Source organism: Lissotriton vulgaris, chromosome 3_1 (genome assembly GCF_964263255.1).
Source record: "Lissotriton vulgaris chromosome 3_1, aLisVul1.2, whole genome shotgun sequence".
NCBI lineage: Eukaryota > Metazoa > Chordata > Amphibia > Caudata > Salamandridae > Lissotriton > Lissotriton vulgaris.
Genome location: NC_141689.1, coordinates 730,624,989 through 730,697,077, shown reverse-complemented (window position 1 = coordinate 730,697,077; position 72,089 = coordinate 730,624,989).

Sequence of the window (72,089 nt, the reverse complement as noted above, 5' to 3'; positions counted from 1 at the left end):
GACCTGCTGAACTGGTGTGGCTTGGTTCTTTCTGTTGGAAGGGAACGTAGTTTGGAGATGTTTGTGTGCGGCCACAGCACACAGAGGGCCCCCCACCCAACAAAGACTGTTCGGCGGCAATAGTGGCAAACAAACTTTGGATTACCTCACAGACTGGGGATGCTGCCGAACCACCGCAGTGCGCGTCTGGGACCTGCCCACTGTTTGGATCGTGATCACACGAGGGAGCGCCTCTCACTTGGATATCGCTCCTGGGAAACAGAGTGTGCCCTGCGGGTGGGTGATGGTTCCTGGTCAGCCGCTTTTTCCACCGGGATTCGAGCGCCAGGTGAGAGGAGGCAGTCACCGGCCACTTGGGGGAGTACTGACATTGTGACTGCTTTCTGTGAAACTCGGAGCACTGAGTTTCGCTATGCTCCCTGACGCTTGCCAGTAGGCGTCAACCAATCGTAGTGAGGCCAGCTGGGTTAAAAGGTGGACTTGGAAAGCACTTCCCTAACATTAGGGCATTTGAGAAAGTCTAACGACGAAACGCGTCATGCCTGGAACTGCTAATAAAGCGCGCTTCTGACCTGCTGAACTGGTGTGGCTTGGTTCTTTCTGTTGGAAGGGAACGTAGTTTGGAGATGTTTGTGTGCGGCCACAGCACACAGAGGGCCCCCCACCCAACAAAGACTGTTCGGCGGCAATAGTGGCAAACAAACTTTGGATTACCTCACAGACTGGGGATGCTGCCGAACCACCGCAGTGCGCGTCTGGGACCTGCCCACTGTTTGAATCGTGATCACACGAGGGAGTGCCTCTCACTTGGATATCGCTCCTGGGAAACAGAGTGTGCCCTGCGGGTGGGTGATGGTTCCTGGTCAGCCGCTTTTTCCACCGGGATTCGAGCGCCAGGTGAGAGGAGGCAGTCACCGCCCACTTGGGGGAGTACTGACATCGTGACTGCTTTCTGTGAAACTCGGAGCACTGAGTTTCGCTATGCTCCCTGACGCTTGCCAGTAGGCGTCAACCAATCGTAGTGAGGCCAGCTGGGTTAAAAAGTGGACTTGGAAAGCACTTCCCTAACATTAGGGCATTTGAGAAAGTCTAACGACGAAACGCGTCATGCCTGGAACTGCTAATAAAGCGCGCTTCTGACCTGCTGAACTGGTGTGGCTTGGTTCTTTCTGTTGGAAGGGAACGTAGTTTGGAGATGTTTGTGTGCGGCCACAGCACACAGAGGGCCCCCCACCCAACAAAGACTGTTCGGCGGCAATAGTGGCAAACAAACTTTGGATTACCTCACAGACTGGGGATGCTGCCGAACCACCGCAGTGCGCATCTGGGACCTGCCCACTGTTTGGATCGTGATCACACGAGGGAGCGCCTCTCACTTGGATATCGCTCCTGGGAAACAGAGTGTGCCCTGCGGGTGGGTGATGGTTCCTGGTCAGCCGCTTTTTCCACCGGGATTCGAGCGCCAGGTGAGAGGAGGCAGTCACCGCCCACTTGGGGGAGTACTGACATCGTGACTGCTTTCTGTGAAACTCGGAGCACTGAGTTTCGCTATGCTCCCTGACGCTTGCCAGTAGGCGTCAACCAATCGTAGTGAGGCCAGCTGGGTTAAAAGGTGGACTTGGAAAGCCCTTCCCTAACATTAGGGCATTTGAGAAAGTCTAACGACGAAACGCGTCATGCCTGGAACTGCTAATAAAGCGCGCTTCTGACCTGCTGAACTGGTGTGGCTTGGTTCTTTCTGTTGGAAGGGAACGTAGTTTGGAGATGTTTGTGTGCGGCTACAGCACACAGAGGGCCCCCCACCCAACAAAGACTGTTCGGCGGCAATAGTGGCAAACAAACTTTGGATTACCTCACAGACTGGGGATGCTGCCGAACCACCGCAGTGCGCGTCTGGGACCTGCCCACTGTTTGGATCGTGATCACACGAGGGAGCGCCTCTCACTTGGATATCGCTCCTGGGAAACAGAGTGTGCCCTGCGGGTGGGTGATGGTTCCTGGTCAGCCGCTTTTTCCACCGGGATTCGAGCGCCAGGTGAGAGGAGGCAGTCACCGCCCACTTGGGGGAGTACTGACATCGTGACTGCTTTCTGTGAAACTCGGAGCACTGAGTTTCGCTATGCTCCCTGACGCTTGCCAGTAGGCGTCAACCAATCGTAGTGAGGCCAGCTGGGTTAAAAGGTGGACTTGGAAAGCACTTCCCTAACATTAGGGCATTTGAGAAAGTCTAACGACGAAACGCGTCATGCCTGGAACTGCTAATAAAGCGCGCTTCTGACCTGCTGAACTGGTGTGGCTTGGTTCTTTCTGTTGGAAGGGAACGTAGTTTAGAGATGTTTGTGTGCGGCCACAGCACACAGAGGGCCCCCCACCCAACAAAGACTGTTCGGCGGCAATAGTGGCAAACAAACTTTGGATTACCTCACAGACTGGGGATGCTGCCGAACCACCGCAGTGCACGTCTGGGACCTGCCCACTGTTTGGATCGTGATCACACGAGGGAGCGCCTCTCACTTGGATATCGCTCCTGGGAAACAGAGTGTGCCCTGCGGGTGGGTGATGGTTCCTGGTCAGCCGCTTTTTCCACCGGGATTCGAGCGCCAGGTGAGAGGAGGCAGTCACCGCCCACTTGGGGGAGTACTGACATCGTGACTGCTTTCTGTGAAACTCGGAGCACTGAGTTTCGCTATGCTCCCTGACGCTTGCCAGTAGGCGTCAACCAATCGTAGTGAGGCCAGCTGGGTTAAAAGGTGGACTTGGAAAGCACTTCCCTAACATTAGGGCATTTGAGAAAGTCTAACGGCGAAACGCGTCATGCCTGGAACTGCTAATAAAGCGCGCTTCTGACCTGCTGAACTGGTGTGGCTTGGTTCTTTCTGTTGGAAGGGAACGTAGTTTGGAGATGTTTGTGTGCGGCCACAGCACACAGAGGGCCCCCCACCCAACAAAGACTGTTCAGCGGCAATAGTGGCAAACAAACTTTGGATTACCTCACAGACTGGGGATGCTGCCGAACCACCGCAGTGCGCGTCTGGGACCTGCCCACTGTTTGGATCGTGATCACACGAGGGAGCGCCTCTCACTCGGATATCGCTCCTGGGAAACAGAGTGTGCCCTGCGGGTGGGTGATGGTTCCTGGTCAGCCGCTTTTTCCACCGGGATTCGAGCGCCAGGTGAGAGGAGGCAGTCACCGCCCACTTGGGGGAGTACTGACATCGTGACTGCTTTCTGTGAAACTCGGAGCACTGAGTTTTGCTATGCTCCCTGACGCTTGCCAGTAGGCGTCAACCAATCGTAGTGAGGCCAGCTGGGTTAAAAGGTGGACTTGGAAAGCACTTCCCTAACATTAGGGCATTTGAGAAAGTCTAACGACGAAACGCGTCATCCCTGGAACTGCTAATAAAGCGCGCTTCTGACCTGCTGAACTGGTGTGGCTTGGTTCTTTCTGTTGGAAGGGAACGTAGTTTGGAGATGTTTGTGTGCGGCCACAGCACACAGAGGGCCCCCCACCCAACAAAGACTGTTCGGCGGCAATAGTGGCAAACAAACTTTGGATTACCTCACAGACTGGGGATGCTGCCGAACCACCGCAGTGCGCGTCTGGGACCTGCCCACTGTTTGGATCGTGATCACACGAGGGAGCGCCTCTCACTTGGATATCGCTCCTGGGAAACAGAGTGTGCCCTGCGGGTGGGTGATGGTTCCTGGTCAGCCGCTTTTTCCACCGGGATTCGAGCGCCAGGTGAGAGGAGGCAGTCACCGCCCACTTGGGGGAGTACTGACATCGTGACTGCTTTCTGTGAAACTCGGAGCACTGAGTTTCGCTATGCTCCCTGACGCTTGCCAGTAGGCGTCAACCAATCGTAGTGAGGCCAGCTGGGTTAAAAGGTGGACTTGGAAAGCACTTCCCTAACATTAGGGCATTTGAGAAAGTCTAACGACGAAACGCGTCATGCCTGGAACTGCTAATAAAGCGCGCTTCTGACCTGCTGAACTGGTGTGGCTTGGTTCTTTCTGTTGGAAGGGAACGTAGTTTGGAGATGTTTGTGTGCGGCCACAGCACACAGAGGGCCCCCCACCCAACAAAGACTGTTCGGCGGCAATAGTGGCAAACAAACTTTGGATTACCTCACAGACTGGGGATGCTGCCGAACCACCGCAGTGCGCGTCTGGGACCTGCCCACTGTTTGGATCGTGATCACACGAGGGAGCGCCTCTCACTTGGATATCGCTCCTGGGAAACAGAGTGTGCCCTGCGGGTGGGTGATGGTTCCTGGTCAGCCGCTTTTTCCACCGGGATTCGAGCGCCAGGTGAGAGGAGGCAGTCACCGGCCACTTGGGGGAGTACTGACATCGTGACTGCTTTCTGTGAAACTCGGAGCACTGAGTTTTGCTATGCTCCCTGACGCTTGCCAGTAGGCGTCAACCAATCGTAGTGAGGCCAGCTGGGTTAAAAGGTGGACTTGGAAAGCACTTCCCTAACATTAGGGCATTTGAGAAAGTCTAACGACGAAACGCGTCATGCCTGGAACTGCTAATAAAGCGCGCTTCTGACCTGCTGAACTGGTGTGGCTTGGTTCTTTCTGTTGGAAGGGAACGTAGTTTGGAGATGTTTGTGTGCGGCCACAGCACACAGAGGGCCCCCCACCCAACAAAGACTGTTCGGCGGCAAAAGTGGCAAACAAACTTTGGATTACCTCACAGACTGGGGATGCTGCCGAACCACCGCAGTGCGCGTCTGGGACCTGCCCACTGTTTGGATCGTGATCACACGAGGGAGCGCCTCTCACTTGGATATCGCTCCTGGGAAACAGAGTGTGCCCTGCGGGTGGGTGATGGTTCCTGGTCAGCCGCTTTTTCCACCGGGATTCGAGCGCCAGGTGAGAGGAGGCAGTCACCGCCCACTTGGGGGAGTACTGACATCGTGACTGCTTTCTGTGAAACTCGGAGCACTGAGTTTCGCTATGCTCCCTGACGCTTGCCAGTAGGCGTCAACCAATCGTAGTGAGGCCAGCTGGGTTAAAAGGTGGACTTGGAAAGCACTTCCCTAACATTAGGGCATTTGAGAAAGTCTAACGACGAAACGCGTCATGCCTGGAACTGCTAATAAAGCGCGCTTCTGACCTGCTGAACTGGTGTGGCTTGGTTCTTTCTGTTGGAAGGGAACGTAGTTTGGAGATGTTTGTGTGCGGCCACAGCACACAGAGGGCCCCCCACCCAACAAAGACTGTTCGGCGGCAATAGTGGCAAACAAACTTTGGATTACCTCACAGACTGGGGATGCTGCCGAACCACCGCAGTGCGCGTCTGGGACCTGCCCACTGTTTGGATCGTGATCACACGAGGGAGCGCCTCTCACTTGGATATCGCTCCTGGGAAACAGAGTGTGCCCTGCGGGTGGGTGATGGTTCCTGGTCAGCCGCTTTTTCCACCGGGATTCGAGCGCCAGGTGAGAGGAGGCAGTCACCGCCCACTTGGGGGAGTACTGACATCGTGACTGCTTTCTGTGAAACTCGGAGCACTGAGTTTCGCTATGCTCCCTGACGCTTGCCAGTAGGCGTCAAACAATCGTAGTGAGGCCAGCTGGGTTAAAAGGTGGACTTGGAAAGCACTTCCCTAACATTAGGGCATTTGAGAAAGTCTAACGACGAAACGCGTCATGCCTGGAACTGCTAATAAAGCGCGCTTCTGACCTGCTGAACTGGTGTGACTTGGTTCTTTCTGTTGGAAGGGAACGTAGTTTGGAGATGTTTGTGTGCGGCCACAGCACACAGAGGGCCCCCCACCCAACAAAGACTGTTCGGCGGCAATAGCGGCAAACAAACTTTGGATTACCTCACAGACTGGGGATGCTGCCGAACCACCGCAGTGCGCGTCTGGGACCTGCCCACTGTTTGGATCGTGATCACACGAGGGAGCGCCTCTCACTTGGATATCGCTCCTGGGAAACAGAGTGTGCCCTGCGGGTGGGTGATGGTTCCTGGTCAGCCGCTTTTTCCACCGGGATTCGAGCGCCAGGTGAGAGGAGGCAGTCACCGCCCACTTGGGGGAGTACTGACATCGTGACTGCTTTCTGTGAAACTCGGAGCACTGAGTTTCGCTATGCTCCCTGACGCTTGCCAGTAGGCGTCAACCAATCGTAGTGAGGCCAGCTGGGTTAAAAGGTGGACTTGGAAAGCACTTCCCTAACATTAGGGCATTTGAGAAAGTCTAACGACGAAACGCGTCATGCCTGGAACTGCTAATAAAGCGCGCTTCTGACCTGCTGAACTGGTGTGGCTTGGTTCTTTCTGTTGGAAGGGAACGTAGTTTGGAGATGTTTGTGTGTGGCCACAGCACACAGAGGGCCCCCCACCCAACAAAGACTGTTCGGCGGCAATAGTGGCAAACAAACTTTGGATTACCTCACAGACTGGGGATGCTGCCGAACCACCGCAGTGCGCGTCTGGGACCTGCCCACTGTTTGGATCGTGATCACACGAGGGAGCGCCTCTCACTTGGATATCGCTCCTGGGAAACAGAGTGTGCCCTGCGGGTGGGTGATGGTTCCTGGTCAGCCGCTTTTTCCACCGGGATTCGAGCGCCAGGTGAGAGGAGGCAGTCACCGGCCACTTGGGGGAGTACTGACATCGTGACTGCTTTCTGTGAAACTCGGAGCACTGAGTTTCGCTATGCTCCCTGACGCTTGCCAGTAGGCGTCAACCAATCGTAGTGAGGCCAGCTGGGTTAAAAGGTGGACTTGGAAAGCACTTCCCTAACATTAGGGCATTTGAGAAAGTCTAACGACGAAACGCGTCATGCCTGGAACTGCTAATAAAGCGCGCTTCTGACCTGCTGAACTGGTGTGGCTTGGTTCTTTCTGTTGGAAGGGAACGTAGTTTGGAGATGTTTGTGTGCGGCCACAGCACACAGAGGGCCCCCCACCCAACAAAGACTGTTCGGCGGCAATAGTGGCAAACAAACTTTGGATTACCTCACAGACTGGGGATGCTGCCGAACCACCGCAGTGCGCGTCTGGGACCTGCCCACTGTTTGGATCGTGATCACACGAGGGAGCGCCTCTCACTTGGATATCGCTCCTGGGAAACAGAGTGTGCCCTGCGGGTGGGTGATGGTTCCTGGTCAGCCGCTTTTTCCACCGGGATTCGAGCGCCAGGTGAGAGGAGGCAGTCACCGCCCACTTGGGGGAGTACTGACATCGTGACTGCTTTCTGTGAAACTCGGAGCACTGAGTTTCGCTATGCTCCCTGACGCTTGCCAGTAGGCGTCAACCAATCGTAGTGAGGCCAGCTGGGTTAAAAGGTGGACTTGGAAAGCACTTCCCTAACATTAGGGCATTTGAGAAAGTCTAACGACGAAACGCGTCATGCCTGGAACTGCTAATAAAGCGCGCTTCTGACCTGCTGAACTGGTGTGGCTTGGTTCTTTCTGTTGGAAGGGAACGTAGTTTGGAGATGTTTGTGTGCGGCCACAGCACACAGAGGGCCCCCCACCCAACAAAGACTGTTCGGCGGCAATAGTGGCAAACAAACTTTGGATTACCTCACAGACTGGGGATGCTGCCGAACCACCGCAGTGCGCGTCTGGGACCTGCCCACTGTTTGGATCGTGATCACACGAGGGAGCGCCTCTCACTTGGATATCGCTCCTGGGAAACAGAGTGTGCCCTGCGGGTGGGTGATGGTTCCTGGTCAGCCGCTTTTTCCACCGGGATTCGAGCGCCAGGTGAGAGGAGGCAGTCACCGCCCACTTGGGGGAGTACTGACATCGTGACTGCTTTCTGTGAAACTCGGAGCGCTGAGTTTCGCTATGCTCCCTGACGCTTGCCAGTAGGCGTCAACCAATCGTAGTGAGGCCAGCTGGGTTAAAAGGTGGACTTGGAAAGCACTTCCCTAACATTAGGGCATTTTAGAAAGTCTAACGACGAAACGCGTCATGCCTGGAACTGCTAATAAAGCGCGCTTCTGACCTGCTGAACTGGTGTGACTTGGTTCTTTCTGTTGGAAGGGAACGTAGTTTGGAGATGTTTGTGTGCGGCCACAGCACACAGAGGGCCCCCCACCCAACAAAGACTGTTCGGCGGCAATAGTGGCAAACAAACTTTGGATTACCTCACAGACTGGGGATGCTGCCGAACCACCGCAGTGCGCGTCTGGGACCAGCCCACTGTTTGGATCGTGATCACACGAGGGAGCGCCTCTCACTTGGATATCGCTCCTGGGAAACAGAGTGTGCCCTGCGGGTGGGTGATGGTTCCTGGTCAGCCGCTTTTTCCACCGGGATTCGAGCGCCAGGTGAGAGGAGGCAGTCACCGCCCACTTGGGGGAGTACTGACATCGTGACTGCTTTCTGTGAAACTCGGAGCACTGAGTTTCGCTATGCTCCCTGACGCTTGCCAGTAGGCGTCAACCAATCGTAGTGAGGCCAGCTGGGTTAAAAGGTGGACTTGGAAAGCACTTCCCTAACATTAGGGCATTTGAGAAAGTCTAACGACGAAACGCGTCATGCCTGGAACTGCTAATAAAGCGCGCTTCTGACCTGCTGAACTGGTGTGGCTTGGTTCTTTCTGTTGGAAGGGAACGTAGTTTGGAGATGTTTGTGTGCGGCCACAGCACACAGAGGGCCCCCCACCCAACAAAGACTGTTCGGCGGCAATAGTGGCAAACAAACTTTGGATTACCTCACAGACTGGGGATGCTGCCGAACCACCGCAGTGCGCGTCTGGGACCTGCCCACTGTTTGGATCGTGATCACACGAGGGAGCGCCTCTCACTTGGATATCGCTCCTGGGAAACAGAGTGTGCCCTGCGGGTGGGTGATGGTTCCTGGTCAGCCGCTTTTTCCACCGGGATTCGAGCGCCAGGTGAGAGGAGGCAGTCACCGGCCACTTGGGGGAGTACTGACATCGTGACTGCTTTCTGTGAAACTCGGAGCACTGAGTTTCGCTATGCTCCCTGACGCTTGCCAGTAGGTGTCAACCAATCGTAGTGAGGCCAGCTGGGTTAAAAGGTGGACTTGGAAAGCACTTCCCTAACATTAGGGCATTTGAGAAAGTCTAACGACGAAACGCGTCATGCCTGGAACTGCTAATAAAGCGCGCTTCTGACCTGCTGAACTGGTGTGGCTTGGTTCTTTCTGTTGGAAGGGAACGTAGTTTGGAGATGTTTGTGTGCGGCCACAGCACACAGAGGGCCCCCCACCCAACAAAGACTGTTCGGCGGCAATAGTGGCAAACAAACTTTGGATTACCTCACAGACTGGGGATGCTGCCGAACCACCGCAGTGCGCGTCTGGGACCTGCCCACTGTTTGGATCGTGATCACACGAGGGAGCGCCTCTCACTTGGATATCGCTCCTGGGAAACAGAGTGTGCCCTGCGGGTGGGTGATGGTTCCTGGTCAGCCGCTTTTTCCACCGGGATTCGAGCGCCAGGTGAGAGGAGGCAGTCACCGCCCACTTGGGGGAGTACTGACATCGTGACTGCTTTCTGTGAAACTCGGAGCACTGAGTTTCGCTATGCTCCCTGACGCTTGCCAGTAGGCGTCAACCAATCGTAGTGAGGCCAGCTGGGTTAAAAGGTGGACTTGGAAAGCACTTCCCTAACATTAGGGCATTTGAGAAAGTCTAACGACGAAACGCGTCATGCCTGGAACTGCTAATAAAGCGCGCTTCTGACCTGCTGAACTGGTGTGGCTTGGTTCTTTCTGTTGGAAGGGAACGTAGTTTGGAGATGTTTGTGTGCGGCCACAGCACACAGAGGGCCCCCCACCCAACAAAGACTGTTCGGCGGCAATAGTGGCAAACAAACTTTGGATTACCTCACAGACTGGGGATGCTGCCGAACCACCGCAGTGCGCGTCTGGGACCTGCCCACTGTTTGGATCGTGATCACACGAGGGAGCGCCTCTCACTTGGATATCGCTCCTGGGAAACAGAGTGTGCCCTGCGGGTGGGTGATGGTTCCTGGTCAGCCGCTTTTTCCACCGGGATTCGAGCGCCAGGTGAGAGGAGGCAGTCACCGCCCACTTGGGGGAGTACTGACATCGTGACTGCTTTCTGTGAAACTCGGAGCACTGAGTTTCGCTATGCTCCCTGACGCTTGCCAGTAGGCGTCAACCAATCGTAGTGAGGCCAGCTGGGTTAAAAGGTGGACTTGGAAAGCACTTCCCTAACATTAGGGCATTTGAGAAAGTCTAACGACGAAACGCGTCATGCCTGGAACTGCTAATAAAGCGCGCTTCTGACCTGCTGAACTGGTGTGGCTTGGTTCTTTCTGTTGGAAGGGAACGTAGTTTGGAGATGTTTGTGTGCGGCCACAGCACACAGAGGGCCCCCCACCCAACAAAGACTGTTCGGCGGCAATAGTGGCAAACAAACTTTGGATTACCTCACAGACTGGGGATGCTGCCGAACCACCGCAGTGCGCGTCTGGGACCTGCCCACTGTTTGGATCGTGATCACACGAGGGAGCGCCTCTCACTTGGATATCGCTCCTGGGAAACAGAGTGTGCCCTGCGGGTGGGTGATGGTTCCTGGTCAGCCGCTTTTTCCACCGGGATTCGAGCGCCAGGTGAGAGGAGGCAGTCACCGCCCACTTGGGGGAGTACTGACATCGTGACTGCTTTCTGTGAAACTCGGAGCACTGAGTTTCGCTATGCTCCCTGACGCTTGCCAGTAGGCGTCAACCAATCGTAGTGAGGCCAGCTGGGTTAAAAGGTGGACTTGGAAAGCACTTCCCTAACATTAGGGCATTTGAGAAAGTCTAACGACGAAACGCGTCATGCCTGGAACTGCTAATAAAGCGCGCTTCTGACCTGCTGAACTGGTGTGGCTTGGTTCTTTCTGTTGGAAGGGAACGTAGTTTGGAGATGTTTGTGTGTGGCCACAGCACACAGAGGGCCCCCCACCCAACAAAGACTGTTCGGCGGCAATAGTGGCAAACAAACTTTGGATTACCTCACAGACTGGGGATGCTGCCGAACCACCGCAGTGCACGTCTGGGACCTGCCCACTGTTTGGATCGTGATCACACGAGGGAGCGCCTCTCACTTGGATATCGCTCCTGGGAAACAGAGTGTGCCCTGCGGGTGGGTGATGGTTCCTGGTCAGCCGCTTTTTCCACCGGGATTCGAGCGCCAGGTGAGAGGAGGCAGTCACCGCCCACTTGGGGGAGTACTGACATCGTGACTGCTTTCTGTGAAACTCGGAGCACTGAGTTTCGCTATGCTCCCTGACGCTTGCCAGTAGGCGTCAACCAATCGTAGTGAGGCCAGCTGGGTTAAAAGGTGGACTTGGAAAGCACTTCCCTAACATTAGGGCATTTGAGAAAGTCTAACGACGAAGCGCGTCATGCCTGGAACTGCTAATAAAGCGCGCTTCTGACCTGCTGAACTGGTGTGGCTTGGTTCTTTCTGTTGGAAGGGAACGTAGTTTGGAGATGTTTGTGTGCGGCCACAGAACACAGAGGGCCTCCCACCCAACAAAGACTGTTTGGCGGCAATAGTGGCAAACAAACTTTGGATTACCTCACAGACTGGGGATGCTGCCGAACCACCGCAGTGCGCGTCTGGGACCTGCCCACTGTTTGGATCGTGATCACACGAGGGAGCGCCTCTCACTTGGATATCGCTCCTGGGAAACAGAGTGTGCCCTGCGGGTGGGTGATGGTTCCTGGTCAGCCGCTTTTTCCACCGGGATTCGAGCGCCAGGTGAGAGGAGGCAGTCACCGCCCACTTGGGGGAGTACTGACATCGTGACTGCTTTCTGTGAAACTCGGAGCACTGAGTTTCGCTATGCTCCCTGACGCTTGCCAGTAGGCGTCAACCAATCGTAGTGAGGCCAGCTGGGTTAAAAGGTGGACTTGGAAAGCACTTCCCTAACATTAGGGCATTTGAGAAAGTCTAACGACGAAACGCGTCATGCCTGGAACTGCTAATAAAGCGCGCTTCTGACCTGCTGAACTGGTGTGGCTTGGTTCTTTCTGTTGGAAGGGAACGTAGTTTGGAGATGTTTGTGTGCGGCCACAGCACACAGAGGGCCCCCCACCCAACAAAGACTGTTCGGCGGCAATAGTGGCAAACAAACTTTGGATTACCTCACAGACTGGGGATGCTGCCGAACCACCGCAGTGCGCGTCTGGGACCTGCCCACTGTTTGGATCGTGATCACACGAGGGAGCGCCTCTCACTTGGATATCGCTCCTGGGAAACAGAGTGTGCCCTGCGGGTGGGTGATGGTTCCTGGTCAGCCGCTTTTTCCACCGGGATTCGAGCGCCAGGTGAGAGGAGGCAGTCACCGCCCACTTGGGGGAGTACTGACATCGTGACTGCTTTCTGTGAAACTCGGAGCACTGAGTTTCGCTATGCTCCCTGACGCTTGCCAGTAGGCGTCAACCAATCGTAGTGAGGCCAGCTGGGTTAAAAGGTGGACTTGGAAAGCACTTCCCTAACATTAGGGCATTTGAGAAAGTCTAACGACGAAACGCGTCATGCCTGGAACTGCTAATAAAGCGCGCTTCTGACCTGCTGAACTGGTGTGGCTTGGTTCTTTCTGTTGGAAGGGAACGTAGTTTGGAGATGTTTGTGTGCGGCCACAGCACACAGAGGGCCCCCCACCCAACAAAGACTGTTCGGCGGCAATAGTGGCAAACAAACTTTGGATTACCTCACAGACTGGGGATGCTGCCGAACCACCGCAGTGCGCGTCTGGGACCTGCCCACTGTTTGGATCGTGATCACACGAGGGAGCGCCTCTCACTTGGATATCGCTCCTGGGAAACAGAGTGTGCCCTGCGGGTGGGTGATGGTTCCTGGTCAGCCGCTTTTTCCACCGGGATTCGAGCGCCAGGTGAGAGGAGGCAGTCACCGCCCACTTGGGGGAGTACTGACATCGTGACTGCTTTCTGTGAAACTCGGAGCACTGAGTTTCGCTATGCTCCCTGACGCTTGCCAGTAGGCGTCAACCAATCGTAGTGAGGCCAGCTGGGTTAAAAGGTGGACTTGGAAAGCACTTCCCTAACATTAGGGCATTTGAGAAAGTCTAACGACGAAACGCGTCATGCCTGGAACTGCTAATAAAGCGCGCTTCTGACCTGCTGAACTGGTGTGGCTTGGTTCTTTCTGTTGGAAGGGAACGTAGTTTGGATATGTTTGTGTGCGGCCACAGCACACAGAGGGCCCCCCACCCAACAAAGACTGTTCGGCGGCAATAGTGGCAAACAAACTTTGGATTACCTCACAGACTGGGGATGCTGCCGAACCACCGCAGTGCGCGTCTGGGACCTGCCCACTGTTTGGATCGTGATCACACGAGGGAGCGCCTCTCACTTGGATATCGCTCCTGGGAAACAGAGTGTGCCCTGCGGGTGGGTGATGGTTCCTGGTCAGCCGCTTTTTCCACCGGGATTCGAGCGCCAGATGAGAGGAGGCAGTCACCGCCCACTTGGGGGAGTACTGACATCGTGACTGCTTTCTGTGAAACTCGGAGCACTGAGTTTCGCTATGCTCCCTGACGCTTGCCAGTAGGCGTCAACCAATCGTAGTGAGGCCAGCTGGGTTAAAAGGTGGACTTGGAAAGCACTTCCCTAACATTAGGGCATTTGAGAAAGTCTAACGACGAAACGCGTCATGCCTGGAACTGCTAATAAAGCGCGCTTCTGACCTGCTGAACTGGTGTGGCTTGGTTCTTTCTGTTGGAAGGGAACGTAGTTTGGAGATGTTTGTGTGTGGCCACAGCACACAGAGGGCCCCCCACCCAACAAAGACTGTTCGGCGGCAATAGTGGCAAACAAACTTTGGATTACCTCACAGACTGGGGATGCTGCCGAACCGCCGCAGTGCGCGTCTGGGACCTGCCCACTGTTTGGATCGTGATCACACGAGGGAGCGCCTCTCACTTGGATATCGCTCCTGGGAAACAGAGTGTGCCCTGCGGGTGGGTGATGGTTCCTGGTCAGCCGCTTTTTCCACCGGGATTCGAGCGCCAGGTGAGAGGAGGCAGTCACCGCCCACTTGGGGGAGTACTGACATCGTGACTGCTTTCTGTGAAACTCGGAGCACTGAGTTTCGCTATGCTCCCTGACGCTTGCCAGTAGGCGTCAACCAATCGTAGTGAGGCCAGCTGGGTTAAAAGGTGGACTTGGAAAGCACTTCCCTAACATTAGGGCATTTGAGAAAGTCTAACGACGAAACGCGTCATGCCTGGAACTGCTAATAAAGCGCGCTTCTGACCTGCTGAACTGGTGTGGCTTGGTTCTTTCTGTTGGAAGGGAACGTAGTTTGGAGATGTTTGTGTGCGGCCACAGCACACAGAGGGCCCCCCACCCAACAAAGACTGTTCGGCGGCAATAGTGGCAAACAAACTTTGGATTACCTCACAGACTGGGGATGCTGCCGAACCACCGCAGTGCGCGTCTGGGACCTGCCCACTGTTTGGATCGTGATCACACGAGGGAGCGCCTCTCACTTGGATATCGCTCCTGGGAAACAGAGTGTGCCCTGCGGGTGGGTGATGGTTCCTGGTCAGCCGCTTTTTCCACCGGGATTCGAGCGCCAGGTGAGAGGAGGCAGTCACCGGCCACTTGGGGGAGTACTGACATCGTGACTGCTTTCTGTGAAACTCGGAGCACTGAGTTTCGCTATGCTCCCTGACGCTTGCCAGTAGGCGTCAACCAATCGTAGTGAGGCCAGCTGGGTTAAAAGGTGGACTTGGAAAGCACTTCCCTAACATTAGGGCATTTGAGAAAGTCTAACGACGAAACGCGTCATGCCTGGAACTGCTAATAAAGCGCGCTTCTGACCTGCTGAACTGGTGTGGCTTGGTTCTTTCTGTTGGAAGGGAACGTAGTTTGGAGATGTTTGTGTGCGGCCACAGCACACAGAGGGCCCCCCACCCAACAAAGACTGTTCGGCGGCAATAGTGGCAAACAAACTTTGGATTACCTCACAGACTGGGGATGCTGCCGAACCACCGCAGTGCGCGTCTGGGACCTGCCCACTGTTTGGATCGTGATCACACGAGGGAGCGCCTCTCACTTGGATATCGCTCCTGGGAAACAGAGTGTGCCCTGCGGGTGGGTGATGGTTCCTGGTCAGCCGCTTTTTCCACCGGGATTCGAGCGCCAGGTGAGAGGAGGCAGTCACCGTCCACTTGGGGGAGTACTGACATCGTGACTGCTTTCTGTGAAACTCGGAGCACTGAGTTTCGCTATGCTCCCTGACGCTTGCCAGTAGGCGTCAACCAATCGTAGTGAGGCCAGCTGGGTTAAAAGGTGGACTTGGAAAGCACTTCCCTAACATTAGGGCATTTGAGAAAGTCTAACGACGAAACGCGTCATGCCTGGAACTGCTAATAAAGCGCGCTTCTGACCTGCTGAACTGGTGTGGCTTGGTTCTTTCTGTTGGAAGGGAACGTAGTTTGGAGATGTTTGTGTGCGGCCACAGCACACAGAGGGCCCCCCACCCAACAAAGACTGTTCGGCGGCAATAGTGGCAAACAAACTTTGGATTACCTCACAGACTGGGGATGCTGCCGAACCACCGCAGTGCGCGTCTGGGACCTGCCCACTGTTTGGATCGTGATCACACGAGGGAGCGCCTCTCACTTGGATATCGCTCCTGGGAAACAGAGTGTGCCCTGCGGGTGGGTGATGGTTCCTGGTCAGCCGCTTTTTCCACCGGGATTCGAGCGCCAGGTGAGAGGAGGCAGTCACCGCCCACTTGGGGGAGTACTGACATCGTGACTGCTTTCTGTGAAACTCGGAGCACTGAGTTTCGCTATGCTCCCTGACGCTTGCCAGTAGGCGTCAACCAATCGTAGTGAGGCCAGCTGGGTTAAAAGGTGGACTTGGAAAGCACTTCCCTAACATTAGGGCATTTGAGAAAGTCTAACGACGAAACGCGTCATGCCTGGAACTGCTAATAAAGCGCGCTTCTGACCTGCTGAACTGGTGTGGCTTGGTTCTTTCTGTTGGAAGGGAACGTAGTTTGGAGATGTTTGTGTGTGGCCACAGCACACAGAGGGCCCCCCACCCAACAAAGACTGTTCGGCGGCAATAGTGGCAAACAAACTTTGGATTACCTCACAGACTGGGGATGCTGCCGAACCACCGCAGTGCGCGTCTGGGACCTGCCCACTGTTTGGATCGTGATCACACGAGGGAGCGCCTCTCACTTGGATATCGCTCCTGGGAAACAGAGTGTGCCCTGCGGGTGGGTGATGGTTCCTGGTCAGCCGCTTTTTCCACCGGGATTCGAGCGCCAGGTGAGAGGAGGCAGTCACCGCCCACTTGGGGGAGTACTGACATCGTGACTGCTTTCTGTGAAACTCGGAGCACTGAGTTTCGCTATGCTCCCTGACGCTTGCCAGTAGGCGTCAACCAATCGTAGTGAGGCCAGCTGGGTTAAAAGGTGGACTTGGAAAGCACTTCCCTAACATTAGGGCATTTGAGAAAGTCTAACGACGAAGCGCGTCATGCCTGGAACTGCTAATAAAGCGCGCTTCTGACCTGCTGAACTGGTGTGGCTTGGTTCTTTCTGTTGGAAGGGAACGTAGTTTGGAGATGTTTATGTGCGGCCACAGAACACAGAGGGCCTCCCACCCAACAAAGACTGTTTGGCGGCAATAGTGGCAAACAAACTTTGGATTACCTCACAGACTGGGGATGCTGCCGAACCACCGCAGTGCGCGTCTGGGACCTGCCCACTGTTTGGATCGTGATCACACGAGGGAGCGCCTCTCACTTGGATATCGCTCCTGGGAAACAGAGTGTGCCCTGCGGGTGGGTGATGGTTCCTGGTCAGCCGCTTTTTCCACCGGGATTCGAGCGCCAGGTGAGAGGAGGCAGTCACCGCCCACTTGGGGGAGTACTGACATCGTGACTGCTTTCTGTGAAACTCGGAGCACTGAGTTTCGCTATGCTCCCTGACGCTTGCCAGTAGGCGTCAACCAATCGTAGTGAGGCCAGCTGGGTTAAAAGGTGGACTTGGAAAGTACTTCCCTAACATTAGGGCATTTGAGAAAGTCTAACGACGAAACGCGTCATGCCTGGAACTGCTAATAAAGCGCGCTTCTGACCTGCTGAACTGGTGTGGCTTGGTTCTTTCTGTTGGAAGGGAACGTAGTTTGGAGATGTTTGTGTGCGGCCACAGCACACAGAGGGCCCCCCACCCAACAAAGACTGTTCGGCGGCAATAGTGGCAAACAAACTTTGGATTACCTCACAGACTGGGGATGCTGCCGAACCACCGCAGTGCGCGTCTGGGACCTGCCCACTGTTTGGATCGTGATCACACGAGGGAGCGCCTCTCACTTGGATATCGCTCCTGGGAAACAGAGTGTGCCCTGCGGGTGGGTGATGGTTCCTGGTCAGCCGCTTTTTCCACCGGGATTCGAGCGCCAGGTGAGAGGAGGCAGTCACCGCCCACTTGGGGGAGTACTGACATCGTGACTGCTTTCTGTGAAACTCGGAGCACTGAGTTTCGCTTTGCTCCCTGACACTTGCCAGTAGGCGTCAACCAATCGTAGTGAGGCCAGCTGGGTTAAAAGGTGGACTTGGAAAGCACTTCCCTAACATTAGGGCATTTGAGAAAGTCTAACGACGAAACGCGTCATGCCTGGAACTGCTAATAAAGCGCGCTTCTGACCTGCTGAACTGGTGTGGCTTGGTTCTTTCTGTTGGAAGGGAACGTAGTTTGGAGATGTTTGTGTGCGGCCACAGCACACAGAGGGCCCCCCACCCAACAAAGACTGTTCGGCGGCAATAGTGGCAAACAAACTTTGGATTACCTCACAGACTGGGGATGCTGCCGAACCACCGCAGTGCGCGTCTGGGACCTGCCCACTGTTTGGATCGTGATCACACGAGGGAGCGCCTCTCACTTGGATATCGCTCCTGGGAAACAGAGTGTGCCCTGCGGGTGGGTGATGGTTCCTGGTCAGCCGCTTTTTCCACCGGGATTCGAGCGCCAGGTGAGAGGAGGCAGTCACCGCCCACTTGGGGGAGTACTGACATCGTGACTGCTTTCTGTGAAACTCGGAGCACTGAGTTTCGCTATGCTCCCTGACGCTTGCCAGTAGGCGTCAACCAATCGTAGTGAGGCCAGCTGGGTTAAAAGGTGGACTTGGAAAGCACTTCCCTAACATTAGGGCATTTGAGAAAGTCTAACGACGAAACGCGTCATGCCTGGAACTGCTAATAAAGCGCGCTTCTGACCTGCTGAACTGGTGTGGCTTGGTTCTTTCTGTTGGAAGGGAACGTAGTTTGGAGATGTTTGTGTGCGGCCACAGCACACAGAGGGCCCCCCACCCAACAAAGACTGTTCGGCGGCAATAGTGGCAAACAAACTTTGGATTACCTCACAGACTGGGGATGCTGCCGAACCACCGCAGTGCGCGTCTGGGACCTGCCCACTGTTTGGATCGTGATCACACGAGGGAGCGCCTCTCACTTGGATATCGCTCCTGGGAAACAGAGTGTGCCCTGCGGGTGGGTGATGGTTCCTGGTCAGCCGCTTTTTCCACCGGGATTCGAGCGCCAGGTGAGAGGAGGCAGTCACCGGCCACTTGGGGGAGTACTGACATCGTGACTGCTTTCTGTGAAACTCGGAGCACTGAGTTTCGCTATGCTCCCTGACGCTTGCCAGTAGGCGTCAACCAATCGTAGTGAGGCCAGCTGGGTTAAAAGGTGGACTTGGAAAGCACTTCCCTAACATTAGGGCATTTGAGAAAGTCTAACGACGAAACGCGTCATGCCTGGAACTGCTAATAAAGCGCGCTTCTGACCTGCTGAACTGGTGTGGCTTGGTTCTTTCTGTTGGAAGGGAACGTAGTTTGGAGATGTTTGTGTGCGGCCACAGCACACAGAGGGCCCCCCACCCAACAAAGACTGTTCGGCGGCAATAGTGGCAAACAAACTTTGGATTACCTCACAGACTGGGGATGCTGCCGAACCACCGCAGTGCGCGTCTGGGACCTGCCCACTGTTTGGATCGTGATCACACGAGGGAGCGCCTCTCACTTGGATATCGCTCCTGGGAAACAGAGTGTGCCCTGCGGGTGGGTGATGGTTCCTGGTCAGCCGCTTTTTCCACCGGGATTCGAGCGCCAGGTGAGAGGAGGCAGTCACCGCCCACTTGGGGGAGTACTGACATCGTGACTGCTTTCTGTGAAACTCGGAGCACTGAGTTTCGCTATGCTCCCTGACGCTTGCCAGTAGGCGTCAACCAATCGTAGTGAGGCCAGCTGGGTTAAAAGGTGGACTTGGAAAGCACTTCCCTAACATTAGGGCATTTGAGAAAGTCTAACGACGAAACGCGTCATGCCTGGAACTGCTAATAAAGCGCGCTTCTGACCTGCTGAACTGGTGTGGCTTGGTTCTTTCTGTTGGAAGGGAACGTAGTTTGGATATGTTTGTGTGCGGCCACAGCACACAGAGGGCCCCCCACCCAACAAAGACTGTTCGGCGGCAATAGTGGCAAACAAACTTTGGATTACCTCACAGACTGGGGATGCTGCCGAACCACCGCAGTGCGCGTCTGGGACCTGCCCACTGTTTGGATCGTGATCACACGAGGGAGCGCCTCTCACTTGGATATCGCTCCTGGGAAACAGAGTGTGCCCTGCGGGTGGGTGATGGTTCCTGGTCAGCCGCTTTTTCCACCGGGATTCGAGCGCCAGGTGAGAGGAGGCAGTCACCGCCCACTTGGGGGAGTACTGACATCGTGACTGCTTTCTGTGAAACTCGGAGCACTGAGTTTCGCTATGCTCCCTGACGCTTGCCAGTAGGCGTCAACCAATCGTAGTGAGGCCAGCTGGGTTAAAAGGTGGACTTGGAAAGCACTTCCCTAACATTAGGGCATTTGAGAAAGTCTAACGACGAAACGCGTCATGCCTGGAACTGCTAATAAAGCGCGCTTCTGACCTGCTGAACTGGTGTGGCTTGGTTCTTTCTGTTGGAAGGGAACGTAGTTTGGAGATGTTTGTGTGTGGCCACAGCACACAGAGGGCCCCCCACCCAACAAAGACTGTTCGGCGGCAATAGTGGCAAACAAACTTTGGATTACCTCACAGACTGGGGATGCTGCCGAACCGCCGCAGTGCGCGTCTGGGACCTGCCCACTGTTTGGATCGTGATCACACGAGGGAGCGCCTCTCACTTGGATATCGCTCCTGGGAAACAGAGTGTGCCCTGCGGGTGGGTGATGGTTCCTGGTCAGCCGCTTTTTCCACCGGGATTCGAGCGCCAGGTGAGAGGAGGCAGTCACCGCCCACTTGGGGGAGTACTGACATCGTGACTGCTTTCTGTGAAACTCGGAGCACTGAGTTTCGCTATGCTCCCTGACGCTTGCCAGTAGGCGTCAACCAATCGTAGTGAGGCCAGCTGGGTTAAAAGGTGGACTTGGAAAGCACTTCCCTAACATTAGGGCATTTGAAAAAGTCTAACGACGAAACGCGTCATGCCTGGAACTGCTAATAAAGCGCGCTTCTGACCTGCTGAACTGGTGTGGCTTGGTTCTTTCTGTTGGAAGGGAACGTAGTTTGGAGATGTTTGTGTGCGGCCACAGCACACAGAGGGCCTCCCACCCAACAAAGACTGTTTGGCGGCAATAGTGGCAAACAAACTTTGGATTACCTCACAGACTGGGGATGCTGCCGAACCACCGCAGTGCGCGTCTGGGACCTGCCCACTGTTTGGATCGTGATCACACGAGGGAGCGCCTCTCACTTGGATATCGCTCCTGGGAAACAGAGTGTGCCCTGCGGGTGGGTGATGGTTCCTGGTCAGCCGCTTTTTCCACCGGGATTCGAGCGCCAGGTGAGAGGAGGCAGTCACCGCCCACTTGGGGGAGTACTGACATCGTGACTGCTTTCTGTGAAACTCGGAGCACTGAGTTTCGCTATGCTCCCTGACGCTTGCCAGTAGGCGTCAACCAATCGTAGTGAGGCCAGCTGGGTTAAAAGGTGGACTTGGAAAGCACTTCCCTAACATTAGGGCATTTGAGAAAGTCTAACAACGAAACGCGTCATGCCTGGAACTGCTAATAAAGCGCGCTTCTGACCTGCTGAACTGGTGTGGCTTGGTTCTTTCTGTTGGAAGGGAACGTAGTTTGGAGATGTTTGTGTGCGGCCACAGCACACAGAGGGCCCCCCACCCAACAAAGACTGTTCGGCGGCAATAGTGGCAAACAAACTTTGGATTACCTCACAGACTGGGGATGCTGCCGAACCACCGCAGTGCGCGTCTGGGACCTGCCCACTGTTTGGATCGTGATCACACGAGGGAGTGCCTCTCACTTGGATATCGCTCCTGGGAAACAGAGTGTGCCCTGCGGGTGGGTGATGGTTCCTGGTCAGCCGCTTTTTCCACCGGGATTCGAGCGCCAGGTGAGAGGAGGCAGTCACCGCCCACTTGGGGGAGTACTGACATCGTGACTGCTTTCTGTGAAACTCGGAGCACTGAGTTTCGCTATGCTCCCTGACGCTTGCCAGTAGGCGTCAACCAATCGTAGTGAGGCCAGCTGGGTTAAAAGGTGGACTTGGAAAGCACTTCCCTAACATTAGGGCATTTGAGAAAGTCTAACGACGAAACGCGTCATGCCTGGAACTGCTAATAAAGCGCGCTTCTGACCTGCTGAACTGGTGTGGCTTGGTTCTTTCTGTTGGAAGGGAACGTAGTTTGGATATGTTTGTGTGCGGCCACAGCACACAGAGGGCCCCCCACCCAACAAAGACTGTTCGGCGGCAATAGTGGCAAACAAACTTTGGATTACCTCACAGACTGGGGATGCTGCCGAACCACCGCAGTGCGCGTCTGGGACCTGCCCACTGTTTGGATCGTGATCACACGAGGGAGCGCCTCTCACTTGGATATCGCTCCTGGGAAACAGAGTGTGCCCTGCGGGTGGGTGATGGTTCCTGGTCAGCCGCTTTTTCCACCGGGATTCGAGCGCCAGGTGAGAGGAGGCAGTCACCGCCCACTTGGGGGAGTACTGACATCGTGACTGCTTTCTGTGAAACTCGGAGCACTGAGTTTCGCTATGCTCCCTGACGCTTGCCAGTAGGCGTCAACCAATCGTAGTGAGGCCAGCTGGGTTAAAAGGTGGACTTGGAAAGCACTTCCCTAACATTAGGGCATTTGAGAAAGTCTAACGACGAAACGCGTCATGCCTGGAACTGCTAATAAAGCGCGCTTCTGACCTGCTGAACTGGTGTGGCTTGGTTCTTTCTGTTGGAAGGGAACGTAGTTTGGAGATGTTTGTGTGTGGCCACAGCACACAGAGGGCCCCCCACCCAACAAAGACTGTTCGGCGGCAATAGTGGCAAGCAAACTTTGGATTACCTCACAGACTGGGGATGCTGCCGAACCGCCGCAGTGCGCGTCTGGGACCTGCCCACTGTTTGGATCGTGATCACACGAGGGAGCGCCTCTCACTTGGATATCGCTCCTGGGAAACAGAGTGTGCCCTGCGGGTGGGTGATGGTTCCTGGTCAGCCGCTTTTTCCACCGGGATTCGAGCGCCAGGTGAGAGGAGGCAGTCACCGCCCACTTGGGGGAGTACTGACATCGTGACTGCTTTCTGTGAAACTCGGAGCACTGAGTTTCGCTATGCTCCCTGACGCTTGCCAGTAGGCGTCAACCAATCGTAGTGAGGCCAGCTGGGTTAAAAGGTGGACTTGGAAAGCACTTCCCTAACATTAGGGCATTTGAAAAAGTCTAACGACGAAACGCGTCATGCCTGGAACTGCTAATAAAGCGCGCTTCTGACCTGCTGAACTGGTGTGGCTTGGTTCTTTCTGTTGGAAGGGAACGTAGTTTGGAGATGTTTGTGTGCGGCCACAGCACACAGAGGGCCTCCCACCCAACAAAGACTGTTTGGCGGCAATAGTGGCAAACAAACTTTGGATTACCTCACAGACTGGGGATGCTGCCGAACCACCGCAGTGCGCGTCTGGGACCTGCCCACTGTTTGGATCGTGATCACACGAGGGAGCGCCTCTCACTTGGATATCGCTCCTGGGAAACAGAGTGTGCCCTGCGGGTGGGTGATGGTTCCTGGTCAGCCGCTTTTTCCACCGGGATTCGAGCGCCAGGTGAGAGGAGGCAGTCACCGCCCACTTGGGGGAGTACTGACATCGTGACTGCTTTCTGTGAAACTCGGAGCACTGAGTTTCGCTATGCTCCCTGACGCTTGCCAGTAGGCGTCAACCAATCGTAGTGAGGCCAGCTGGGTTAAAAGGTGGACTTGGAAAGCACTTCCCTAACATTAGGGCATTTGAGAAAGTCTAACGACGAAACGCGTCATGCCTGGAACTGCTAATAAAGCGCGCTTCTGACCTGCTGAACTGGTGTGGCTTGGTTCTTTCTGTTGGAAGGGAACGTAGTTTGGAGATGTTTGTGTGCGGCCACAGCACACAGAGGGCCCCCCACCCAACAAAGACTGTTCGGCGGCAATAGTGGCAAACAAACTTTGGATTACCTCACAGACTGGGGATGCTGCCGAACCACCGCAGTGCGCGTCTGGGACCTGCCCACTGTTTGGATCGTGATCACACGAGGGAGTGCCTCTCACTTGGATATCGCTCCTGGGAAACAGAGTGTGCCCTGCGGGTGGGTGATGGTTCCTGGTCAGCCGCTTTTTCCACCGGGATTCGAGCGCCAGGTGAGAGGAGGCAGTCACCGCCCACTTGGGGGAGTACTGACATCGTGACTGCTTTCTGTGAAACTCGGAGCACTGAGTTTCGCTATGCTCCCTGACGCTTGCCAGTAGGCGTCAACCAATCGTAGTGAGGCCAGCTGGGTTAAAAGGTGGACTTGGAAAGCACTTCCCTAACATTAGGGCATTTGAGAAAGTCTAACGACGAAACGCGTCATGCCTGGAACTGCTAATAAAGCGCGCTTCTGACCTGCTGAACTGGTGTGGCTTGGTTCTTTCTGTTGGAAGGGAACGTAGTTTGGAGATGTTTGTGTGCGGCCACAGCACACAGAGGGCCCCCCACCCAACAAAGACTGTTCGGCGGCAATAGTGGCAAACAAACTTTGGATTACCTCACAGACTGGGGATGCTGCCGAACCACCGCAGTGCGCGTCTGGGACCTGCCCACTGTTTGGATCGTGATCACACGAGGGAGCGCCTCTCACTTGGATATCGCTCCTGGGAAACAGAGTGTGCCCTGCGGGTGGGTGATGGTTCCTGGTCAGCCGCTTTTTCCACCGGGATTCGAGCGCCAGGTGAGAGGAGGCAGTCACCGCCCACTTGGGGGAGTACTGACATCGTGACTGCTTTCTGTGAAACTCGGAGCACTGAGTTTCGCTATGCTCCCTGACGCTTGCCAGTAGGCGTCAACCAATCGTAGTGAGGCCAGCTGGGTTAAAAGGTGGACTTGGAAAGCACTTCCCTAACATTAGGGCATTTGAGAAAGTCTAACGACGAAACGCGTCATGCCTGGAACTGCTAATAAAGCGCGCTTCTGACCTGCTGAACTGGTGTGGCTTGGTTCTTTCTGTTGGAAGGGAACGTAGTTTGGAGATGTTTGTGTGTGGCCACAGCACACAGAGGGCCCCCCACCCAACAAAGACTGTTCGGCGGCAATAGTGGCAAACAAACTTTGGATTACCTCACAGACTGGGGATGCTGCCGAACCGCCGCAGTGCGCGTCTGGGACCTGCCCACTGTTTGGATCGTGATCACACGAGGGAGCGCCTCTCACTTGGATATCGCTCCTGGGAAACAGAGTGTGCCCTGCGGGTGGGTGATGGTTCCTGGTCAGCCGCTTTTTCCACCGGGATTCGAGCGCCAGGTGAGAGGAGGCAGTCACCGCCCACTTGGGGGAGTACTGACATCGTGACTGCTTTCTGTGAAACTCGGAGCACTGAGTTTCGCTATGCTCCCTGACGCTTGCCAGTAGGCGTCAACCAATCGTAGTGAGGCCAGCTGGGTTAAAAGGTGGACTTGGAAAGCACTTCCCTAACATTAGGGCATTTGAAAAAGTCTAACGACGAAACGCGTCATGCCTGGAACTGCTAATAAAGCGCGCTTCTGACCTGCTGAACTGGTGTGGCTTGGTTCTTTCTGTTGGAAGGGAACGTAGTTTGGAGATGTTTGTGTGCGGCCACAGCACACAGAGGGCCTCCCACCCAACAAAGACTGTTTGGCGGCAATAGTGGCAAACAAACTTTGGATTACCTCACAGACTGGGGATGCTGCCGAACCACCGCTGTGCGCGTCTGGGACCTGCCCACTGTTTGGATCGTGATCACACGAGGGAGCGCCTCTAACTTGGATATCGCTCCTGGGAAACAGAGTGTGCCCTGCGGGTGGGTGATGGTTCCTGGTCAGCCGCTTTTTCCACCGGGATTCGAGCGCCAGGTGAGAGGAGGCAGTCACCGCCCACTTGGGGGAGTACTGACATCGTGACTGCTTTCTGTGAAACTCGGAGCACTGAGTTTCGCTATGCTCCCTGACGCTTGCCAGTAGGCGTCAACCAATCGTAGTGAGGCCAGCTGGGTTAAAAGGTGGACTTGGAAAGCACTTCCCTAACATTAGGGCATTTGAGAAAGTCTAACGACGAAACGCGTCATGCCTGGAACTGCTAATAAAGCGCGCTTCTGACCTGCTGAACTGGTGTGGCTTGGTTCTTTCTGTTGGAAGGGAACGTAGTTTGGAGATGTTTGTGTGCGGCCACAGCACACAGAGGGCCCCCCACCCAACAAAGACTGTTCGGCGGCAATAGTGGCAAACAAACTTTGGATTACCTCACAGACTGGGGATGCTGCCGAACCACCGCAGTGCGCGTCTGGGACCTGCCCACTGTTTGGATCGTGATCACACGAGGGAGTGCCTCTCACTTGGATATCGCTCCTGGGAAACAGAGTGTGCCCTGCGGGTGGGTGATGGTTCCTGGTCAGCCGCTTTTTCCACCGGGATTCGAGCGCCAGGTGAGAGGAGGCAGTCACCGCCCACTTGGGGGAGTACTGACATCGTGACTGCTTTCTGTGAAACTCGGAGCACTGAGTTTCGCTATGCTCCCTGACGCTTGCCAGTAGGCGTCAACCAATCGTAGTGAGGCCAGCTGGGTTAAAAGGTGGACTTGGAAAGCACTTCCCTAACATTAGGGCATTTGAGAAAGTCTAACGACGAAACGCGTCATGCCTGGAACTGCTAATAAAGCGCGCTTCTGACCTGCTGAACTGGTGTGGCTTGGTTCTTTCTGTTGGAAGGGAACGTAGTTTGGAGATGTTTGTGTGCGGCCACAGCACACAGAGGGCCCCCCACCCAACAAAGACTGTTCGGCGGCAATAGTGGCAAACAAACTTTGGATTACCTCACAGACTGGGGATGCTGCCGAACCACCGCAGTGCGCGTCTGGGACCTGCCCACTGTTTGGATCGTGATCACACGAGGGAGCGCCTCTCACTTGGATATCGCTCCTGGGAAACAGAGTGTGCCCTGCGGGTGGGTGATGGTTCCTGGTCAGCCGCTTTTTCCACCGGGATTCGAGCGCCAGGTGAGAGGAGGCAGTCACCGCCCACTTGGGGGAGTACTGACATCGTGACTGCTTTCTGTGAAACTCGGAGCACTGAGTTTCGCTATGCTCCCTGACGCTTGCCAGTAGGCGTCAACCAATCGTAGTGAGGCCAGCTGGGTTAAAAGGTGGACTTGGAAAGCACTTCCCTAACATTAGGGCATTTGAGAAAGTCTAACGACGAAACGCGTCATGCCTGGAACTGCTAATAAAGCGCGCTTCTGACCTGCTGAACTGGTGTGGCTTGGTTCTTTCTGTTGGAAGGGAACGTAGTTTGGAGATGTTTGTGTGCGGCCACAGCACACAGAGGGCCCCCCACCCAACAAAGACTGTTCGGCTGCAATAGTGGCAAACAAACTTTGGATTACCTCACAGACTGGGGATGCTGCCGAACCACCGCAGTGCGCGTCTGGGACCTGCCCACTGTTTGGATCGTGATCACACGAGGGAGCGCCTCTCACTTGGATATCGCTCCTGGGAAACAGAGTGTGCCCTGCGGGTGGGTGATGGTTCCTGGTCAGCCGCTTTTTCCACCGGGATTCGAGCGCCAGGTGAGAGGAGGCAGTCACCGGCCACTTGGGGGAGTACTGACATCGTGACTGCTTTCTGTGAAACTCGGAGCACTGAGTTTCGCTATGCTCCCTGACGCTTGCCAGTAGGCGTCAACCAATCGTAGTGAGGCCAGCTGGGTTAAAAGGTGGACTTGGAAAGCACTTCCCTAACATTAGGGCATTTGAGAAAGTCTAACGACGAAACGCGTCATGCCTGGAACTGCTAATAAAGCGCGCTTCTGACCTGCTGAACTGGTGTGGCTTGGTTCTTTCTGTTGGAAGGGAACGTAGTTTGGAGATGTTTGTGTGCGGCCACAGCACACAGAGGGCCCCCCACCCAACAAAGACTGTTCGGCGGCAATAGTGGCAAACAAACTTTGGATTACCTCACAGACTGGGGATGCTGCCGAACCACTGCAGTGCGCGTCTGGGACCTGCCCACTGTTTGGATCGTGATCACACGAGGGAGCGCCTCTCACTTGGATATCGCTCCTGGGAAACAGAGTGTGCCCTGCGGGTGGGTGATGGTTCCTGGTCAGCCGCTTTTTCCACCGGGATTCGAGCGCCAGGTGAGAGGAGGCAGTCACCGCCCACTTGGGGGAGTACTGACATCGTGACTGCTTTCTGTGAAACTCGGAGCACTGAGTTTCGCTATGCTCCCTGACGCTTGCCAGTAGGCGTCAACCAATCGTAGTGAGGCCAGCTGGGTTAAAAGGTGGACTTGGAAAGCACTTCCCTAACATTAGGGCATTTGAGAAAGTCTAACGACGAAACGCGTCATGCCTGGAACTGCTAATAAAGCGCGCTTCTGACCTGCTGAACTGGTGTGGCTTGGTTCTTTCTGTTGGAAGGGAACGTAGTTTGGAGATGTTTGTGTGCGGCCACAGCACACAGAGGGCCCCCCACCCAACAAAGACTGTTCGGCGGCAATAGTGGCAAACAAACTTTGGATTACCTCACAGACTGGGGATGCTGCCGAACCACCGCAGTGCGCGTCTGGGACCTGCCCACTGTTTGGATCGTGATCACACGAGGGAGCGCCTCTCACTTGGATATCGCTCCTGGGAAACAGAGTGTGCCCTGCGGGTGGGTGATGGTTCCTGGTCAGCCGCTTTTTCCACCGGGATTCGAGCGCCAGGTGAGAGGAGGCAGTCACCGCCCACTTGGGGGAGTACTGACATCGTGACTGCTTTCTGTGAAACTCGGAGCACTGAGTTTCGCTATGCTCCCTGACGCTTGCCAGTAGGCGTCAACCAATCGTAGTGAGGCCAGCTGGGTTAAAAGGTGGACTTGGAAAGCACTTCCCTAACATTAGGGCATTTGAGAAAGTCTAACGACGAAACGCGTCATGCCTGGAACTGCTAATAAAGCGCGCTTCTGACCTGCTGAACTGGTGTGGCTTGGTTCTTTCTGTTGGAAGGGAACGTAGTTTGGAGATGTTTGTGTGTGGCCACAGCACACAGAGGGCCCCCCACCCAACAAAGACTGTTCGGCGGCAATAGTGGCAAACAAACTTTGGATTACCTCACAGACTGGGGATGCTGCCGAACCGCCGCAGTGCGCGTCTGGGACCTGCCCACTGTTTGGATCGTGATCACACGAGGGAGCGCCTCTCACTTGGATATCGCTCCTGGGAAACAGAGTGTGCCCTGCGGGTGGGTGATGGTTCCTGGTCAGCCGCTTTTTCCACCGGGATTCGAGCGCCAGGTGAGAGGAGGCAGTCACCGCCCACTTGGGGGAGTACTGACATCGTGACTGCTTTCTGTGAAACTCGGAGCACTGAGTTTCGCTATGCTCCCTGACGCTTGCCAGTAGGCGTCAACCAATCGTAGTGAGGCCAGCTGGGTTAAAAGGTGGACTTGGAAAGCACTTCCCTAACATTAGGGCATTTGAGAAAGTCTAACGACGAAACGCGTCATGCCTGGAACTGCTAATAAAGCGCGCTTCTGACCTGCTGAACTGGTGTGGCTTGGTTCTTTCTGTTGGAAGGGAACGTAGTTTGGAGATGTTTGTGTGCGGCCACAGCACACAGAGGGCCCCCCACCCAACAAAGACTGTTCGGCGGCAATAGTGGCAAACAAACTTTGGATTACCTCACAGACTGGGGATGCTGCCGAACCACCGCAGTGCGCGTCTGGGACCTGCCCACTGTTTGGATCGTGATCACACGAGGGAGCGCCTCTCACTTGGATATCGCTCCTGGGAAACAGAGTGTGCCCTGCGGGTGGGTGATGGTTCCTGGTCAGCCGCTTTTTCCACCGGGATTCGAGCGCCAGGTGAGAGGAGGCAGTCACCGGCCACTTGGGGGAGTACTGACATCGTGACTGCTTTCTGTGAAACTCGGAGCACTGAGTTTCGCTATGCTCCCTGACGCTTGCCAGTAGGCGTCAACCAATCGTAGTGAGGCCAGCTGGGTTAAAAGGTGGACTTGGAAAGCACTTCCCTAACATTAGGGCATTTGAGAAAGTCTAACGACGAAACGCGCCATGCCTGGAACTGCTAATAAAGCGCGCTTCTGACCTGCTGAACTGGTGTGGCTTGGTTCTTTCTGTTGGAAGGGAACGTAGTTTGGAGATGTTTGTGTGCGGCCACAGCACACAGAGGGCCCCCCACCCAACAAAGACTGTTCGGCGGCAATAGTGGCAAACAAACTTTGGATTACCTCACAGACTGGGGATGCTGCCGAACCACCGCAGTGCGCGTCTGGGACCTGCCCACTGTTTGGATCGTGATCACACGAGGGAGCGCCTCTCACTTGGATATCGCTCCTGGGAAACAGAGTGTGCCCTGCGGGTGGGTGATGGTTCCTGGTCAGCCGCTTTTTCCACCGGGATTCGAGCGCCAGGTGAGAGGAGGCAGTCACCGTCCACTTGGGGGAGTACTGACATCGTGACTGCTTTCTGTGAAACTCGGAGCACTGAGTTTCGCTATGCTCCCTGACGCTTGCCAGTAGGCGTCAACCAATCGTAGTGAGGCCAGCTGGGTTAAAAGGTGGACTTGGAAAGCACTTCCCTAACATTAGGGCATTTGAGAAAGTCTAACGACGAAACGCGTCATGCCTGGAACTGCTAATAAAGCGCGCTTCTGACCTGCTGAACTGGTGTGGCTTGGTTCTTTCTGTTGGAAGGGAACGTAGTTTGGAGATGTTTGTGTGCGGCCACAGCACACAGAGGGCCCCCCACCCAACAAAGACTGTTCGGCGGCAATAGTGGCAAACAAACTTTGGATTACCTCACAGACTGGGGATGCTGCCGAACCACCGCAGTGCGCGTCTGGGACCTGCCCACTGTTTGGATCGTGATCACACGAGGGAGCGCCTCTCACTTGGATATCGCTCCTGGGAAACAGAGTGTGCCCTGCGGGTGGGTGATGGTTCCTGGTCAGCCGCTTTTTCCACCGGGATTCGAGCGCCAGGTGAGAGGAGGCAGTCACCGCCCACTTGGGGGAGTACTGACATCGTGACTGCTTTCTGTGAAACTCGGAGCACTGAGTTTCGCTATGCTCCCTGACGCTTGCCAGTAGGCGTCAACCAATCGTAGTGAGGCCAGCTGGGTTAAAAGGTGGACTTGGAAAGCACTTCCCTAACATTAGGGCATTTGAGAAAGTCTAACGACGAAACGCGTCATGCCTGGAACTGCTAATAAAGCGCGCTTCTGACCTGCTGAACTGGTGTGGCTTGGTTCTTTCTGTTGGAAGGGAACGTAGTTTGGAGATGTTTGTGTGTGGCCACAGCACACAGAGGGCCCCCCACCCAACAAAGACTGTTCGGCGGCAATAGTGGCAAACAAACTTTGGATTACCTCACAGACTGGGGATGCTGCCGAACCACCGCAGTGCGCGTCTGGGACCTGCCCACTGTTTGGATCGTGATCACACGAGGGAGCGCCTCTCACTTGGATATCGCTCCTGGGAAACAGAGTGTGCCCTGCGGGTGGGTGATGGTTCCTGGTCAGCCGCTTTTTCCACCGGGATTCGAGCGCCAGGTGAGAGGAGGCAGTCACCGCCCACTTGGGGGAGTACTGACATCGTGACTGCTTTCTGTGAAACTCGGAGCACTGAGTTTCGCTATGCTCCCTGACGCTTGCCAGTAGGCGTCAACCAATCGTAGTGAGGCCAGCTGGGTTAAAAGGTGGACTTGGAAAGCACTTCCCTAACATTAGGGCATTTGAGAAAGTCTAACGACGAAGCGCGTCATGCCTGGAACTGCTAATAAAGCGCGCTTCTGACCTGCTGAACTGGTGTGGCTTGGTTCTTTCTGTTGGAAGGGAACGTAGTTTGGAGATGTTTATGTGCGGCCACAGAACACAGAGGGCCTCCCACCCAACAAAGACTGTTTGGCGGCAATAGTGGCAAACAAACTTTGGATTACCTCACAGACTGGGGATGCTGCCGAACCACCGCAGTGCGCGTCTGGGACCTGCCCACTGTTTGGATCGTGATCACACGAGGGAGCGCCTCTCACTTGGATATCGCTCCTGGGAAACAGAGTGTGCCCTGCGGGTGGGTGATGGTTCCTGGTCAGCCGCTTTTTCCACCGGGATTCGAGCGCCAGGTGAGAGGAGGCAGTCACCGCCCACTTGGGGGAGTACTGACATCGTGACTGCTTTCTGTGAAACTCGGAGCACTGAGTTTCGCTATGCTCCCTGACGCTTGCCAGTAGGCGTCAACCAATCGTAGTGAGGCCAGCTGGGTTAAAAGGTGGACTTGGAAAGTACTTCCCTAACATTAGGGCATTTGAGAAAGTCTAACGACGAAACGCGTCATGCCTGGAACTGCTAATAAAGCGCGCTTCTGACCTGCTGAACTGGTGTGGCTTGGTTCTTTCTGTTGGAAGGGAACGTAGTTTGGAGATGTTTGTGTGCGGCCACAGCACACAGAGGGCCCCCCACCCAACAAAGACTGTTCGGCGGCAATAGTGGCAAACAAACTTTGGATTACCTCACAGACTGGGGATGCTGCCGAACCACCGCAGTGCGCGTCTGGGACCTGCCCACTGTTTGGATCGTGATCACACGAGGGAGCGCCTCTCACTTGGATATCGCTCCTGGGAAACAGAGTGTGCCCTGCGGGTGGGTGATGGTTCCTGGTCAGCCGCTTTTTCCACCGGGATTCGAGCGCCAGGTGAGAGGAGGCAGTCACCGCCCACTTGGGGGAGTACTGACATCGTGACTGCTTTCTGTGAAACTCGGAGCACTGAGTTTCGCTTTGCTCCCTGACACTTGCCAGTAGGCGTCAACCAATCGTAGTGAGGCCAGCTGGGTTAAAAGGTGGACTTGGAAAGCACTTCCCTAACATTAGGGCATTTGAGAAAGTCTAACGACGAAACGCGTCATGCCTGGAACTGCTAATAAAGCGCGCTTCTGACCTGCTGAACTGGTGTGGCTTGGTTCTTTCTGTTGGAAGGGAACGTAGTTTGGAGATGTTTGTGTGCGGCCACAGCACACAGAGGGCCCCCCACCCAACAAAGACTGTTCGGCGGCAATAGTGGCAAACAAACTTTGGATTACCTCACAGACTGGGGATGCTGCCGAACCACCGCAGTGCGCGTCTGGGACCTGCCCACTGTTTGGATCGTGATCACACGAGGGAGCGCCTCTCACTTGGATATCGCTCCTGGGAAACAGAGTGTGCCCTGCGGGTGGGTGATGGTTCCTGGTCAGCCGCTTTTTCCACCGGGATTCGAGCGCCAGGTGAGAGGAGGCAGTCACCGCCCACTTGGGGGAGTACTGACATCGTGACTGCTTTCTGTGAAACTCGGAGCACTGAGTTTCGCTATGCTCCCTGACGCTTGCCAGTAGGCGTCAACCAATCGTAGTGAGGCCAGCTGGGTTAAAAGGTGGACTTGGAAAGCACTTCCCTAACATTAGGGCATTTGAGAAAGTCTAACGACGAAACGCGTCATGCCTGGAACTGCTAATAAAGCGCGCTTCTGACCTGCTGAACTGGTGTGGCTTGGTTCTTTCTGTTGGAAGGGAACGTAGTTTGGAGATGTTTGTGTGCGGCCACAGCACACAGAGGGCCCCCCACCCAACAAAGACTGTTCGGCGGCAATAGTGGCAAACAAACTTTGGATTACCTCACAGACTGGGGATGCTGCCGAACCACCGCAGTGCGCGTCTGGGACCTGCCCACTGTTTGGATCGTGATCACACGAGGGAGCGCCTCTCACTTGGATATCGCTCCTGGGAAACAGAGTGTGCCCTGCGGGTGGGTGATGGTTCCTGGTCAGCCGCTTTTTCCACCGGGATTCGAGCGCCAGGTGAGAGGAGGCAGTCACCGGCCACTTGGGGGAGTACTGACATCGTGACTGCTTTCTGTGAAACTCGGAGCACTGAGTTTCGCTATGCTCCCTGACGCTTGCCAGTAGGCGTCAACCAATCGTAGTGAGGCCAGCTGGGTTAAAAGGTGGACTTGGAAAGCACTTCCCTAACATTAGGGCATTTGAGAAAGTCTAACGACGAAACGCGTCATGCCTGGAACTGCTAATAAAGCGCGCTTCTGACCTGCTGAACTGGTGTGGCTTGGTTCTTTCTGTTGGAAGGGAACGTAGTTTGGAGATGTTTGTGTGCGGCCACAGCACACAGAGGGCCCCCCACCCAACAAAGACTGTTCGGCGGCAATAGTGGCAAACAAACTTTGGATTACCTCACAGACTGGGGATGCTGCCGAACCACCGCAGTGCGCGTCTGGGACCTGCCCACTGTTTGGATCGTGATCACACGAGGGAGCGCCTCTCACTTGGATATCGCTCCTGGGAAACAGAGTGTGCCCTGCGGGTGGGTGATGGTTCCTGGTCAGCCGCTTTTTCCACCGGGATTCGAGCACCAGGTGAGAGGAGGCAGTCACCGCCCACTTGGGGGAGTACTGACATCGTGACTGCTTTCTGTGAAACTCGGAGCACTGAGTTTCGCTATGCTCCCTGACGCTTGCCAGTAGGCGTCAACCAATCGTAGTGAGGCCAGCTGGGTTAAAAGGTGGACTTGGAAAGCACTTCCCTAACATTAGGGCATTTGAGAAAGTCTAACGACGAAACGCGTCATGCCTGGAACTGCTAATAAAGCGCGCTTCTGACCTGCTGAACTGGTGTGGCTTGGTTCTTTCTGTTGGAAGGGAACGTAGTTTGGATATGTTTGTGTGCGGCCACAGCACACAGAGGGCCCCCCACCCAACAAAGACTGTTCGGCGGCAATAGTGGCAAACAAACTTTGGATTACCTCACAGACTGGGGATGCTGCCGAACCACCGCAGTGCGCGTCTGGGACCTGCCCACTGTTTGGATCGTGATCACACGAGGGAGCGCCTCTCACTTGGATATCGCTCCTGGGAAACAGAGTGTGCCCTGCGGGTGGGTGATGGTTCCTGGTCAGCCGCTTTTTCCACCGGGATTCGAGCGCCAGGTGAGAGGAGGCAGTCACCGCCCACTTGGGGGAGTACTGACATCGTGACTGCTTTCTGTGAAACTCGGAGCACTGAGTTTCGCTATGCTCCCTGACGCTTGCCAGTAGGCGTCAACCAATCGTAGTGAGGCCAGCTGGGTTAAAAGGTGGACTTGGAAAGCACTTCCCTAACATTAGGGCATTTGAGAAAGTCTAACGACGAAACGCGTCATGCCTGGAACTGCTAATAAAGCGCGCTTCTGACCTGCTGAACTGGTGTGGCTTGGTTCTTTCTGTTGGAAGGGAACGTAGTTTGGAGATGTTTGTGTGTGGCCACAGCACACAGAGGGCCCCCCACCCAACAAAGACTGTTCGGCGGCAATAGTGGCAAACAAACTTTGGATTACCTCACAGACTGGGGATGCTGCCGAACCGCCGCAGTGCGCGTCTGGGACCTGCCCACTGTTTGGATCGTGATCACACGAGGGAGCGCCTCTCACTTGGATATCGCTCCTGGGAAACAGAGTGTGCCCTGCGGGTGGGTGATGGTTCCTGGTCAGCCGCTTTTTCCACCGGGATTCGAGCGCCAGGTGAGAGGAGGCAGTCACCGCCCACTTGGGGGAGTACTGACATCGTGACTGCTTTCTGTGAAACTCGGAGCACTGAGTTTCGCTATGCTCCCTGACGCTTGCCAGTAGGCGTCAACCAATCGTAGTGAGGCCAGCTGGGTTAAAAGGTGGACTTAGAAAGCACTTCCCTAACATTAGGGCATTTGAAAAAGTCTAACGACGAAACGCGTCATGCCTGGAACTGCTAATAAAGCGCGCTTCTGACCTGCTGAACTGGTGTGGCTTGGTTCTTTCTGTTGGAAGGGAACGTAGTTTGGAGATGTTTGTGTGCGGCCACAGCACACAGAGGGCCTCCCACCCAACAAAGACTGTTTGGCGGCAATAGTGGCAAACAAACTTTGGATTACCTCACAGACTGGGGATGCTGCCGAACCACCGCAGTGCGCGTCTGGGACCTGCCCACTGTTTGGATCGTGATCACACGAGGGAGCGCCTCTCACTTGGATATCGCTCCTGGGAAACAGAATGTGCCCTGCGGGTGGGTGATGGTTCCTGGTCAGCCGCTTTTTCCACCGGGATTCGAGCGCCAGGTGAGAGGAGGCAGTCACCGCCCACTTGGGGGAGTACTGACATCGTGACTGCTTTCTGTGAAACTCGGAGCACTGAGTTTCGCTATGCTCCCTGACGCTTGCCAGTAGGCGTCAACCAATCGTAGTGAGGCCAGCTGGGTTAAAAGGTGGACTTGGAAAGCACTTCCCTAACATTAGGGCATTTGAGAAAGTCTAACGACGAAACGCGTCATGCCTGGAACTGCTAATAAAGCGCGCTTCTGACCTGCTGAACTGGTGTGGCTTGGTTCTTTCTGTTGGGAGGGAACGTAGTTTGGAGATGTTTGTGTGCGGCCACAGCACACAGAGGGCCCCCCACCCAACAAAGACTGTTCGGCGGCAATAGTGGCAAACAAACTTTGGATTACCTCACAGACTGGGGATGCTGCCGAACCACCGCAGTGCGCGTCTGGGACCTGCCCACTGTTTGGATCGTGATCACACGAGGGAGTGCCTCTCACTTGGATATCGCTCCTGGGAAACAGAGTGTGCCCTGCGGGTGGGTGATGGTTCCTGGTCAGCCGCTTTTTCCACCGGGATTCGAGCGCCAGGTGAGAGGAGGCAGTCACCGCCCACTTGGGGGAGTACTGACATCGTGACTGCTTTCTGTGAAACTCGGAGCACTGAGTTTCGCTATGCTCCCTGACGCTTGCCAGTAGGCGTCAACCAATCGTAGTGAGGCCAGCTGGGTTAAAAGGTGGACTTGGAAAGCACTTCCCTAACATTAGGGCATTTGAGAAAGTCTAACGACGAAACGCGTCATGCCTGGAACTGCTAATAAAGCGCGCTTCTGACCTGCTGAACTGGTGTGGCTTGGTTCTTTCTGTTGGAAGGGAACGTAGTTTGGATATGTTTGTGTGCGGCCACAGCACACAGAGGGCCCCCCACCCAACAAAGACTGTTCGGCGGCAATAGTGGCAAACAAACTTTGGATTACCTCACAGACTGGGGATGCTGCCGAACCACCGCAGTGCGCGTCTGGGACCTGCCCACTGTTTGGATCGTGATCACACGAGGGAGCGCCTCTCACTTGGATATCGCTCCTGGGAAACAGAGTGTGCCCTGCGGGTGGGTGATGGTTCCTGGTCAGCCGCTTTTTCCACCGGGATTCGAGCGCCAGGTGAGAGGAGGCAGTCACCGCCCACTTGGGGGAGTACTGACATCGTGACTGCTTTCTGTGAAACTCGGAGCACTGAGTTTCGCTATGCTCCCTGACGCTTGCCAGTAGGCGTCAACCAATCGTAGTGAGGCCAGCTGGGTTAAAAGGTGGACTTGGAAAGCACTTCCCTAACATTAGGGCATTTGAGAAAGTCTAACGACGAAACGCGTCATGCCTGGAACTGCTAATAAAGCGCGCTTCTGACCTGCTGAACTGGTGTGGCTTGGTTCTTTCTGTTGGAAGGGAACGTAGTTTGGAGATGTTTGTGTGTGGCCACAGCACACAGAGGGCCCCCCACCCAACAAAGACTGTTCGGCGGCAATAGTGGCAAACAAACTTTGGATTACCTCACAGACTGGGGATGCTGCCGAACCGCCGCAGTGCGCGTCTGGGACCTGCCCACTGTTTGGATCGTGATCACACGAGGGAGCGCCTCTCACTTGGATATCGCTCCTGGGAAACAGAGTGTGCCCTGCGGGTGGGTGATGGTTCCTGGTCAGCCGCTTTTTCCACCGGGATTCGAGCGCCAGGTGAGAGGAGGCAGTCACCGCCCACTTGGGGGAGTACTGACATCGTGACTGCTTTCTGTGAAACTCGGAGCACTGAGTTTCGCTATGCTCCCTGACGCTTGCCAGTAGGCGTCAACCAATCGTAGTGAGGCCAGCTGGGTTAAAAGGTGGACTTGGAAAGCACTTCCCTAACATTAGGGCATTTGAAAAAGTCTAACGACGAAACGCGTCATGCCTGGAACTGCTAATAAAGCGCGCTTCTGACCTGCTGAACTGGTGTGGCTTGGTTCTTTCTGTTGGAAGGGAACGTAGTTTGGAGATGTTTGTGTGCGGCCACAGCACACAGAGGGCCTCCCACCCAACAAAGACTGTTTGGCGGCAATAGTGGCAAACAAACTTTGGATTACCTCACAGACTGGGGATGCTGCCGAACCACCGCAGTGCGCGTCTGGGACCTGCCCACTGTTTGGATCGTGATCACACGAGGGAGCGCCTCTCACTTGGATATCGCTCCTGGGAAACAGAGTGTGCCCTGCGGGTGGGTGATGGTTCCTGGTCAGCCGCTTTTTCCACCGGGATTCGAGCGCCAGGTGAGAGGAGGCAGTCACCGCCCACTTGGGGGAGTACTGACATCGTGACTGCTTTCTGTGAAACTCGGAGCACTGAGTTTCGCTATGCTCCCTGACGCTTGCCAGTAGGCGTCAACCAATCGTAGTGAGGCCAGCTGGGTTAAAAGGTGGACTTGGAAAGCACTTCCCTAACATTAGGGCATTTGAGAAAGTCTAACGACGAAACGCGTCATGCCTGGAACTGCTAATAAAGCGCGCTTCTGACCTGCTGAACTGGTGTGGCTTGGTTCTTTCTGTTGGAAGGGAACGTAGTTTGGAGATGTTTGTGTGCGGCCACAGCACACAGAGGGCCCCCCACCCAACAAAGACTGTTCGGCGGCAATAGTGGCAAACAAACTTTGGATTACCTCACAGACTGGGGATGCTGCCGAACCACCGCAGTGCGCGTCTGGGACCTGCCCACTGTTTGGATCGTGATCACACGAGGGAGTGCCTCTCACTTGGATATCGCTCCTGGGAAACAGAGTGTGCCCTGCGGGTGGGTGATGGTTCCTGGTCAGCCGCTTTTTCCACCGGGATTCGAGCGCCAGGTGAGAGGAGGCAGTCACCGCCCACTTGGGGGAGTACTGACATCGTGACTGCTTTCTGTGAAACTCGGAGCACTGAGTTTCGCTATGCTCCCTGACGCTTGCCAGTAGGCGTCAACCAATCGTAGTGAGGCCAGCTGGGTTAAAAGGTGGACTTGGAAAGCACTTCCCTAACATTAGGGCATTTGAGAAAGTCTAACGACGAAACGCGTCATGCCTGGAACTGCTAATAAAGCGCGCTTCTGACCTGCTGAACTGGTGTGGCTTGGTTCTTTCTGTTGGAAGGGAACGTAGTTTGGAGATGTTTGTGTGCGGCCACAGCACACAGAGGGCCCCCCACCCAACAAAGACTGTTCGGCGGCAATAGTGGCAAACAAACTTTGGATTACCTCACAGACTGGGGATGCTGCCGAACCACCGCAGTGCGCGTCTGGGACCTGCCCACTGTTTGGATCGTGATCACACGAGGGAGCGCCTCTCACTTGGATATCGCTCCTGGGAAACAGAGTGTGCCCTGCGGGTGGGTGATGGTTCCTGGTCAGCCGCTTTTTCCACCGGGATTCGAGCGCCAGGTGAGAGGAGGCAGTCACCGCCCACTTGGGGGAGTACTGACATCGTGACTGCTTTCTGTGAAACTCGGAGCACTGAGTTTCGCTATGCTCCCTGACGCTTGCCAGTAGGCGTCAACCAATCGTAGTGAGGCCAGCTGGGTTAAAAGGTGGACTTGGAAAGCACTTCCCTAACATTAGGGCATTTGAGAAAGTCTAACGACGAAACGCGTCATGCCTGGAACTGCTAATAAAGCGCGCTTCTGACCTGCTGAACTGGTGTGGCTTGGTTCTTTCTGTTGGAAGGGAACGTAGTTTGGAGATGTTTGTGTGTGGCCACAGCACACAGAGGGCCCCCCACCCAACAAAGACTGTTCGGCGGCAATAGTGGCAAACAAACTTTGGATTACCTCACAGACTGGGGATGCTGCCGAACCGCCGCAGTGCGCGTCTGGGACCTGCCCACTGTTTGGATCGTGATCACACGAGGGAGCGCCTCTCACTTGGATATCGCTCCTGGGAAACAGAGTGTGCCCTGCGGGTGGGTGATGGTTCCTGGTCAGCCGCTTTTTCCACCGGGATTCGAGCGCCAGGTGAGAGGAGGCAGTCACCGCCCACTTGGGGGAGTACTGACATCGTGACTGCTTTCTGTGAAACTCGGAGCACTGAGTTTCGCTATGCTCCCTGACGCTTGCCAGTAGGCGTCAACCAATCGTAGTGAGGCCAGCTGGGTTAAAAGGTGGACTTGGAAAGCACTTCCCTAACATTAGGGCATTTGAAAAAGTCTAACGACGAAACGCGTCATGCCTGGAACTGCTAATAAAGCGCGCTTCTGACCTGCTGAACTGGTGTGGCTTGGTTCTTTCTGTTGGAAGGGAACGTAGTTTGGAGATGTTTGTGTGCGGCCACAGCACACAGAGGGCCTCCCACCCAACAAAGACTGTTTGGCGGCAATAGTGGCAAACAAACTTTGGATTACCTCACAGACTGGGGATGCTGCCGAACCACCGCAGTGCGCGTCTGGGACCTGCCCACTGTTTGGATCGTGATCACACGAGGGAGCGCCTCTCACTTGGATATCGCTCCTGGGAAACAGAGTGTGCCCTGCGGGTGGGTGATGGTTCCTGGTCAGCCGCTTTTTCCACCGGGATTCGAGCGCCAGGTGAGAGGAGGCAGTCACCGCCCACTTGGGGGAGTACTGACATCGTGACTGCTTTCTGTGAAACTCGGAGCACTGAGTTTCGCTATGCTCCCTGACGCTTGCCAGTAGGCGTCAACCAATCGTAGTGAGGCCAGCTGGGTTAAAAGGTGGACTTGGAAAGCACTTCCCTAACATTAGGGCATTTGAGAAAGTCTAACGACGAAACGCGTCATGCCTGGAACTGCTAATAAAGCGCGCTTCTGACCTGCTGAACTGGTGTGGCTTGGTTCTTTCTGTTGGAAGGGAACGTAGTTTGGAGATGTTTGTGTGCGGCCACAGCACACAGAGGGCCCCCCACCCAACAAAGACTGTTCGGCGGCAATAGTGGCAAACAAACTTTGGATTACCTCACAGACTGGGGATGCTGCCGAACCACCGCAGTGCGCGTCTGGGACCTGCCCACTGTTTGGATCGTGATCACACGAGGGAGTGCCTCTCACTTGGATATCGCTCCTGGGAAACAGAGTGTGCCCTGCGGGTGGGTGATGGTTCCTGGTCAGCCGCTTTTTCCACCGGGATTCGAGCGCCAGGTGAGAGGAGGCAGTCACCGCCCACTTGGGGGAGTACTGACATCGTGACTGCTTTCTGTGAAACTCGGAGCACTGAGTTTCGCTATGCTCCCTGACGCTTGCCAGTAGGCGTCAACCAATCGTAGTGAGGCCAGCTGGGTTAAAAGGTGGACTTGGAAAGCACTTCCCTAACATTAGGGCATTTGAGAAAGTCTAACGACGAAACGCGTCATGCCTGGAACTGCTAATAAAGCGCGCTTCTGACCTGCTGAACTGGTGTGGCTTGGTTCTTTCTGTTGGAAGGGAACGTAGTTTGGAGATGTTTGTGTGCGGCCACAGCACACAGAGGGCCCCCCACCCAACAAAGACTGTTCGGCGGCAATAGTGGCAAACAAACTTTGGATTACCTCACAGACTGGGGATGCTGCCGAACCACCGCAGTGCGCGTCTGGGACCTGCCCACTGTTTGGATCGTGATCACACGAGGGAGCGCCTCTCACTTGGATATCGCTCCTGGGAAACAGAGTGTGCCCTGCGGGTGGGTGATGGTTCCTGGTCAGCCGCTTTTTCCACCGGGATTCGAGCGCCAGGTGAGAGGAGGCAGTCACCGCCCACTTGGGGGAGTACTGACATCGTGACTGCTTTCTGTGAAACTCGGAGCACTGAGTTTCGCTATGCTCCCTGACGCTTGCCAGTAGGCGTCAACCAATCGTAGTGAGGCCAGCTGGGTTAAAAGGTGGACTTGGAAAGCACTTCCCTAACATTAGGGCATTTGAGAAAGTCTAACGACGAAACGCGTCATGCCTGGAACTGCTAATAAAGCGCGCTTCTGACCTGCTGAACTGGTGTGGCTTGGTTCTTTCTGTTGGAAGGGAACGTAGTTTGGAGATGTTTGTGTGCGGCCACAGCACACAGAGGGCCCCCCACCCAACAAAGACTGTTCGGCTGCAATAGTGGCAAACAAACTTTGGATTACCTCACAGACTGGGGATGCTGCCGAACCACCGCAGTGCGCGTCTGGGACCTGCCCACTGTTTGGATCGTGATCACACGAGGGAGCGCCTCTCACTTGGATATCGCTCCTGGGAAACAGAGTGTGCCCTGCGGGTGGGTGATGGTTCCTGGTCAGCCGCTTTTTCCACCGGGATTCGAGCGCCAGGTGAGAGGAGGCAGTCACCGGCCACTTGGGGGAGTACTGACATCGTGACTGCTTTCTGTGAAACTCGGAGCACTGAGTTTCGCTATGCTCCCTGACGCTTGCCAGTAGGCGTCAACCAATCGTAGTGAGGCCAGCTGGGTTAAAAGGTGGACTTGGAAAGCACTTCCCTAACATTAGGGCATTTGAGAAAGTCTAACGACGAAACGCGTCATGCCTGGAACTGCTAATAAAGCGCGCTTCTGACCTGCTGAACTGGTGTGGCTTGGTTCTTTCTGTTGGAAGGGAACGTAGTTTGGAGATGTTTGTGTGCGGCCACAGCACACAGAGGGCCCCCCACCCAACAAAGACTGTTCGGCGGCAATAGTGGCAAACAAACTTTGGATTACCTCACAGACTGGGGATGCTGCCGAACCACTGCAGTGCGCGTCTGGGACCTGCCCACTGTTTGGATCGTGATCACACGAGGGAGCGCCTCTCACTTGGATATCGCTCCTGGGAAACAGAGTGTGCCCTGCGGGTGGGTGATGGTTCCTGGTCAGCCGCTTTTTCCACCGGGATTCGAGCGCCAGGTGAGAGGAGGCAGTCACCGCCCACTTGGGGGAGTACTGACATCGTGACTGCTTTCTGTGAAACTCGGAGCACTGAGTTTCGCTATGCTCCCTGACGCTTGCCAGTAGGCGTCAACCAATCGTAGTGAGGCCAGCTGGGTTAAAAGGTGGACTTGGAAAGCACTTCCCTAACATTAGGGCATTTGAGAAAGTCTAACGACGAAACGCGTCATGCCTGGAACTGCTAATAAAGCGCGCTTCTGACCTGCTGAACTGGTGTGGCTTGGTTCTTTCTGTTGGAAGGGAACGTAGTTTGGAGATGTTTGTGTGCGGCCACAGCACACAGAGGGCCCCCCACCCAACAAAGACTGTTCGGCGGCAATAGTGGCAAACAAACTTTGGATTACCTCACAGACTGGGGATGCTGCCGAACCACCGCAGTGCGCGTCTGGGACCTGCCCACTGTTTGGATCGTGATCACACGAGGGAGCGCCTCTCACTTGGATATCGCTCCTGGGAAACAGAGTGTGCCCTGCGGGTGGGTGATGGTTCCTGGTCAGCCGCTTTTTCCACCGGGATTCGAGCGCCAGGTGAGAGGAGGCAGTCACCGCCCACTTGGGGGAGTACTGACATCGTGACTGCTTTCTGTGAAACTCGGAGCACTGAGTTTCGCTATGCTCCCTGACGCTTGCCAGTAGGCGTCAACCAATCGTAGTGAGGCCAGCTGGGTTAAAAGGTGGACTTGGAAAGCACTTCCCTAACATTAGGGCATTTGAGAAAGTCTAACGACGAAACGCGTCATGCCTGGAACTGCTAATAAAGCGCGCTTCTGACCTGCTGAACTGGTGTGGCTTGGTTCTTTCTGTTGGAAGGGAACGTAGTTTGGAGATGTTTGTGTGTGGCCACAGCACACAGAGGGCCCCCCACCCAACAAAGACTGTTCGGCGGCAATAGTGGCAAACAAACTTTGGATTACCTCACAGACTGGGGATGCTGCCGAACCACCGCAGTGCGCGTCTGGGACCTGCCCACTGTTTGGATCGTGATCACACGAGGGAGCGCCTCTCACTTGGATATCGCTCCTGGGAAACAGAGTGTGCCCTGCGGGTGGGTGATGGTTCCTGGTCAGCCGCTTTTTCCACCGGGATTCGAGCGCCAGGTGAGAGGAGGCAGTCACCGCCCACTTGGGGGAGTACTGACATCGTGACTGCTTTCTGTGAAACTCGGAGCACTGAGTTTCGCTATGCTCCCTGACGCTTGCCAGTAGGCGTCAACCAATCGTAGTGAGGCCAGCTGGGTTAAAAGGTGGACTTGGAAAGCACTTCCCTAACATTAGGGCATTTGAGAAAGTCTAACGACGAACGCGTCATGCCTGGAACTGCAAATAAAGCGCGCTTCTGACCTGCTGAACTGGTGTGGCTTGGTTCTTTCTGTTGGAAGGGAACTTAGTTTGGGGATATATATATATATATATATATATATATATATATATATATATATATATATATATATATATATATATATATATTCACTGAAAAAACCATAGGTTTTTGAATGTGTGTGTCAAAGGTTATTTTATGCTGATAGGAGGTCTGCCACTTTGTCACAAGGATGTTGTCATCAGTGATGTCATTTGAGATGTCATCAGTGATGTCATGAGTGATGTCACTGACCATGTCATGAGTGATGTAATATGTGACGTCATCAGCAGTGCATTGCACGCGCAAGTTATAGTGAGTCCAACTAACTATAACGTGGGAATTTCAATGGTTTTATGCAAGTAAAATTTCCACCTAACTATAACTGGTGTGAAACCTATGGTTTTTTCAGTGAATTTAATAGGTTTTGTAAATGCTAATTCCGAACTATAACTGGTATAAAACCTATGGTTTTTTCAGTGAATATATATATATATATATATATATATATATATATATATATATATATATATATATATATATATATATATATATATAAAATTTCTATGGCAGAATGAAACCCCTCATTTTGTTCCTTTTCAAATTAAATGTATTAAGTGTTACCACTTTATTCCAATCAAGATGACTTCAGGTGTGCCATACTTTTGTCATAAGTAAGACTGTTAGCGTTCTAGTTGTTCTTTAGAACACTCTGGGACATTCTGTCATTGGGCTGTAGTTGGGCTACCTCTGGCTGATATTTGGGCTACATTTGGGCTCTTTTGTCTCTGGTGGCCATCTTGGGAGACTGCATATCAGAATGTTTTTAATGAAATATAAGAGGATTTGAGAAGTCACTCAAAATGTGCCCTAATTTTTCTTTCTTCAGCACTAATCATAATTTCTATGGCAAAATGAACCCCCTCATTTTGTTCCTTTGCAAATTAAATGTTTTAAGTGTTAACACTTTATTCCAATCAAGATGACTTCAAGTGTGCCATACTTTTGTCATAAGTAAGACTGTTAGCACTCTAGTTGTTCTTTAGAACACTCTGGGACATTCTGTCATTGGGCTATAGTTGGGCTACATCTGGCTGATATTTTTGGCTACATTGGGCTACATTGGGCTACATTTGGGCTCTAACATATATATAGCCCAATATATATTTTTTCAAAGTTAATTTTCGTAAAAACCACTGGAGCATATATCTTGAGACATAGCAAAGGCACATCGGGCTACCAGTCCCTACAATTTTGCCAAGTTTGATGGAAATCCATTCAGCCGATAGGGGCTAAAAGTTAGGTCGACCGCCCTATGGAAATTAACATGGGGAAAACACGTTTTGGGACCCCCCTTTTATCTTGGCCCCCGCTTGACGAATCCCCCCCAAACTTTCAGGGAAGGACCGAAGCGCCGCGAGTCACATTTGAGGACATTTTCAGGCAGATTCCTCAACCGGCGCCAAAGTTACTCCCAATAGAATGTTGAGATTTTGCATTGAAAAATATCCTAACTATAACTACCTACTGGCGACCGCCAGTAGGTAATATATATTACCTACTGGTGGTCGCCACTAGGTAGTTATCGTTAGGACCTAGTTACCATAGGATAATCGTAACATTCTATTCCCAATAACTTTGGCGCCGATTGACAAATCTTCGCGGAATTTTCAAAACTTATGACCCGCTTTGGTCCACTCCTATCTTGAAAGTTTTGGGGTGATTCGGCAAGCGGGGGCCGAGAAAAAAGGAGGGACCCAAAACATGTTTTCTCCATAGGAAACTTTAGACACGGCTACAGTCCGAACTGCTGAACGGAATTACACCAAATTTGGCAAAAAGATATCCCTTGGTTCAGAAAGAGCCCTTTTTGTTAAATGGTGTAAATCCGTTCAGTAGTTTTTTAAATAATAATGGAAAAAGAAATATATATGGGTGGAGCCTAACCACACAACTCATCGTGAGATCTGATTGGCTGTCAGCACTTCATCCAAGAAGTATTGGCAGCCATCTTGAGACCAATATACATGATAGCACCTCATTAAAAAAGCACTGCAGTTAATAGTAGGTTTTAAGACTTTAGTTACATTATAAATCAATTGTTGATGGTACCATACTTATTTTAGGAATTGTGGTGTGTTCTAAGGTGATTTTATCATGTGAAAAAGCCTTCTGCTGGGATATCATGAACCATGTTTGAGAGAAAACAATTTTCTCATGCTTTTCCCCCAGAGGTTTGGAAGGTGATCTATAATCTAAACTGAGAGCATATTTTCTGTAAATTCACATTATCTTTTTCAGTCATGTCAGAATGAAGTCTGACATTCTCAGTAAAACATGTACATCCAACAAGGGTAGAGACTGTCAGTTGATTCCTTTGTGTTCTACTGCAGCTCCCCAGGGTGGTCTAAAGAACAACTAGAGCACTGATGAAGCAAGGTGGAAACAAAAATATTTGTATACCCCTTGTGAGATTTACTTTCCATAACAGTAATAACTACTAAATGTGTGGTTTTGAAATTAACCAACATAGTGTAAAATGCACACACAAAAGCAAGTGGGATACTAATTTGCATGGATTTGCAAAGCATAACTTACTAATTTGTCATATATTATGTCATAAAGAGTACGCATTTGTTATAATCTAATTGAGAATTCCATGAATGTTCTTTTGTCAGTTTATTTGTGGCATATATCATGAAGATTGGTAAGTCGAACCACGCATATATGTTGCTTAAAGCTAGGTAAATACTAACCGGATTATCATTAGAAAGGGGAGGTAAACAGAAAGAGCTTTATTTCGTAAATGTACACTTATTTGTGTTTGTTTTCGTAATAGTTCCTAAATTGAGGCCTATGCAAGTAAAAGAAAGATGGACGCTGACTGAAATTCCGAGATGGCGATAGAAGTGCACAAGCGCCAAATCGGAGATGCGAGCTGCCTGTGACTGAGCAATATGGGTCAAGGAGAGTGTGGCCATTTTGGGGGCCTAAGCCAAAAGACAGTGAAGTCAGCATTTGGTCCGTAGGAAAAGAACGACAAATAACAATTCAAAGGACACTTCGAAGGAAGTTAATGTTTGGACAATAACACCATAGTTTGCCGCAATGTGAAGATGGCTATGCACAAAATTATAATGAAAGACGATGAGGATAAGCTCATCCGACTGTAAATTGACAAATCACAGACATTCAAGAACTTAAGAGTTACAAATTTAGATAGATAAAGTTAGTGAAAAAGGGTATAAAAGAGGACATTTGGGACATTGAAGGGAGCTCGCCTTTTGGCTTGATCATTGCACCACGAGATGCTGTCGGTCTGCGCAATTTTTCCTATGGCGCAGGGACTTTGACGTTTTTCTCGACTTTAACTTTTGAATGGGTGCGAAGTCCTGAGAGAGAGAGAGAGAGAGAGGAAGAAAGACAGAGAGGTTTCCTTTGGAATTATTACATTCTTTACTGATGTCTTCGCTTCTATGTTTGGGTAATATGCCTTTTATTTCTTTAAAGTCTGTCATGCTAATAAATGAATGCTATTGAAATTTAACTTTTCTTTCAGGACTTATTGCATAATTGAATCGTTTCCATTTTAATAAAACGTAGAGGTCATGCTAGGAGACTAAATCTTTAAATAAAAATTAAATAAATGGAGAATTAAGTTGGTTTTGTTATCCATAGTTAACTTTTACTAGCAGATCAAATAAAATAAATGAATAGTGGGGTGTTTCTAAAATCTCTTCTTATAGAAACCATGGTATTAGAAATCAAAATGCAGTTATAAATAATGTATAAACTTAGTCTAGGCACTCCGCTATAGCGCTGCGACTCCCCTTTTGGACCTATACTGAACCCTTGGAGCAAACTAAATGTGTGAATGAATGTAAGGTAAGAATGATGGGCCCAGTTGTAAGAGAATAGTGAATAGCTCCATGTGGTAAAGTGATGGTTTTATGAAGAATTTTTGAAGCCGTGCTGCGCCAGTAATTCTCAGTAGCAGAGCATTGGTTGCTATAGATTAACTAGGATATATGATGTGAAGAATAGAATATATAGAATCGTGATGTACAGAATTTTTTGACTAACATCTGTTGAGTTCGTATTGCGTTATATGTAGTCTGGAAAAGGCTTCCGGATACTGTGGGAAGCTGATCACTCTGTCTGCAGGCAGAGGGTGTGTGGCAAGTGAAGTCGCACATCGCATAGTCTGTTTCAAAGTGGTGACATTGTCGTATGTTACAAGTTTATGGACTTTTACATGTAAAAGTGGTGAAAGTATAGCGAGGGCAACCTGTGAAATCTTGGGTTTGAGTACAGGGATCATTGCGTATTCTGTCTTAAAACTCAACCTGAGACAGAAATAAAGTTTAACCTAACTTGAGAGAAGGGTAAGGTAGAGGGAAGTGCTACTTTATCGGCGAAAGTAAAAATATTCTGTGATAGAGAAGAGGTAAGCGCTGTCTACTGGAAATACAGAATTCTTGTATAATTGAGGAAACTATCCTTTTGGTTTTAGCGAAACAGATCAATGGATTTGTTTTATGTAGTTACTAACTGATTTTGCTGTATAGAAGTGTAAATACAGTGTATCAATACATTTTGTACAGGAGGGGTCAGTCGAAGCTGCAGAAGCCGGAGCAGGAATGACGTCAAAAGTGTCGCGCTGGAATTGGTCTCCGTGACCAAGACAGAGTAAGGGCTGATTGGTGCATCAACGAAAGCAGCGAAATAATTGGTTGAGCATAAATGAAACGTATCTTGTTCTAATTGGTGCGATAGTGTGAACCGCGCTGCGATAGGCTGGTGTTACGAAGCAGTTTACGGAAGAGAGAGCGATCTTTTGAAAAGACAGGAGAATTGTATCAAAATGGAATTTTATTACGGAATGGAGAAAAGAGAAACCTTCATGGTTCAAAAAATTGAAAATGTATTAAAAAAAGACAAAGTAATTGAAAATAGAGAGAGAAAAATAATTCCTCCACCAAAAACACCTTGTCAAAGCTAACCACGTCGTCCCTTACCTTGTCTTGACTGAAGTCCTCTAGGAAGACGTGGATGATTTCGCAGGGACGCAAGGGACCAACTTCCCTAATCACTAACTAAAACTTACTGATTCGAATATGCACAGCAAGGTTTAAACTAGGAATTAGGGAGGAGGGCCGGTACTGGACGTTGAAGGGAAGACTTTAGTTCTTGCTGTCGACCTGCGAAGCAACAAGCACCAAAGACTTTAGTATTCCAGTTTAAGAGTCAACACTCCTAACTATTCTTAGGCCCCCCTTTACTATAACTCTATCTAGTTAGAGCATCTAAATCAGAGTGGCGCACTTCTGAAGTTCCCCTACCTGCGATCAGCAAGTTGTAGGCCTTCGCCCAGTATGTCTTTGTTGGGTAGTGGTGATGAAGTCGTCAGATGTCCTCTAGGATAGATGGTCAACTGGTGGAATGTCAGCTTGTTCGTCTGGAAGTTGACGCAAAAGAAAGGAAGGATTAATTTACTATCTTTAAGAGACCCTTTGCATTCTTCCTATCTATTCCTAAAACTTACTTGGCATTAACCTTTGCTTCTTGATCTCGGGGTTCAAGTCTTTTCTATTAGTGCTATAAAAGATAAGAATAAGCCAAAAGACACACCAAATCCTACATATCTTTCTTCTATCACCTTTTACAAATAAAATCTAAAACCTCATTGTAAATCTCTTCACAATTCAACACTTAAATAAACTGGCAATTGTTCTTCAAAACATTAATATGCATAAAAATGTCCCAAGTCTCTTTCTTTGCGAAGCCTTTCGCAAATAAAAGTTCAAAAAATTCTGTTGACCTTTCTTGCGAAGGGCGCCTTAAATCAAGTAAAGTACTTAGCTTTCCAATTTAGTTCTTGAGGTTTCTAGTTCCAGGAAATAAGAAGAACCGCCGTGGAGTCCTGCCAGGATCGAATTCTCCTTCAGGTGAGTTCCTCCATCAGACGCGACCTTCTCCGAGGGAAATCAGAAGGCAAAGCGCCTTCCAGAACGCTGGGTGCGGTTTAAATACAGGACCGCACCCAGCCGCTCCCAGTCACGCTCTCTGAACGTGCGCCGGGACGTTGCTTGCCATCCCCGTTGGACGCGCACCGAAAGGGAGCGTGCAGGGATGCGGGGAGAGAACCATGAGACCTTCGCAGGGGCATTGTCTCTTACAGAGCCATACGCGAAGGTCACAATTCAAATATACTGCGCTCCCCAACTCCAATAACCAAACAAGGCATCACAAAAGTACACAAGCGAAAAAGGCACAGGTCAAAGCAAGGTTGGCAAAAACCTAATAAGGTGAAAAACATGTATCACGGAAGTATATATACATCCAATCACACTGACTTGATGCGTGCGGGGAGCACGGGACAGGGGTGGGTTTTCATAAGGGAGCATTCTGCACATGTCTTAGGATATGTGTGCTAAGGGTATGTAGAACCATGACAGTACTCCCTCCTCAAGATCCCCCCAAGAACAGTAGAAATGGGTTTTGGTTTCTCAGGGTGTCTTAAATGGAAGAGTCGGATCAATCTAGGAGAGTTCTTTAGATGGTCTAAAGGTTCCCATGACCTTTCCTCTGGGCCATAACCTTTCCAATCAATGAGGTAAAACAGTTTTCCTCGAACTCTTTTGGAATCTAAAATTGTTTTAACCTCAAATTCTGGGTGGTCGTCAATCATGATGGGAGGCGGAGATTTAGAGATACGGGTCTGGGGATGGAATGGCTTAACCAGAGAGACATGAAAAACCGGGTGTATCAAGTACTTATGAGGGAGACTCAATCTTACACAAACCGGGTTAATTACCTTCTCTATAGGAAAGGGACCAATAAATCTTGGATTGAATTTCCGGTTTCCCCTGAGTTTCAAATTCTTCGTACTCAACCATACTTTATCACCTACTTTATATTGAGGTTGTTCAGATCGATGTCTGTCCTTGGTCTCTTTCTGAGATTCTTTCGCCTTTGCCAAGTTGAATTTAGCTTCTTCCTGGATGGTAAATACTTTGGATACGTAGTCAGAAATTGCAGGTACAGAATCATAGTTAGTAGGACTTTCAGGAATACATTTGGGATGGAATCCAAAATTACAAAAGAACGGAGACATTTTGATAGATGAATATTCAGAGTTATTATAAGCGAACTCTAAGGGGCTTAACAGATCAGACCATTCTTCAGGAACATTGGGCAACATACAACGGAGATACTGTTCGATAGTTTGATTAGTTCGTTCAGTTAAACCATCTGTTTGGGGATGGTAACTGGAAGACAAACGAACATCCATCTGTAACAATGAACCCAGCTTTTGCCAAACCTTTGAAATAAACTGGGAACCTCTGTCTGAAATGACCACTGAAGGAATACCGTGTAATCTTATCACGTGTGATATAATCAAGTGAGCAAGTTCTAAAGCAGTGGGAAGTTTCTTTAAAGGAATGAAATGGGCCATTCACGTGAACTGATCCACAACTGTTAGAATTGTATTAAATGCCTTCTTGGTTTCAGGTAGTTCAACTATGAAATCTAGCGATATTGTATGCCAGGGTTGCGGTGGGATGGGCAGAGGCATTAACAATCCACTAGGAGCTTGATGAGAAGTCTTGTGTTGAATGCAAACACTGCAAGTCTCTACAAATAACTGAATGTCTTTGAACATCAAAGGCCACCAAAAGGTTCGTCTTATAAGTTCCATAGTTTTCAAAATGCTAGGATGAGCAGATAACATGGTATCGTGGTGAAGCTGGATTATGGATTTTTGAATCTTTTCTTTAGGAATGAAAATCAAACCATGTACCATCATCAAATCATCTTTCTCATGTAGATAAGGATGATCTTTTTTCCACATCTCAATATCCTTATCCTTCAAGGCCTCCTTGATGTCATTAATAATGTTACTCATGGTTAAACTTCCCTGAAAACAAGAAGTTGGGATTACAGGATGGACAATTTCAGGTTGTTCTGGGCCTTTCTCTCCAATTCTAGACAAAGCATCCGCTTTCAAGTTCTCTTTTCCGGGACGATAGGTTATTACAAAAGTGTAGTCATTGAAGAACATAGACCAACGTAACTGTCTAGCAGTCAGAGCTTTTACAGATCTTAGAGCTTGAAGATTTCTGTGATCAGTATAAATAGTTACTGGATGACGAGCCCCTAACAGGCAGTGGCTCCATTCTTCAAAAACCACCTTTATTGCCAATAATTCCTTATCGGCGATTGCATAATTCTGTTCTGCTTCTGACAACTTCCTAGAAAAGTAAGCTATCAGGTGCATTTGGCCTGTATCAGAATTTCGTTGTGAGAGAATTCCTCCCAATGCATATTGAGATGCATCTGCTTCTACAATAAACGGTTGATTGGGGTCTGGATGACATAAGATTGGGGCCATGGTAAACCTCTTCTTTAGATTTTGAAAGGCTTCATCAGCATCTGAGGTCCATAAGAATTTTACTCCTTTTCTCAACAACCTGGTTATGGGTGTAATTATTTGAGAAAAGTTCTGAATGAATCTACGGTAAAAGTTTGCAAAGCCTAGGAAACTTTGAATTTGTTTCACGGTAGTGGGACTGGGCCAAGTTGTTACTGCTTCTACCTTTTTAGGGTCCATTTCTATACCTTCGGGACTAATAATGTAACCCAGAAAGTCCACCTTGGAGGCATGAAACAGACTTTTTTCCAACTTCACATAAAGTGAATTTGAGAGTAGTTTTTGAAGAATGGCGCGGACCTGCTGTACATGTTCTTCCTCTGTATCAGAGTAGATGAGAATATCATCTATATAGACTACGCAACAGATGTCAATGATTTCATGTAAAACTTCGTTTATAAAAAACTGGAAGGCGGCAGGAGCGTTACACAGACCAAAAGGCATAACTTGATATTCAAAGAGACCAAACTTAGTGCGGAAGGCCGTCTTCCATTCGTCTCCTTTTCTTACCCTAACTAAATGGTAAGCTCCTCGCAAGTCCAGTTTAGTATAAATCTTAGCCTTCTTTATTTTGTCCAAAAGCGTTGGAATCAAAGGTAAGGGGTACCTGTTCTTAATTGTGACATTGTTTAAAGCCCTATAATCTATGCACGTGCGCAATTCCCCTCCCTTCTTCGGAATAAAAAAAAGAGCTGAAGATACAGGAGATTTGGAGTGCCTAATGAAGCCGTTCGCAAGGTACTCGTCTAGGTATGCTCTCAGATGAGTGTTTTCTGCTTCAGTAAGAGCGTAAATGCGACTGCAGGGCAAGGTTGCTCCAGGCATGAGATCTATTCTACAGTCAAAATCTCTATGTGGAGGTAGAGTATTGGCTTTTTTCTTGTCAAATACATCAGATAAGTCGTTATATACCGATGGGACCCCATCCAAAAGCAGGACATTGGGTGATTCAATTCCGAAATCAAAACCTTGAACTACATCCTTAGATCTATCGATGAGGAAGCACTGTTCAGCACAAAAGGATGACTTAAAGGTAATTAACCTGGTTACCCAATCTATGATCGGGTTATGTTTTATTAACCAAGGTATTCCCAAAACCATCTTAAATTGAGGGGCATCTATTATGTCAAATTGTATTCTTTCTCGATGTATAGGAGAACAATCCATCTCTAAAGGTTCGGTCTGTCTGTTTACAAGCCCTGAAGTCAACTCTTTACCATCAACTGCTCTAACAGTTTCTGGGTGATCTTTATACACAGACTTAAAACCTAACTGTAAGAAGAATTGGGAATCAATAAAATTTCCAGTAGCCCCGGAATCTATAATGGCTTCTACTTTTCTTGTGTGGGATTCGGAAAGCAGATCTCGGAGTTCCACTAGGATAGAAAAGTGTCTAAAACCTACAGGAGGAAGAGTCGAGGCCAAACTAGAAAGACCACCCGATAAACTGACCTCTCCCTTTACCGAGTGTTCTAGTTTTCCGACTTTTCCTGTGTGATGGCCAAATCGGAAGTTTTGGTTTTAAACTTGTTAGGTCGTGTGGGGCATTCCTTTACGAAGTGTCCTGTCTTTCCGCAATATAAACACTGGTTTAAAGGTCGCCTTTTTTCCTTCTCCTCCTTAGATAAAGGACCACGGATCGAACCTATTTGCATGGGTTCAACCGAGTCAGTCTTTGGACCTGATTCTCGATTTGAGGTTGACTTTTCCTTAAAGAAAACTACCTTATGCTCTGTCTTCCCTCTTTCTCCTTTTCTCTCTGAAATGCGATGATTAAGTTTTACCACTAAGTCAATGAAATCACTTATGTCTTCTGGAGGCTCGAGTATCTGAGTTATCATGTCCTTTAATTCCTCCCTTAATCCTCTGTAGAAAATAGAAACTCTTTTGTCGTACGGCCAATCAGCCTCTAAAACCAGACGGTTAAAGGTAGATATATAATGTAACAGATCCGAAGATCCTTGCTTTAAACCTAAAAGCTCATTGTCCGCCGACTGAACAAAAAGATGTTTTGCAAACATCTTCTTTAGAGCCCTCTCGAAATCTTTAAAATTATACAAAATTCGATCGTCATTTTCCACTAAAGGAACTGACCAAAGAGCTGCATCTCCACCCATATAGGATAACATAAATGCTACTCTGGAGGAATCGTCTGGAAAGGCTGTAGTCTTAGCTATAAAATGTAAGTGACATTGTTGTAAAAACACTGAGAACTTATTACAATCCCCATAAAATCTTTCAGGTGGGGCTAAGGGGGTGGGGAACGGAGTTACCACTTGGATCTGAGTTTTGGTATCAGCACTGGACGATGAACTCTGAAAAGTGGTTGATTTCTGCTGAATTGAGTCTTGAAGAGAGGATAAATCCCTACGTAAGGCTGCATTATCCTGCCTAATTGCTTCTAAAACTGCGGCCAGATCCTGCATGTTAACTTGATCCATTGCGTCCGGGCGAAATTATCTACGTGGGCTTTGCCTTCTGTCAAAGCTAACCACGTCGTCCCTTACCTTGTCTTGACTGAAGTCCTCTAGGAAGACGTGGATGATTTCGCAGGGACGCAAGGGACCAACTTCCCTAATCACTAACTAAAACTTACTGATTCGAATATGCACAGCAAGGTTTAAACTAGGAATTAGGGAGGAGGGCCGGTACTGGACGTTGAAGGGAAGACTTTAGTTCTTGCTGTCGACCTGCGAAGCAACAAGCACCAAATACTTTAGTATTCCAGTTTAAGAGTCAACACTCCTAACTATTCTTAGGCCCCCCTTTACTATAACTCTATCTAGTTAGAGCATCTAAATCAGAGTGGCGCACTTCTGAAGTTCCCCTACCTGCGATCAGCAAGTTGTAGGCCTTCGCCCAGTATGTCTTTGTTGGGTAGTGGTGATGAAGTCGTCAGATGTCCTCTAGGATAGATGGTCAACTGGTGGAATGTCAGCTTGTTCGTCTGGAAGTTGACGCAAAAGAATGGAAGGATTAATTTACTATCTTTAAGAGACCCTTTGCATTCTTCCTATCTATTCCTAAAACTTACTTGGCATTAACCTTTGCTTCTTGATCTCGGGGTTCTAGTCTTTTCTATTAGTGCTATAAAAGATAAGCATAAGCCAAAAGACACACCAAATCCTACATATCTTTCTTCTATCACCTTTTACAAATAAAATCTAAAACCTCATTGTAAATCTCTTCACAATTCAACACTTAAATAAACTGGCAATTGTTCCTCAAAACATTAATATGCATAAAAATGTCCCAAGTCTCTTTCTTTGCGAAGCCTTTCGCAAATAAAAGTTCCAAAAATTCTGTCAAGTAAAGTACTTAGCTTTCCAATTTAGTTCTTGAGGTTTCTAGTTCCAGGAAATAAGAAGAACCGCCGTGGAGTCCTGCCAGGATCGAATTCTCCTTCAGGTGAGTTCCTCCATCAGACGCGACCTTGTCCGAGGGAAATCAGAAGGCAAAGCGCCTTCCAGAAGGCTGGGTGCGGTTTAAATACAGGACCGCACCCAGCCGCTCCCAGTCACGCTCTCTGAACGTGCGCCGGGACGTTGCTTGCAATCCCCGTTGGACGCGCACCGAAAGGGAGCGTGCAGGGATGCGGGGAGAGAACCATGAGACCTTCGCAGGGGCATTGTCTCTTACAGAGCCATACGCGAAGGTCACAATTCAAATATACTGCGCTCCCCAACTCCAATAACCAAACAAGGCATCACAAAAGTACACAAGCGAAAAAGGCACAGGTCAAAGCAAGGTTGGCAAAAACCTAATAAGGTGAAAAACATGTATCACGGAAGTATATATACACCCAATCACACTGACTTGATGCGTGCGGGGAGCACGGTACAGGGGTGGGTTTTCATAAGGGAGCATTCTGCACGTGTCTTAGGATATGTGTGCTAAGGGTATGTAGAACCATGACACACCTGCATCATACATGATGACAAAATATGGCTACCATACATGTATATGGTTGGAGAATTGGGTGAGATATACCAGAAATGATGGTGTGCTAGCTTTCCCAGAAGAAGGATCTTTTAGTCTTGCAATATTAAGAACTTGACAGACAAAATTATGAAGCTTGAACCAAGACCTAGACCAACACCGTTTGAAGCTTTGTGTGAGTGGGAAGATGAAATGCATGATTTAGAGCAGGAAAGGTGTGGAGACTATCTAGGACTAAGAAATAGAGGTTGTAGATTTTGGAGAGAGACACATGAGGCTAGAATGCGAAGATGGAGAGATGCTAACATGTGTGATGGGATGTATCTGGTTAGATTGGTAGATGAGGAAAAGGGGCGGAAATGTATAGAAAAGAGAAATAACATAGAAACAGGAAAAAGGAGTTATGAAGATTGTGGGTCTGAGGATGCAGTATTGGAAGAGATCCTAAATAGGAGACCACCGCCATATCAAGCAAATTCTATGGGTACAACCCCAAGTGCTCCGCAGTTAGAGGATAGATTAGCAGAAACTCCTAAAAAATTCTCAAATTTTAGAGATCTCCCAGAAAGAGTAGAAATGAGATATGAACCAGATGTTCCATTATTCGGAACAAGATATACAGGGACACCTAAACAAGAAAATGGAATGGAAAATATGGGAAATAGAGTAGAGGATCAAGTTGAAGCACAACAGAGTACTGCTGAATATATACGTTCAACAAATGAATTAACTGAAAAGACACAGGAGCTTACTAATAATATAGAAGCTGTAACTGTTCCGGTAAAAATAGGTCCAGTAATCCCAGTGTTTGAAAACCAGAAAATAAAAGAGCCATCTTCAACTATTCCTTTAAATCAGAGTAAACAGAAAGTAAAAGAAAAGGTATATCCAGATTTGTCAGAAATTAAACGCACTAACCAAATGACACCGACAGAATTGACTTTTAATCAGAGTCTTCCAAATAAATTCCCAACAGGAGCAGAGTCAGATTTGGTAACTCCTGAGAAGAGTATAGTGAAAATCGATTTAACACAAACTCTAGTGGAGCCAACAGAGCAAGAATAAAGCGATTGGATCAAAACCTTAAAACCGAATAAGACAGAATCAAAATTGCTAGATGTAGCTAGGTTAAAAGTTGATATGGAAGAACTAATAATTGGAACAATTGGTACAGATAGATTGAAAAATTATCAGGATGATGAGATCACATTTATGTGTAAAAGTATTACAAGGAAAACAAAAAGCATGCATGGAAGGTTTGAAAGCCTGGCAAGTGAAATGGATGTGGATTTTATTCAACACAGCAGTGGAGAGGCAAAGCGTATCTATACTTATTTGTGACTTTAAATGCCATACATATGAATCAACACAGATGACAGGAGTAAGGGTTTTCCAAACGGTGACGTGATTTTCAAATGCTTTTGTTGTGTCATAAAATCCACAGCCAAAATCCACAGCCTACGCGTTTTGCCCAAACATGGGCTTCTTCAGGGCTTGATGTCGTATCTCAATGTTACAATGACTTCGAGAACTGGATAGATCAATTCATGTAGTTCCAAGGAAATGGCGCATATGTCCCACTTGATTTCATTAGAAGGCCAAGTGTTATTTTTCGATCCCTTTGTGTATTGTCAAACTCCTAGTTTCAGAGGATAGAAGAAGGACTTCAAATTAAGCCGTGTCGCTATACAGGGACAATTATGGCATGGTGTACCCACTCAAATATCGGGGACCCTCTGCTTCAGTGTTCGTTCCGGAAGTGTGTGTAATAGTGAAAACCGATTTAACACAAACTCTAGTAGAGCCAACAGAGCAAGAATAAAGCGATTGGATCAAAACCTTAAAACCGAATAAGACAGAATCAAAATTGCAAAATGTACTGGTGTTGGAATAGTAAATTAAATTATTTAATTTTGCGCCCCCCCAGCGCAATGCGTGGTAACAACTTTCGTTGTTACGACCGCGTTGTAATGGTAGGTCGTGGTAAACGTATGCGTTCTAACGTCATACATCCGCTCAAAAGCCATATAAAATGTCACACCTTTACTTTAGCTCCCCTAAAAGGGGTTGAAGGTTTGGGCTTTTCTATCAAGCTAAATGATTCATCTTCCTTTTCAGGCGGCTTGATTTATCGCCCTCCAGGTAGTGCCTTGGCATTTTTAGACTCACTAAGTGACTCTTTAGGACAATTCTTAATTCGCTATCCACATTTTACATTTTTGGGTGATTTTAATTTACATTTGGAATCTACATCTGACACACAGGCACTGAATTTCCTCCAAACCTTGGAGATTTTCGACCTTCAACAAACAGTCGCACAGCCCACCCATCAAGCCGGCCACACCTTGGACGGAATATGCACTAATTTTCCCCTCTTAGAGACCCAGCCCCCTGTCCCGCAGATTTGGTCAGACCACTTTTTGGTCCCCTTTCACATTAAGCTCTCACAGCCCCAACCTCTAGTCAAACTGACTCATAATTCAGGGAACCAAGTTAATTGGGCGCGAGTAGAGGCTAACTTGAAGCTTAATCCTATCGTTGCCGCACTTATTCCCACCATGCCTGGTGATGCTGTCCAGGGCTCCAAATGCTTTCACACATGGATGAGACAGGAGATTAAAGACAGAGTTCCACAGAAAACCTCAAGGCAAAGGGAAAAAAGGGAAGATTAATGCCCCTTGGTTCACATCTGAACTAGCAAAAATTCATCTATTGTGCAGAAAAAAAGAACGTAGTTGGCGAAAAACCTATGACCTGACAGAAAGAAGCCTGTATATTCAGCAGAGAAAAACTTACCTCACGGCGATCAAAATAGCCAAGAAGAACTTTTACATCAATGCTATTAATACAGCCAAACAAAACAAAAAAAGTTATTCTCCATTGTCAAGTCTTTTACCCATCCTAGAGCCCTACAACCAGAAATCCCACCTTCCTTAGAATTCTGCAATCAGATTGCGGATTTCTTTGAAGAAAAAATCTCACTAATACAAAAGGACTTCCAAGCTCCTTGTCACGTCTTGTCTGCTACTCCACCGGACTGTGGAAAGAACCTGAAGGGCTGTCTTAGAACTTTCACCCCGGTCACGCTCCTCCAGACCCGGGAGGCATTCATGTCATGTAAATCGGGTGCCCCCTCGGATTCATGTTCACCTAGAATCCTCCACCAATTAATTGAGGTTGTCAATCCCATCATTAATGAGATTGTTAATGCTTCCCTGAGCACAGGCGTTGTGCCTAGCGAATGGAAGCATGCAATCGTGAGACCCCTCATGAAAAAAGCAAATAAATCCCCTACAGACCTTGCTAACTTACGCCCGATTTCACTCCTCCCCGTTCTGGGTAAGATCACTGAACAAATGGTCCATAAAGAATTAAAAAATTATGTAGACACACATCATATCCTTCATCCTCAGCAATCAGGTTTCCGTTCATACCATTCTACGGAATCTGCCCTGATTGAACTCACTGATTCAATAAAGCTATTACAAGATCAGGGGAAGAACGCCGTCCTGATCTTATTAGATCTTACGGCGGCGTTCGATACCATCTCCCATTCCCTACTGATTAATAGACTTAGGGATATAGGAATCACGGATGTTGCATTGGATTGGATAATCTCCTTCCTGACAGACAGGTCCCAGACCATCTCTCTGGGCATTTTTCTTTCTAAAGAGAAGAAGGTACATTCTGGAGTCCCTCAGGGCTCAATATTGAGCCCTTTATTGTTCAATATATATATGGTCCCTCTCATCTCTTTAATTGAGTCATACGGCATATTAGTAACATCATATGCCGATGACACTCAGCTTATTGTTCCCTTGGAGAACAATTCTACAGATGCTGAGTCGAATTTTAAGAAGTGTTTAAAAGATGTCTTCTGCTGGATGGAGAAAAACCATCTTAAATGCAACACCAGTAAGACGGAAATTCTGCCCATGGGTAAAAATCCCCAATTCTGTCCCAGCAAATGGTGGCCCGAGAACATCCCTGCGCCACCGCAAGTAGTTGTATCAGCGAGGAATCTTGGCGTTCTATTTGACACCAAATTATCCTTTGACCAACATGTCAGGAATGTTGCAGGAAGCTGCTTCAATATCATTAAGTCACTGAAAAAGTTCTTCGACTTTCTTACCATTGACTCAAGAAAGGCAGTGGCAGTGGCCTTAATCCTTGCACGTCTTGATTATTGCAACGGTCTGATGGCAGGCGTTAAAAAGAAAAACACCCTCAGAAAACTCCAAGGCATGCAGCGGCGGCTAGACTTGTTCTCAAGTTACCCAGGAGATCATCTGCCTCGGCCGCACTTAAAACCCTTCATTGGTTACCACTCCCTAAAAGAATACAGTTTAAAATCTTAATTATAGCATTCCGTGCATTCAATGGCACTGGCCCGATTTATCTCATCAAACGGTTTCCACACTACAATCCCGTAAGGACCTTAAGATCCTCAGGTCAAAACCTGATCAAGCCGTTAAAATTCAAACTTAAGACAAAAGGAAGCAAGTCTTTGTCTTTTTTATCTGGTAAAGCGTGGAATTCTATTCCCAACCATTTTAGATCCCTAACCCAGGAAAACCAATTTAGAAAACAACTCAAAACGTGGATTTATTCTCTTTCTGACGATTATGTAATGTCCTTCATATAGTCTTTTCTCTGTTTCCGATCCTTTGCACACTGTTTAGTCAGCGCCAGGATGCTCCTTTCGGAGCGATTGTTTGCGCTTTAGAAATATACAAAAATATACAAATATACAAATATAGAAGAGTGGGTGCTTGGCGCTACTCTAGAGGTAGATCAGTCTGGTCCATATGTGAATGGAAAGGTGAATGATGATGTAGATATGACTGTCCTAGTGGACACAGGTGCTACCCGTTCTACTGTTAGATCAGTGAAAATTCAAAATCTTCCTCTCTCGGGTGAACATATTCAAGTGGTAGGTGTAGCAAATCAGCAGACTAAAACGTCCTTAACAAAACCAATTGAAATAGAGATTGGAAATTTCAAAGACATGCATCGATTTGTTGTGTGTGACAGTAGTCCTGTAAATCTCCTTGGAAGGAACATACTGTGTAAAATGAACTGTGCCAGTTATTGCTCACCAGATGGCATAGAGCTCCAAACTCCAGATGAAGATAGTCTGTATAAAATGACAATGACACTAATTGAAGCAGAAAAGAATAAAATGTTTCCTGTGTTTGAGCGAGACAAAATACCCAAAGAACTGAAAGAGGTAGTTAAAGAGCAAGTGTGGAATTTTACAGGAGAAGACATTGGTTTGATGAAAAATGTAGACCCTGTAAAAGTTTCTGTTAAAGGAAGGAGTAAACTATCCGAATACACCTCAATACAAGATGACAGTTGAAACAATTGAAGGAATAATGCCATTGATAGAAAAAATGATTGAGCAAGGGATTTTGAGAGAAATAGAAAGCAGTCCTTGTAATTCTCCGCTAATGGGATTGAAAAAAGCCAAATGGAACGTTCAGAATAGTGCAGGACCTAAGAAAGGTAAATAAGATAGTAGTTCCATGTTGTCCAATTGTGCCAAACCCAGCAGTAATTTTATATCAAATTCCACATGATGCAGAATGGTATACAGTCATTGATCTATGTAATGCGTTCTTCACAATTCCATTACATCCTGAAAGCCAACCAATATTTGTGTTCCAATTCAAAAATGGTATTTTAGCATGGTGTTGAATTCCTCAGGGGTATACTGAAAGTCCCTCAATCTTTAATCAATTGTTAAAGAAATCATTAGAAGATCTGAGTTTACCTGGAGAATGAGTTCTAGTGCAGTACATTGACGATCTGTTAGTGGCATCAAAAACAAAAGAAGCATGTGTTACAGACACTGTTACATTGTTAAATCATCTGGCAGATGAAGGACATAAAGTGTCACCGTAAAAATTACAGTTTTGTCAAAAAGAAGTGCAATATTTGGGATACAAGATTGCTAAGGGAATCAGACAGGTCACCGTAGAAATGATCAAAATGATACAGGGAATGAAACCTCCAAAGACACAGAGACAGGTGAGAATCTTTCTTGGAATGGTTGGATATTGTCGACAATGGATTAGTGGATTTTCACTAATAGCTAAACCTTTGCAAAGATTAACAAAAGCAGATGTAAAAGACCCAATAACTCTGAATAAGGCAGAACTGGAAGCTTTTGAGCAACTAAAAACAAGTCTATATGAAGCACCAGTTTTAGGAATGCCAGATTATGAAAAAGAGTTTGAGCTATATTGCAGTGAAAGGGAAGGATGTGCTTTGTCAGTCTTAATACAGAGACATGGAAAACTGAGAAAGCCAATTGCATACTTTTCTGCTGTTCTGGATCCCGTTGCAAAGGCATTGCCGGGATGTTTAACCCCTTCTGTGCTGATGACGAGCCCAGGCTCGTCATGCAGCATGGTGCTCGTGTGCTGGTTACGAGCCTGGGCTCGTCATGAGCCATGGAACGCTCACACGCGGGGATAATTCCCCCGCTGTGCTGAGCGTTCCATTGCGCGGGCGGGCTCATGACGAGGCAGTCAGGGCTGGACTGGAACGCAAGAGCAGCCCTGGAAAAATGTGTCATACAAGCCCCCATCCTGCTTGCAGCAAACGCAGTGAGTGAGCCCCACCACTGCAATGGGGGCTTGGGGTGGTTCTACCTCAAGAACTTGTTTTAAATGCAAACATGATGAGTCTTACAATACATTTTTCATTATCTAGTGTTGTCCAATCATTGAATACATGGATGAGGACTGGAGACATGGCTGCATGGCTCAATGAATGAATAGTTGGATATTGAGGAGTAGGTGGATGAGTTATTCAAGAATGAAGAACAACAAGTAAAAACCTTAAGTTATCTTGAGCAAATGGTCTCAGTGCACTGACCAAGGATGGTTTTCATTTCAGTTTCTGCATGAAAACATCACCTTCCTTAAACACTACTACCACCAATCCTTATGAAACATGCAAAGACTGATGTACTTACCATAGAGCACTGGTTTAGCTCCTCAAATAGTTCAACACAAAGCATCAAGCCATGATCTAAAGTTGGAGAGAGAACGAGACAACCATACAGGGGTTTAATTGTACCAAAACGTGCATCAATCTCGGCTTCCACTTGACCACATTGTGTGATCCTAAGCATTTACTTTTTCACAGTGCCTCCTTTCCTTCTTCATCACACAAGAGCACCTTAAAATACATCAGTTCAGTGTGTGCACTGCACACAAGCAAGACTATATAGTTACTCCATCTAAAGTAACACCCATAGACAGGTATAGGGGAAATAAACAGTTTTGCTTTTGGTTCACGAATAGCATCCTCGACCGGGGGTGGTTTGGGGCATGAATGTTTCTAAGTTCATGATCATAATCTGTTACTCATCCCTGCCCCCCTTAAGCCCTGATAGTCAGCGCTTCTCGTGGCGATGGTGCACGAGACTGGAACCATCCATTGCAAAAACTAAAATATTTTAGGAGCACACTTTGTTGGCTTTGTTTTGCATTGTTTATTTTATAAGGACTCGTTCCCCAGGAGCAAAACTGGCCCGACCAACAGCGAAATGTGGCTTATGCCCTGCCAGCCCACCGAGGAAACGCCCGGTACCTGGTAACGCCAGTCCAGGCCGGAAGGCAGTAGCTGCTACAAGCATGGGTATTGAACAAAGTGAAGGTATAGTGATGGGATTTCCGTTGAGAGTGTATGTACCTCACTCGGTGGAGATTCTCCTCACTAGCAGTAAGACACAGTTTCTTACCAATAACAGAATGACAAAATATGAGAAGACATTTCTAGGTACAGACAATGTTACAATTTCAAGTTGTGTAAATGTGAATCTATCTACATTATTACCTGATGCCATGAATGTGGAAGTAAGGGATGAAGTGGATCACAAATGTCTAGATGTACTAGAATATTGCACTAAACCAAGGTCGGACATCAAATATGTACCTTTACCTGAATCTGACTACGTGATGTGCGTGGATGGATCATGTCTGAGAACAGATGAGGGTGTATTGAGCGCTGCATATGCTGTTTGTACAGTAGCAGATGTCTTAGAAGCATCTTGTCTGAAAGGAATCCATTCAGCTCAAATTGCAGAATTGATTGCTTTGATTTGAGCATGCGAGTTGGGAAAAGAAATCAGGATCACCATAGTGACTGACTGTCAGTATGGATTTGGGGTTGTCCATGATTATGGTCCACTGTGGTCCCAAAGAGGTTATATGACTTCGGCAGGATCCCCCATCAGAAATGCTGAATTTGCGAAAATGTTGATTGATGCCATACAATTGCCAGATAAGCTAGTAGTAGTTAAACGTGCTGCCCATAAGAAAGGAGATGATTATATAACAAGAGGTAATAAATATGTTGATTCAATTGCAAAATACTGTGCTAAAAATCAAGCATCCATTAATTGGGAGAGACAAACTGAACATGTTTCAAGCCCTTTGATGCTAACAACTGTAGTGGAGACATGGTAGGAGGTAAAATAAATGCAGGAAGAAGCTAGTGAAGAAGAAAAGGATTACTGGTTAAAGGTAGGATGTAGACAAAGAGAAGAGGATGAAATCTGGGTTTATAAAGATGAAAGACCAGTAATGCCAGATAACATGATTTCAAATATGGCCCGAATGTATCAGGGTCAAGCCCATATTGGAAGAGATGCTATGACTAGGTTGTTTAGACAGACATGCTATAATCCAAAGTTTAGGATGATTGCTGAAAGCCTTTGTCAAAGATGCCTTGTTTGTCAACAACTGAATCCAAGAAGAAAAACTGTTGTGAGTCTGGAAACCATAGGAAGGGAGGGAGATCCATTCACTAGAATGCAATTGGATTTCAATGAGCTTCCTCCATGTAACAGACTTAGGTATGTGCTTATGATCATTTGTCTATTCTCACAATGGGGTGAAGCATTCCCCACTAGGAGAAATGATGGAGTAACTGTTGCCAAACTCCTGTTACGTGAGATAATACCACGCTACGGTTTCCCCGTAACTATTGAAACAGATCTTGGAACCCACTTCCACAATGAACTAATGCAAATGATTTGTGAAGCACTGGACATTCATCAAAAGTTGCATTGTGCATACAGACTAGAAGCTTCAGGGGTGGTTGAACAAGTAAATGGAACTATAAAAAACAGAATCTCCAAAATGTGTTGGCCACAGGACTAAAATGGCCAGATGCCCTGCCACTTGTTCTAATGACCCTGAGGAGTACTCCTGACAAGAGAACAGGATTAAGCCCACATGAGATTTTGATGGGAAGAGTAATGAGACAAGCATTTGCACCCGTTGATAAACTGTTGAGCATAAATGATGATATCATACTGGATTACTGAAAAAATCTGTCTGACGTAGTAACTTCTGTGTTTCATCAGGTGGGAACTGAGTCTAAAACTAAAGAAAAACATCCAGCTCATGATCTAGTTCCTGAAGATTGGGTACGGATAAAAGTTCACAGGAGGAGAAATTGTTTGGTGCCTCGATGGCAGAGACCACGGCAAGTCATTCTTGTTAGTACAACTGCAGTTAAGTGTGCTGGACTCAGTGCTTAATTTGTAAAATATGAAGTCCAGGTGCTCAAGTGTTTGTCGGAGGCCACACATACTTTTCCCTGGCTCCACGAGTCCACCCATTCCCTCCACTGGGTCCACCCGCATCCTCAACTGGCACTGCTAAAAGTCATATGTATCTGGTCACCACAGTACTGGTGCCACACTCTGCTAACTGCACAAGCAAACAAGTGAGCAAATATTGCCTCAAGCTACGTGTGTATGAACTTTAGACACTTCAAACACAAGAAACCAGTTGCTCGACTCTATGCTTAACAGGCGCAAATCATCATGGCACACCACAGTGATCTTAGAAACAGCCAGCTCACAGTTTCAAAGTGTCATTCACTACATAATTCCGTGAATTGGGCAATCACCCCACTCCTAGGTTTTGGGAAGCCACCTCCTACTACACAATGCACAGCTTGTTAGAAATACACATTATTCTGAGAATAAATAAGCACCATATTTAGTTACTTATAAATAAGTCATTGAGCAAAATGAACAAGTCAGCAGAACTCTCATCAATTTTCACTATTTGGGGCGAGCTCCTAACAGGAATGAAATGCAGGTAATGTCCATGCATTATATGATATGTAGATTCCTATGGTTGCCTGTCCAGGCAGGACACAATGTTGTGAATTTGCATAATGTGCAAATGTTGCTGCATCTTCGTCTTTGTAGCCTGTGAAACATAATTTTCTGAGACGGCATGCCTTCCTTTCTATACGCCCTCCATCACCCCCATGAACGTTGACAGGCTCATTCATCTAGTCTTCATGTTAATACTAATACAGCACGAGGGCCATTTGTTGAGCAGGAAACCACCCGAGTGCCTCATTCTGAATCTAATGAGTAATTTAAAGACACAGGCCTTTTCCCGGCCAGGGAGTATTATTAAACACAAAACTCTTTTTACACTTAACAGAATCTTTGCATTAACAGTCATTCGCGTATGGTATATCCTCATTCATGCAAAAATGGCCGAGGCCGCTTAGCCAAAGATATTGTAAATCTGCTGGCCTGCACTGTGCGCTAGATCAGGAAGCGAAAGTCAGATTATCAAGCCAGGTCACTGTACTTGCTTGCAGCCTGATCTTTGCACCTGCTACCCGGCTCCCGAGGCATGAATGCTCAGCCTCCGGGCAGTTTATTTGTGGCATATATCATGAAGATTGGTAAGTCGAACCATGCATATATGTTGCTTAAAGCTAGGTAAATACTAACCGGGTAATCTTTAGAAAGGGGAGGTAAACAGAAAGGGCTTTATTTTGTAAATTTACACTTATTTGTGTTTGTTTTCGTAATAGTTCCTAAATTGAGGCCTATGCGAGTAAAAGAAAGATGGACGCTGACTGAAATTCCGAGATGGCGATAGAAGTGCGCAAGTGCCAAATCGGAGATGCGAGATGCCTTGACTGAGCAGTATGGGTCAAGGACAGTGTGACCATTTTGTGGGGCCTAAGCCAAAAGACAGTGAAGTCATCATTTGGTCTGTGGGAAAAGAACGACAAATAACAATTCAAAGTAACTTCGAAGGAAGTTAATGTTTGGACAATAACACCATAGTTTGCTGCAATGTGAAGATGACTATGCACAAAATTATAATGAAAGACGATTAGGTGATGCTCATCCGACTCTAAATTGACCAATCACTGACATTCAAGAACTTAAGAGTTACAAATTTAGATAGATAAAGTTAGTGAAAAAGGGTATAAAAGGGTATAAAAGAGGACATTTGGGACATTGAAGGGAGCTCGCCTTTTGACTTGATCTTTGCACCCCGAGATGCTGTCGGTCTGTGCATTTTTTTCTATGGGGCAGGGACTTTGACATTTTTCTCGACTTTAACTTTTGAATGGGTGTGAAATCCTGAGAGAGAGAGAGAGAGAGAGAGAGAGAGGGAGAAAGACAGAGAGGTTTTAGTTTGGAATTATTACATTCTATACTGATGTCTTTGCTTCTATGTTTGGGTAATATGCCTTTTATTTAAAGTCTGTCGTGCTAATAAATGAATGCTATTGAAATTGAACTTTTCTTTCAGGACTTATTTCATAATTGAATCATTTGTAAATGTAAATGTAAATGTATTGGCATTTATATAGCGCACTACTTACCCGTAGGGTCCCAAGGCGCTTCGACCGCTGCGAAACCCTTCCTGGCTTCCCTGAGAGATGGTCCCTTAATGGGTATCTCCAGGGTGAGACCAGGCATCCCCGGCAGTCTAGTGGGGCCGTTAGTGAAGATGAGGCAAGCTAATGCCCAGAGTTGCCGAGTGTGATCGCTGATCAGAGTGGGCACCGAGGCGAGAGAATTATCGAGTCCGCTGACCCTGGTCCAGAAACCTGCCGCGCCGGGAATCGAACCCTGGTCCCGGGCCGTCCTCTGCTCTCGGGTCTGCCGCCTCTAACCAGTGAGCCACACTACTTCACTTCCATTTTAATAAAACGTAGAGGTCATGCTAGGAGACTAAATCTTTAATATAAAAATTAAATAAATGGAGAATTAAGCTGGTCTTGTTATCCATAGTTAACTTTTACTTGCAGATCAAATAAAATAAATGAATAATGGGGTGTTTCTAAAATCTCTTCTTATAGAGACCATGGTATTAGAAATAAAACTGCAGTTGTAAATATTGTATAAACTTAGTCTAGGCACACCGCTATAGCACCGCAACTCCTCTTTTGGATAGTGGCGGTGGGTCCATTGGGGGCGTTGGGGCGTTTCGCCCCCCGCTTGCAGCTGTCGGTGTCTCTGAACTTAAGTAAACTCTCAGTTTACTTAAGTTCAAAGACGCCGAGGCCTGGAGAACTGACAATCATGTCAGTCAGCATGACGTCGGACTGCCCACCCCTTCAGATTCTGAAGGGGTGGACGGTCTGGCGTCATGTTGACTGACAGGCATTGTCAGGAACAGGCAGCAGCTCAAGTGCGCATGAGTGAGAAAGGAGGCAAATTTTTCAGCCGTGTCCACTCATGCGCACTTGTGTCTGCTGCTCTGGTTGGCGCATGCCCATTAGGAGAGCGAGGGTTGAACACAGGCTCAAACCTCGGTCTCCTAATAGGCAGGCGGGCAGGGAGTAACCATGCCCTAAGCCAATCCTGGTGCTGCTGGCAGCGCCAGGATTGGCTGAGAGGGGTTGTCACCAACTTACCACTCCAGTGACGCAGTAACTTTGAAGACGCCATTGCCAACGTGGGAGTCGTAGCAGAGGCGGTGTGGACGGCGGACCCGGTAAGTTTTGTTTATTTTAGTTTCCCCCCTCCCCCCCCCCCCCCCCCCCCCCCCCCCCCCCGTATTGTGAACGCGAGCCGCATCTGCTGTGTTTACAGGTGCGCGTGAATGCCAGCTCATTTCAGCTTCCGGGCTCTGTATTTGCCTACACCGGGCAGAAAGGGATTTCTGATAATAATATATTGAAGAAATTGGCAGGCTCAAGGAATTAACGCCGTGAATGTCACCATACTTGAATAATTGCATTCCAGCCCTCTTTCGTAACACTCGGGTCGGGTTCATGTCACGGTCCGGTGTGAGTCTCGAAGCATTCAATTATAGTGAACCTCTGGCCCCAGTGATTGGAGACTTTCAGACCGTGCACCCAGCATGCAAGGTGCGCAGGGTTTGCAATATAGCTCTTATAACGTGCACACACTGAAATTAAAATAAATGGTGGACTCCAATCAACTCGCTGAAAGGAGGGCTCTGCCATCCTGTGTTGCTGAGAAAGGGTATTTGTATTTTATACAGGCCCTCATTTAGAGTAACCACGGCATTCAAAGTTCGCCTTCCAGAGAGTCTTTGGAAATGTGCAACCTTTTCTGCCATTCAGAGCTGAATTTCGGGGAGGAGAATGAAAACTCACATTTTCTTTTTTAACTTCTTCCCTGCCTCCGCTAGATTGAGTTTGGCTAGTGCTAGCATCTACAAATGGACTCAGGCGTGAATTTACAAGAGGGCTAAGGTCTGTGGTGAGTGTACACATAACATCGTGTTGTATAGTGCTTGGCCACTTTTGGTATACTTTTGTTTGTGTATTCATTAATTGATTGTCCCTGTACCCAGTGTTGAAAAAAGTTTGTTTTGCGGGGATTCTTTCTGAATGGATTCTTGAGCGTGGTTAATTTCCAAAGCAGTAGCTGTTGCTTCAGTGGGCAGGAAAGGTCGGGCTCTGAGTACCAGAAGGTGTGTAATTTAGACACACGGGGCACATTATTTCCCAGCATGACTGCAGTAGAATGTTTCTAATAGGTAATACCCATTATGGAAGAATTCATGCGCCATGTGTATCTTCCGAACAATTATTTGGCATTGTATGAGCTCAACAAAATATTTCCCACATGGTGTACCCTCCTGAACTGTACAGTAAACCTCTAATTTATGTCTGTGCCTCTCCCGCAGACTCGTTTCCTTCTATGTTAACTTCTATTTCAGGCACACTGTTCATGTTGCTTAGCATATATAAACCCTCTCCTTCCGATGAAATACTTGTTGCTAATTGTTTTTCTTTTTGCTATTTGCCCAAGGTTTATGAATATACGTACCTGTGTTATGAAAATTCACTCTCTGGCCAAACAGGTTAACCTTTAAGCCCCAGATCCCATTCACATGCTTTGCTGATTCAGGTGGCTCAGACCCAGTGACGCAGGGATTAAGGCATTAGGTGAAAATCTCTAGAACAGGTAGCGAGATGCTCTGGGTAAGAAAATCAAGAATAGTCTTTTAATGCATTTTTCACTTACTCCGTATTCGCGCATCAGCCCTGCCACTATGGTATTTTTTCATATCAATATACTTTGCTCTCTCAAGTCAAGTGATGCCAAATACCAGGGCACCACGTTGCATTGGTCCTCATGTTCTGTCATTTCGGTCATAAGCGATTAGGTAGACTCCTCAAGAGGGAATACCGGATTACCTGCTGAATCAAACACTCCCTCAGCTGCTGTATGCTTAACACACCCTAAGCCTATATGGTGTTAGTATATATAGTGCTGTGCAGAGTGCATGCTTGAATGCTTGTGCTGTGAAGTATGTATGCCCTTGAGTGCTATAGTGCACCAAGGTCTGTGAGTTCCATATTGCAATTCCACTTCAGCTGTTGTATCCAGTGTGCTGTCTGCCGTACTCATTTCATTCGTTGTGCATGATGCCAGGTTTCAGGCCGAGCATCTACCTCCTCCAGGTAATACATCTGGACTTACACCACCTTGTGAGGCTCGCCCTCTGCTTAAGGCCTAAGGACTCAAGTGATAAAAGGAATCCCACAGCTGCAATTGGGCGCTGGAGGTGAGGGGGGATAACATCACTTTCACCACTTGTATTTTGATCTCAGCCACGCAAAACCTTTGGAGTTTGAGCTTGAAAATGCACAGTTTACTCACTCTTCTTTCAAAATGTTAGATTTTCACTCTGACAGAAAGTTTACGCTCACCACTTTCAATTGTCACCATCCGCCACTGCTTTTGGATCTTTACTGAACCCTTGGAGCAAACTAAATGGGTGAATGAATGTAAGATAAGAATGATTGGCCCAGTTGTAAGAGAATAGTGAATAGCTCCGTGTGGTATAGTGATGGTTTTATGAAGAATTTTTGGAGCCGCGCTGCGCCAGCGCTAACAGTCCTACTTATGACAAACGTATTGCACACCTGATGCCATCTTGATTGGAATAAAGTGGTAACTCCTAAAACATTTAATTTAAAAAGGAACAACATGAGGGGGTTCATTTTGCCATAGAAAGTATGATTAGTGCTGTAGAAAGTAAAATTAGGGCACATTTTGAGTGAATTCTCCAATCCTCTTCTATTTCATAAAAAAATTCTGACATGCAGGCTGAAACATGCAATTTCAATAACAGCAGCGGACTTCCCTGGTGAGCAGTAGCTTTACTACAGTAATCTAATAAGCAACTAGAGTGCTAACATTAATGTGGAAAATAGTGTGCTGACTATTGTAACTAAGCACAACAATGTGAACTACATGATTCCAGTGCCATCTGGAACTCAATTCAATGAAGAAATCAAATGTGGCTGTGTTTGTAAAAAGTATTCAGAGGGGTACAGAAAGGATGTGGAATCTGGGCTTACAAATGTGCAGCCGCAACGTCCCCAAGCTCGAAGATTCCTCTTCTGCTCCCTTCCCTTACACAATGTCTATCTACCCCTTCACCATTTCCCCGCTTGCGCTCTTCACTCTCCCTCTCTTCCCCTCCCATTCTCTCCTCCCCCTTTTGTCTTGAGAAACCATAAAATATGTCCGTTTACTTTGGGTAACCGCAGTGCAATATCATTTCTTTCCTTAACACCTTGGCTGCTAGGGGGTTTTCCCCT